Source organism: Carassius carassius, chromosome 26 (genome assembly GCF_963082965.1).
Source record: "Carassius carassius chromosome 26, fCarCar2.1, whole genome shotgun sequence".
In the NCBI taxonomy this organism is placed as follows: Eukaryota; Metazoa; Chordata; class Actinopteri; order Cypriniformes; family Cyprinidae; genus Carassius; species Carassius carassius.
Window position 1 is genome coordinate 27,223,966 of NC_081780.1, and position 72,089 is coordinate 27,296,054.

General features: G+C 39.9%; 2 protein-coding genes across 2 annotated transcripts; one reads left to right on the forward strand and one right to left on the reverse strand.

Moving 5' to 3' along the window:
* Nucleotides 1-6,422: 6,422 nt before the first annotated feature.
* On the reverse strand, nucleotides 6,423-35,420 carry LOC132105998 (GTPase IMAP family member 8-like). The gene is made up of 9 exons (XM_059511580.1): nucleotides 35,415-35,420; nucleotides 34,799-34,979; nucleotides 34,359-34,510; nucleotides 34,215-34,274; nucleotides 33,829-34,000; nucleotides 10,352-11,069; nucleotides 9,084-9,088; nucleotides 8,211-8,885; nucleotides 6,423-7,938 (listed from the first exon to the last, which is right to left on the reverse strand). The coding sequence occupies exons 1-9, from the start codon at nucleotides 35,418-35,420 to the stop codon at nucleotides 6,698-6,700; spliced, it is 3,210 nt and encodes a 1,069-aa protein (XP_059367563.1). The 3' UTR covers nucleotides 6,423-6,697.
* Nucleotides 35,421-46,321: 10,901 nt separating this feature from the next.
* On the forward strand, nucleotides 46,322-58,521 carry LOC132106091 (gastrula zinc finger protein XlCGF8.2DB-like). Its single transcript, XM_059511720.1, has 3 exons — nucleotides 46,322-46,355; nucleotides 46,833-46,965; nucleotides 56,592-58,521. Exons 2-3 carry the CDS (start codon nucleotides 46,881-46,883, stop codon nucleotides 57,626-57,628), a joined length of 1,122 nt encoding a protein of 373 aa, XP_059367703.1. The 5' UTR covers nucleotides 46,322-46,355; nucleotides 46,833-46,880; the 3' UTR covers nucleotides 57,629-58,521.
* The last annotated feature ends 13,568 nt before the right edge of the window (nucleotides 58,522-72,089 follow it).

Sequence of the window (72,089 nt, forward strand, 5' to 3'; positions counted from 1 at the left end):
CTCGGATGTAGGAATACGCCGAAACCGCTGCCTAACAGGGGTGTCATCCAACAAGGGGATCTCATGGGATATCAGATTAGTACATCCCAAATCCCCATCGTTCATAGTGAACACAGACACATACCTCTCCAGTAATGCCCTGACCTTACCCTGTTCTTCTTCTGGCAGCACCGATAGATCTAGCATAGCTACCTGTTCCTGTACAGTGGGGGAAACCTGTACAACCTGTGTACTCACCTTGGCGGTAACCATCTTAACTTCTGTGACCTCTGGGGGCAAACTAATCACATCAACCTTATTCACTGTACCAATGACAGTGCTAGCGTACAGCAACACATCCACAGTACCAACATTAACTATGGGCACATAGACTGTACCACCATCCACCCTTAAAAGAGAAGGAGATGCCAGCAAACCTGCCGGTAGACCAGATGCTGGTGGTTCAAACAGTACTGTAATGCTCGAATATGTCATCGAAAAGGTGGCAGCAACAAATTTCATGGTGCCACCCGAGATGCGACACGCCCGACGTCCCCGCACTTTGACTCGCCCCCCAGAATCCGAAACCCACTGACCGCCAAACTGATGGCAATGTTGTAAAGCCTGAAAAACAGAATGAGGGGCTTGCGACACGATTGGTAGATTGAAAAGAGCTGTGCCATGCTGGCCAAAGAGCTCCTGGTAGCAGCGGCCCAGGATGTTCATGCCCAACACCCCAGGGACATCTGCACACACGCCACCAGGGGGATCTCGGACCACCAGCACACCGCAACCTAAAACTACTCGACCACAGAGCGCCACGTCTAGTTCCAAATAACCAACATAAGGACTTGAAAGGCCATTGGCCGCTCGAAGCTGTAACCAATGACACGCTTTAAGCTGTTCCTGACCCCACAACCCAAAATTAGCCACAAACCAACTTTCAGTAATTGGTGGACACCAAGGAACCGGTGTCCACCAGGCAAGGTACATGAACCCCACCCATCAATACAACGAGCTGAGGGCACCAATTGCTTAAGTTCACGTCGAAGAGCGCAATCATTAACGTATTCAACAAACTGATCTCTTAGCAAAATTTCAGCGTTAGGCATACCATGAGGCGACTGATTTTTAACTTTCTCCAGAAGACTCATCAGAGCCAAGGAGAATTCTACCAATGTCTCCCCCTCCTGCTGTCTTCTGGAAAAGAACGACTCCTGGAGCGCTACATAAGACATAAGACATACAAATCACGCAATACCTGAATAATTTGATTCGGATCCTCCCTCTCGTTCCTAGACCGATAACGGATTTCTTCCCTCGCCTCTCCCTCCAGATGATCAAACAAGAAAAATGCCTGATCAGCGGTAGACAGATGGCGGAGTCGCATACAGGCCTGGGCTTCCTCCACCCACTCATTGATGCCAATGCCCGACCGGCCACTAAACTTTGGACACTTACGATCCCAGAGAACAAAAACAAACCGCTCCGCTGTCGAAGCACCAGCACCAATGCGTGGGGGATCTGCAGTCACAGGAATAGTAACATTAGATGGACCTGGCTGTGCATCCAACACTGGCTCTTGCCGCAGCCTTTCATTATCAGCTTTTAGTGGGGCTACTTAATCTCTCAACTCACGTAATTCATCCTCCATTTTGTGTAACTGCACAAGCACTTACCACAAATATAGACTAAGATTGACTTGTGCTGATCCACCACAACGAGTGACTGCTACTGTCTGGTTCCTACCAGAAAACAAAGAAAGAGAAAAAAACAAAAGACAGACAAACAAAATACCCACGTCTCTGTACTATACAAGAGGGACCCTGCCGACTACGCCAGAATGTGGCGGGGCGGTGTAATTTTTGAAACACAAGAGCAAGTTTTTATTCCCTAATATAAAAGTCCGACTACGCCACCCTAGGGATTAGCCCCAGGGAAAATACTCAAACAATGAGCACAGCACACAGGTTCGGTTCCCTCATAGAATTAGGCAAGAGACGTGAGTAATACAAAAATACAAATGTTTATTAATAGGAAAATACTTTAAAATGTTGGACACTGAAACCCACTTTAAACTAAACAATGAGAAAAACATACAAAAACAAAAACTAAATACCGGCAGGCCTGAGGCTCCCAATGGCAGGAAGCAACGTAGAGTTTGATTTTACAGAGCACACTTCCACACGCACACCCAGTGTCACTTAATCACACAATCACACACTCAGTGTACACTGCACACGATAAAGGACCACCACCAGGAGGAGGAAGAGCAATCCACCCGTGGGACCCCAGCGCCTGCGAAATAAAGAGAAGAAACTATAACAAGGTTCATAAAAGATGACCAGATAGACATCAATAAAGCAAATCTTTACAACAATAAATATAAATGACAAAAATAAAGAAAAGAAAACCATTCAAGCGCAGGAAAGTCAATTAGTTGGTCACCTAAATAATACAAGACAATTTTAGCTCAGTAGAGGTTCACACACACACACAAAATAGAATTGTACTTATAGATGGTTGATCACATGAACCAAGCAGTTAAATGGCTTGATTAAATATTACACGCAGTTTAAATGGCTTTACGAAAAGAAAAAAAGAAAATAAATATGAAAATAAAAATCAAGTTAACCTAACAAACTATACTTCCAAAAAATTAGAAGTTAACAGAAAATAAACAGAGGTTTCACATCAAACAAAAACACAAAGGGCAGCTAACGTTAGCTCCCCTACAAGTGGAAGGAACCAACTAGCCCCCCACACAAACCAGGGTCAAATATACTGCAACGATAAGAACCAAACGAGCAGTCTCCGTCTCTCGAGTGATGATCGCGTCAGCGCGGCCGTATTAACCGCAGAACTTTAATAGTGTGGAGACAGTAGCAACAATCACGGCATAGAACGAGAAGGAGAATCCTAAAACAAACGGAGATCTTAACAATCGTAATCCTATCCCCCTCGCAGTCATAATAACGTATAAACACTTACCATCAGGAGATCACGCTAGATAGCACGCTTAATAGACACGGATTGGTCAGTCATGCCCACCGATTACACCATGGAATACAGGGAATCACGCCTATTTGATATCCGAAAGAATGTTAAACCCACACAGCCGCTTCAGCACCATATCACGAGCCCTTAACAATAACATTACCTGTGAGGTGAACAGTCATCAGACCCACTAAGCAGCACGGAGGGCACCGCACCAAAGCTGCAGTAATTGATAACAAATGATTTAAAAAAAGTTATACATCGGAAACTCCAGAAAGGATCACCCATTAAAACACAGCTCGCTTACCTACAACCACCGTCGACGCTAGCAAAACAAACGGGGAAATCGGACGTGACGCATCCCAGGTAACAGCCAATCAGACTTAAATGCACGGTACTACTTGCTGATAGGATGACACTGCTGTCAATCACCTGATTCGGTTACACATAGAAATGAAAAAATGATCAGAACTGATGTAAATCTGTCTATCATTTGAGAGAATCGCTTGCATTTTGACCGTGTTGAGTAATTCAAGAGGAGTTGATAGGCCCAGGGTTTTTTTCTTTAGAGAGGGGAACACCAACATCCTTGAAAACCTGTTTGAGAGTGTCAAGAACCTGCTTTTTGGAAGAAGGAAAATCAATAAGCAAAAAAATCATCAAGCACGTGCGAAACTAATGGGATCTTACAGACATTCAGCAGAATCCTTCAGAAAGTCAGTTCAAATATTTTTGACCACCCTGGCACCCAAAGGTAAGTCTAACTGTGAAGTAGAATGTTGAATTCCATTTGATTCCGAAGATGATTTTGAATTTCATTTTGAAGGCATTCAGTGATATGGGCTTTAGATAACAACACACCTTGGCCGGTTGATTAACTGAATAGCGTTATCTACAGAAGCGTAGTAAAGTGAAAAGGGTCTGAAAGAATACATTCATTGCTACTAGCAGTGACATTAGAATATGAAGAAGACATATCGAAAATTAACACTAAGCCTAAACCCTTGGGATAAGCCAGTAATTAAGAAATGGAAAAGGAACACTCAGATTCATTAAAATTGTTACAAAGTGTAGTGCCATTGAAATATTAAGATGGGACGGCCTCTGGTGTCAGCCAGCGCGCTTACTTTTGCAACATCATGGACAGCAAGAGAAGTGGTCATAAGTTTTAGGACAAAAACAAGCAGTGTGACTGTGCAAACTACAGATGGCACAAGCCAGAATTTTTAATGCTTAAGAAAAACTTGACAAGACATCTCTGTATATACTGAAGGCAATAACAAATTCGCCTAAAGAAAGATTTCGTTGTAGTCTGTAATCTGAAGTTTTGAGAAAAACTGCCACATCACTGCAGTCTACAATTTGTCTATCAATTGCAGGAGATGGAAGTAGCAGAGCAGCAAGGTTAATGTCCTTACCTTGAATGAAGTTTTGTCTTAATCGGGAGGACACGGTTACTGCAGCAGGTGATACAAACTGCCTATCAAAAGCTTGGGCTGGAACTGCAGTGGAAAGGTTGAAAAGCGAAGTTGTAGGTATGGAATTCATTTCTTGACTTGAAGAGTTAACTGACTGGTAATGAGTTTGCACTCCCAAAGTTGTAGATGGTGCACTTGAGGGGAAGTTGAATCCAGAGAAGACGGGAATTTGAAGGCAGAGTTAAACCTGGATCACAATGGCCATTTTTTGATTCGAAGCCCTTAACAGTATATGAAAGACTTTTGACTGCCTGGATGAGTTGAGTATTGATGTAATCTAATAATTTAACACTACCATCATGTTCAAATTTAAAGCCCAATATAATGTAGTTCACTTTAGTTTTTTATATGATGTTATATGAGAACATGAAATCAGCAGATCTTAAACAGATTTTCAAACTATCAGACAAGCTGTTCGCTTTTTTGCTAGCAAGTTTATTATACTTCTAGATAACTGACATATTACATTTGTGTTATTCTTTTGTGTTATTTATGTTATATTCTATGAATTACACAATGCTTTTGCATAATGAAAGCATTATTATACATGAAAGATTTTTTTTCCTCACGCAGATTACCACATTTAGTTCTTATATTTATTTTTGATATAGTATTGATTACCCAGTAAACATAGCTAAGGACATTAAAAATACAGATTACAGCTCAAAGTGAAGGAATATCCTTATACACAAAGAAAGAAAATGATGAAACTTTAATCCTTGATGTTACAATCTGCATGATAAATTTGATCTAAATGTGAAAATCACCTTTGTATTATACAATACAATAATACAAGTTTATTTGTATAATTTAAAAACAACTGGTGTAGACTAAAGTGCTTTACAGGGCTAAAAAACATTTTAAGACAAAACAGTTAAGCACTAGAGAAACAATAAAAGTAAGATAAAAATAAATAAAATTATAAAAAATATAGTAAATAAGAGTCCTTAGATCTAAGTGGTCTAGTCTAAGAAGGCGGATGCAGTAGATCAGATAGGTACTGTGGTGCCTGGTTCAAATAAAACTTTGAAATCAATTCTGTATTTGACCGGTAACCAATGAAGCGAAATCAGAACTGGTGTAATGTGATCACTTTTACGCTTCCCTTTGAGGAGCTGGGCTGCGGCATTTTTAACAAACTGTAGGCTTGAGACAAAAGTCTGAGAGGCACCAATGTACAAAGAGTTGCAATAGTCTAGCCGAGATGTTACAAATGCATGCATGACAGTGTCAAGATTCTTACCAGACAAAAAGGGCTTAACCTTTGCACCATAGCCCAAAGGCCCACACATGCTTCTAGACGTGATAAGAGAATGTTGTGATGTACCAGGTCAAATGCAGAGCTAGGGTCTAGCAAGACCAAAGCTGCAGACTGCCCGGTATCATTGGTAAGCATTACATCATTCATGACTCTTAAGAGGGCGGATTCGGTGCTGTGACGGGCTTTAAAACCAGACAGAAATTTCTTGTGTATATTGTTGTCATTCAAAAAAGGCATAAGTTGGCTCAGGACCACTTTTTCTAAAATTTTTGAGAAGAAAGGTAAATTTGAGGTGAAAATTACTCAGAAGCATAGGATTCAAATTTGTTTTTGTAAGATGAGGCTGAACAAAGGTATGTTGAAGGCAGTCATGTACGGTCCCAGTAGAAAGACATTTGTTGATGACAGACAACAAATCAGGGCCAATAGCTTGAAAACTTGCGAAAGAGATTATGCTTTAACTTGCTTTTTTGAGATTATGTATACATTTTCTTAATAGAAATTATGTACACGTTTACTTGGGATAATTGTAATTGTTGCAGATATACAATTGGGGTTTCATTGGGGATCAGAGATCAGAAATCTGAAGAAAAAAAAACAACATTAAAAAAATTACTATATCTGTGTTCTGAATTTCTTTTTAAGTATACCATATTTTAAAAGCGCACTTAAAAGCCTTTGATTTTCTCAAAAACGACAGTGCGCCTTATAATCCGGAGCGCCTTATATATGGACCAAGGCGCTCTGTCGAAATGTTGACATTCCCTTTAGCACAGCTCCATCTAGTGGATGCATAACGCAAACCCAGTCAAACGTTTGACTGCAGTATCTTCTATTCTATGCGCTTTATAATCCTGTGCGCCCTATATATGAAAACAGTTCTAAAATAGGCCATTCATTGAAGGTGCGCCTTATAGTGCGGAAAATATGGTAATTGGCATCTTAATGTGGCTCTAGATGATTTCCCCCAATTTACCTGAACTCATGACTCAGTTTGATTTTGAGCTTTACGTTTATAATGTAAATTGATAAACGAACGTGCAATGTCTTCAAAAGAGCCAGCAAAGCTTCCAAGAGCTCCTCCAATAACGGGAACATATTTACTCCAGTCACGAGCTCGTCTTGATCTATATGGTACTTTTGCTTCAAAATCTTGTAGAACTTTAGCAACTTCTGATTGAAGCTTTTCACTAAATTCACACTCTGCTTGTTCCCTTGTTTCATGTTGAATTTTCTCCTGGAGCTTGTGTTTTTCTTTCTCATGTTTTTCTTCCAGATATTTTATGATGTTCTGTTGCTGTTCTTCTAAAGCTTTTTCTTTTCTTTTATTTTCTTGCTCAAATCGTGTCTGCTGTTCTTCCAGTTTTCTCTTCAGCTCTTCTTGTAGACCCTCATCAGTTTCTTTCTTGATTTCTTCTTCTTTCTTTTTAAACTCCTCTTCATTTTTTCTCAGTCCATTCTGCATTTCTTGCCTTTCTCTCTCATTTTCTTTCTTGATTTGCTCTATTTCTTCTTCATATGTGGCTCTCAGCTCTTCTTGTTTTCTCTTGATCTCTTCTTCTTTTTCTTTCAGTATTCTCTCTTGTTCTTCTCTAATGTTCTTCTCCACCTGCTGAAACATCTCATTGGTGTAGAAGCTCCTTTCATTGACTGCCACCATACAGTCAATCTTATCCAGCAGCTCAGAAACCTGCGTCTCTGTATTCTTTGTGTTATTGAACACATGGTATCTCTTTCCACATTGCTGGACAAGGTTCTTTAAGCTACCATCATCTTCAATAAATTCTTCAACACTTGTTCCTCTGAGATCATCTCCTCTGGTGAAAAGCACCATGGTGTACATTCTGGATTTATAACCAAACATCTCCTGGATCATCTTTACTGCATCCTTCTCCTCTCTGGTAAATCGTCCCAATGGAATCACCAGCAGAAACACATGTGGACCAGGAGCTGCCATTGAGACGCACTTTACAATCTCCCTCCCGGTCTCAGCATTATCAACCACAGTATCAAACAGGCCTGGGGTGTCAATCACAGTTATCTGTCTTTTGTTGAACTCAGTAGTTTCTTTCTGGCACTCTCTGGTCACTGACCGTGAAGCTAACTTTGACGTAAAAGCCTCCCTTCTCAGTATGGTGTTTCCTGTCGCACTTTTCCCAACACCTGTTTTTCCCAGCAGCACAATCCTCAGATCACCATCATCATCAGCTTGTGTTACACCTGCTAACATCAAGATATTGACAGTTAAAATTCTTTAAAATAATTGTACTCTAAATCAAACACCTCATCTGATATTAAAGAAATGCTGTTCCTCAATGGGGACAATGAGCATTTCGTCTCATATTTGACTTTAAGTAGTTATGAGAACAGAAAGCAGAAGTTTCAGTGTCATGTAATGCTAATATTCCACCTTTTGATTTTTGAAGGCATTGAAATTATGAAATTATGAATCACACTGTAATAATGTCAAACATAAACACACTTAGAACTCAAACCTGCTGCTGATTGAGTTTTCATCACAGATCTTTTCAGTTCTTCTATTTCAGCAGTGTATTTGTTTCTTTCCAATTCAACTTGAGCCTGAAGGCACATGAAGGTTGTGTAGCAACTTCCATTGTTCATTTTTACCATTGTCTCCACCTCCTGCAACATAGCTGGAACTTGTGAGTTGTTCTCCAAAACAAAATATCGACCTTGACATGTCTTATTAGACAAATTAGCAATGGAAGTATGTAACATATTTGGTTTGTTATTCATTTTTTTCTCTTGGTTTATGAGAACCATGAGGTGATTGTTGATTCTTGAGCTGAAAATCCTCTGGATCTTGTCCATTTCTGCTTTGTCTTCATTAGAAAGTGGAGTATTAGGAATAACGAGGAGGAAAACATGAACTCCAGGATCACAGAGAGACACACAGCGGAGAGTCTGACACATCACTTCCTCTTCTGAGAGCGGAGTTTTGAACAGAGCTGGAAGCGCCACCAGACTGATCAAGCGTCCATGAAGCTCCACGTCTCTCCTCACACATTCTTTATTTCTCTTTCTCTGGTATGAGAGGTGGAGCAGTTTCTTTTTCCCTCTTATAATCTTGGATATGTATTTCTTCAGTGTTTCATCACTTCCACACAACACCAAGTTCAGCTTTTGTTTCCTGTTGACATCTGTGCTTCCTTATAGAACAAAAAAAGAAAATATATATATTACACAGTAATTATTAAATTTGACCACTTTCATTTTAAGTTTCATTGCAGCATGAAAATATCTTTATATGAAAAAATATATATTTATGCTTTTAAATTACAGTTTCTCAGTCACCTAAATATTGCAGGACAAGGTATCAAATTGATTTTGAGAAACTTGGCACTTACCAAAGCTGAAAATATAAATGTAACCCTCAAGCATCATTTGTATAACAGCCCTTAATCCATGCTTCTTGGACAAAATTGAGAATAAAAGGTCTCAGGTGTGGTCCCAAATGTTTTTTTTTTAAATAAAAATTATATTGCCATCTATAAAATCTATAAATTTGCACAATTATTATTACTATTATTTTCTTTTTATTTATTTACATCTGAAAGTACTATATCTTTATGTAAAATATGCTTATTTTTATTTAGTTAATATTTTTTTACTTTAAAAAATATATATATATAAAAAATCCAGTAAATTCAGACTTCCTAAACCTAAAGATTTGGTGACTTTGGTGGGATCTGGTGGCTTATTATGGTATAAAATTATTTTAAAAAAACAATACCCACTAGTTGGCAGCAGTTTTCAATGGCTTTTTTGTGGTGGGTGTGTTTGTGTATGAGAGACAGAGCGAGAGAGAGAGAGTGTGATTGATTGACACTGCGAATTGTTGTATAGACTCAAACCTTAATTTCTGTGTAGTTTGATCTGCATTGCATTGGATTTATTGAGTTTTATTGGACAAATAATAAAAAAATGCTATGAATTTTGGTATTTCCCATTCATTTCCTATGGGTGCCCATTTTTGGGCATGAAGGTCAAATTCAACTTTGTTGAATCGAGTCCTCTTATTTTGTGTGTGTGTTCAGGTGGCAAACATAAGAAATGTAGCCAAATCCACTCAGAAAATATTTTTAAAAAACAAAACAAAATGATTTTGCACAAATTTGGCCTGAAGGATGATTGAGGGTAAACTAAAAAGTTAAAAGGACAAAATATTTTCTATTAAGAAGACCATCTAATGTAGATTATGTTGCACGGAGCGCACACCATCTGAGTACAGCCCAGCTTTGTCTAAATGGCGCTATGCTGATTTGGAGAGACACAGAGGAGAGGATTTGTTAAATAAAATAGTTATTTTTGTTTTTTTCATGTACAATAAGTACTCTCGTTGCTTTATAATGTTACGGTTGAATCATTGATGGCAGATGGACTATTCTGACGATGCTTTTCTGGACCTTGACACTTATTTATTTGGCAATCTATAGGACAGTCTCAAGCCTCCCGGTTTTCATCCAAAATATCTTAAATTGTGTTCCGAAGATGAACAAAGCTTTCACGGGTTTGGAATGACATGGGAGTAAGTGAACAGTGACAATTTTTCATTTTTGGGTGGAGTAACCCTTTAATATTATAAAGAAATCTATCCTTCCCAAGTTAAATCTACATGTTGTATCTGCCACCGATCTCCAGTAACCTATAGTGTCCGAACAAGGTTAAAGTACTAGTGGCCTCACCATCATCCTCTCCATCAGAATCTTCCTCTTCATTCTCGACTTTGACTGAACTTCCAGATCTGCTCTTTTTTTCATCCAATGATGCTCCTTCTGTATCCATATGCATTTGACGTACAAGAAAGCTTTTCTTCAGTATATTTTCTAACCTTTTGAATATCTCAGAGTGCCATTCGGGTTTTCCTCTTAGCTGAACATGTCCTCCTCCGCACTCTACAGCTAACTGATGAATGAATTCATTCACTTTCACAGGTGCACCCCTAACACCACACGTCTCTTCATCAGTCGTTATCATTATGGTTCGTGTAATTGCTTCTTCGCCGAATTCTTCCAGCACTTGTTTCACTCGTCTCATGTCCTCCTCAGTGAAATCTTTATACTGCAGTATGATTATAAATGCATGTGGTCCTGGATCAGACAGATGCACACACTGTTTCACGGTCTGTGTGATCTGATGATTTGAGATGTATGTCTGGAGCAGCTGAGGATTGTTGATGACCATCATATATCTGTCCTTCAGTCTTCCTCCGACTCTCTCTACAACATCTGGAGGAGCTTTACCGTCAAACGCTTCTCGTTTTAATATGACGTTTCCCACGATACTGTTTTCTGACACACTCTTTCCCAGAAGAACAATACTCTGAACACTCACTGAAAAAGAAAAACATAATAATATTGCATCATTACTGGAGAATTTTTAAACAAAACCATGTTTATGTTATTTCTACAAAGCGCTTTCTTCATGTTACCTCCTACATTCACCTATTTCTCATTTACAACATGAAGCAGATTATTTTTCAGCCCATGATTGATTACTTTTTTTTCCAGTGGTGTAATGATGACTTAAACAAGCATACTGTAATTTTACCAGGGCCTCACCTATACGTGAGTATTTGTACAGCAATTTTATCCACATACATAGTGTATAACACATGAAATTACATTACATAAATCAACTGGGTGGTTTACCATCTAGCTCTAAACTGCACAATGTGACTATGACATTTAAGATATCAGAAAAAATAACATTATTATTATTATTATTATTATTATTATGGTAATTTAATCTCTTCCTTAAAACAGTATGATTTTTGATTCCAATGTTTTTTTACATCAAAGAACTGACCAGGTTTTCCGGATGATCCTCTCCAGTTCTCCATCTTCACACAATCGTGCCTTAGCAGTTCTTCAGACAGGGAGAAAAGGTGTTGTAGCTTTCTTTGTTATATAAAAGGTTGCATTCTCATTACAGTAAAAACTAAAAGTCGTTGCGCTTGATATGTGGTGCACAATGTAGACAGCCTATCATAACGTAGAACACACCCACACAAACAACAAAGGACGTTAATACCCCCGGTGAGCAAATGCTAAGTGCACCTGTAACCAGGAAATATGATGAATACAATACAACGTTTTTATCAGGTCAAGAAGCAGACACACTGGCTAAATCTGTTGTGATCTGACTGATGAGATCGCTACTGAGTGAGCCATGCCTCTAGGTGGAAGGTTTGTGAAAGGGGAGTTGTCAATAAAGTTCAGTTATCTACACTGATAATCAGCGTCTCTGCACATGCAGCAGCACAACATTGTGTCAGAAGCAGACGTGCTCAGCCCTTGGCATATATCACAACTACTCAGTATTTTAATCACATAACGCTTATTTTAAGTTTCAGACATTTAAATACTACTGCTGTCAAGATGTGTGCGTTAACGCTGGTGATCAATTCTTTCAGTTTAATGTGCCACCCCACTCACAACGGCTGCTTCTGCATTTATTTAGATGCATCTTTATGTCCACATCAAACAGGAGATGTTTCAGACGCGCTCTCCAACTTCACTTCAGCGCCAGCGTGAGTCAAACGAGCTCGGAAACAGTACGTCACATTCGGCAGAGGCAGCTCTATAGCAAGCAAATGATCTAATTACCCAGATTCTGTTATGTCTGTTAATCAAAGAACAAAAGAAAAAAGAGGAAATGAATAACTGTTATAGCTTTAAGGATTTATCTATATTTAATTTAGAATTTAGTGTTTGATAACTTTATTCAATTTCTGTATACTTCCTACTTGCTGAAGGGCACAGGTAGCTACTTATGACATTTATAATATGGTTTATGTGTGAAGTTTACTCAGCTCTCATTTCTACTGTAATTTTCAATGGCTATAGATGGTTTCAACAGCAACAACATAAACAAACATTAATGCGCATGCACAAATTTTGTGTCCGTAATTTAACTTGTATCTGATAACAAATAAAATATGTTTGCTGCGTAAATCAGACTTACTAATAATGCAAATTCATTCTCTGCCAGCAGGAGGTGCTTTAAAGCAGGAGAAACCGAGGTTTCTCCAGTAATGGCTGTACAGAAAGAGGTGCTGAGTTCACAAACACTGCTTTATCAGGCATATAACATCCAAGATGAAATGAAAATAACAGAGAAAATTTAACAGACTAATTAAATATAGTCTTCCTTCCAGAAATACAGTGATATAAAAGCACCCGCGCCTCGTTGTGATTTTTACACGTGCAGAACGAGCTCATGTTTATTCAATGAAGCCTTTTGGAAAATTGGATGGTTTTGATATTGTGAGTGCCACAAAGAAATAAATGTAATACACAACCACCTGCGCCAAACTTCAGTCTACTCATCACCTTAACTTTAACTCTGTTTGTAGCCAGCGCCAGACTGATGAACAAACACAGACCGGAAGTTAACTTCTGGCCAGGCGCGTGCGCCCAGATGAAACGGTCTATAGTCAATGGTTAAATATTAGGGGTGGGAAAAAACAATTTCAGAGACATTAGTTGTATTACCAGTGATAATGGTCTTCAGTTATAAAAAAAAGATGCCATTAAACAAATATTAAAAATATACCGTCTTCATGTTGTTCGTACATTAATTGTAAGATTGAATTTAAAACAAAAGAAAAGACAAAGAAAAGAATCAGTCCGCATTGAAGAGAGCCTCACTGCTTATAACAGAACTTTGTGAGATTGTGATGATTTGAAGTGAGTGACAGCTTTTGCATATAAGAGTGCGATCTTTGCATTTTAAGAGATATATGTTATCATTTGAGAATTAGAACATTTCAGGACTGGCATTCACATATAATTGTGGATTCACTCTTGTAATTGCAATAGATGAGACAAAAATATGATACGTTAAACTAGATGTGCATTAAGGTTATTGAGTGCCCTCATTAATCAGTCCCTCCAGAAAAACGCAATTATGTGATCGCCTGATTTAAGGAAAGTCGTGGCCTAGTGGTTAGAGAGTTTGACTTCTGACACTAGGGTTGTGGGTTCGAATCTTGGGCTGGCAATACCACGACTGAGGTGCCCTTGAGCAAGGCATTGAACCCCCAACTGCTCCCCGGGCGCCGCAGCATAAATGATGAACACTGCTCCGGGTGTGTGTTCACAGTGTGTGTTCACTGCTGTGTGTGTCTGCACTTTGGATGGGTTAAAAGCAGAGCATGAATTCTGAGTATGGGTCACCATACTTGGCTGAATGTCATGTCACTTTAATGCATAATCAGCCAAAGGATGCATATTTATGTGGGGGTTGCATTTTTTCAAATATGCCACACTTTCGCCACATAAATTGCCAATTTCAGCAAGCAAAATATGCGGGGCTAGCATGATTTCATAATCCCTGTATTTTTGTTGAAAAAAAGTCACATATATCTTAGCAGAAATTTGAAAAATGTTGAGTCTACTTCACACAGGTAAAGCGCCATCATAAAGAACCTTATTAAGTTATTAATTATGCGACTTGAACATCATCTGCAAATCCCGCGGTGAAACTAGGGTGAAACCATGATGAAGCACGCAAATCATTCTCATTTACCAACAAAAATAAGTGCAAAAGACAGCGCAAAGCAGTTTCCCGGTGTGTTACATGACAGTGGGGGCAAATTATTTTGCACTCCATGCAACTGTGTGTTGGACCACAGACGGAAGTCGACGCTGCCACCGGCAAACATTTGATGATGGTTAAAACAGCAGCGGAAGCAGGCAGGAAGAAGCAGCTCACCTACACCGAGGCGTCAACTTCCAAAACAGTTGCTAGGGCTGAAAGAATGCTTGCTTATCACAGGAAGTAATAAGAAATGACTCTTTACATTAAGGTAGTAGCCTAGTGAGAAAAGGGTGTCTGGGGAAATAATTTTTTCTCTTTTTCATCAAACCGCAGTTTTTGCAAGTTCCCGCAATTTAAATTGCATAAAAATGCTAAAATATTCCACATATTTCATCGCATTTTTCAAGAAAACATGCCACAAAATCAAGGATTTTTGCCATATGATGTATTTTGGTTTTTCTGGAGGGACTGATTAATGTCTCAACAGACATATGCAGCTCAGAGAAGAAAGTATAGACATAAATTTTAGGATTATAGGCTATGCGTTTTGTTTAGGACGCCTTAGGAATGAAAAGCTGTTGTCTCACACCCTTTTTTTAGTTTGTCCAGGTACGACCTCTCAAGAATGTCTGTTCCTTATCACTTATTGTAAAAAAAACAAAACAAAAGGCGTCCATTTTCAAAAAATGCATCAGTGCGTCATCCTCCCGAGATAAAATCTTAAGTTATTTACAAGTATGTAGGCACTGAAAAGGTTTCAAAAAGCTTTCTGTTTAAATCCCATTTTTATATGACTCGCAATTATTGCCACTCCAGTTTCATGCAATCCTTTAGATTTGGTTGACTATCAGTAACTGAGGGGCTCAAGCCCTCAGTTCAAGCTCTTAAATGGAAGGTGTTGATGTTTTTGAAGTCTGTTAGGAGCTAATAAATAGTGACACTGCGGGGCTGAACAACTTCTGTTCTGGAGAGCCACATTCATATTTTTATTCATTCATCAATATGTATTATTCCATTTAATCAATACTTCTAATAATAATTTATATAGTCATTTCATTGATTAATTTATTATTTAGTAATTTCTATTATATTATTTCTCCACTGTTGTTTGGTCTTATGACTGTGTGCTTCAAGAGCTGTTTGTTTTCATGAATAAGAGATATAAGGGAATGTTAATGGAAACTTTTATAGGATGTTAGGAATCAGTTTTGGGATAACACTATTTGTTGGATTTGTGTTCTTTAGACGAAGTCTGAGTATTGAAACGCACAAGTAAGACTTCAATAAACTCTGCTCGTTTTTCTCCTCTTTAGTGGCTTTTCTCATTCATCTTGGCTGATAGGAGACTGTTAACCCTCTGGTGTCGTTCAGTCATTGTAGACTGAGAAAAAAATAGGTTTAAAATGTAAAAAAAAATTGCTTCTTCAATGGAACGAAACTCACTGACTTTTATGGCAGTCGCTATATGACAAAAAAAAAGGAAGATATTGTGACCTTGAATCTAAAAAAATAAATGGTCATAAATAGTCATATTTGTTCTGCCATTGGAAATGAATGGGAAATATGCAACATTTTCTAAATCTGCAACTTAAGTCTAAAAACAACTAGAGAAATTGTAATCATTTACTATAAAATGAAAAAAAAAAACAATCAGGTGTCCAGTCACTTTTGACTGTGAACAATAAAAGTCTGACTCCCAAATGAGAAATACCAGAGAGTTAATATGATTTTGGACCAGAATTGTGGTTAACAAGTTTTTGGTTATTAGACAACTCTGCTGACTAGTTGTTCTGGTACAAAACAAAACTGATACTTTCTGTCAGGATGGATCTTAATTATCTGGCATGGAGCATGATCTAACAGCAACTCTCCTCAGGGACTACATGTCCCATCATCACTCTCAGTATCAGATCATGCACACCTGGACTTATCACTCATTATCAACACTTTAGCTCGGTCTCATTTAGAAGGCTGCATACGTCATCGCGGAAGGCTAATTTAAGAAAAGTAACTGTTAAATTGCAAAGTAATATACATAGTATATAGTAATATATATATAAATGTCAGTGACTGGTATCATCAATGCCCAGCCTTTGGATTGACCTGTTTCCCTTATGTGGTCAGAGGACTCATGTTATAAAATGGTTTCTTGTCTTCATCACAACCTGACACCATTCACCATTATCATCTGTCGTTTCGCTGCATTGCATCAGAACTGTTGTTATTGACCTTATCTGCCAGCAAACCTGAATTTGAGTTCATCTACTGTCTCAGCGTGCTCCAACATGACGCAAAGCCACCGTCAAATAGAAACTTGTTGTGTAACCCCTATGCATTCTTCAATGTATGGACTGATTTCAACTCCTGATACTTCATCATGTTACCCATAAAGCAGTTACCCATAAAGCAGTATCTGTAGAGAGATCTTCAGGTGGCAGGCCTTTTTAACTAACGTATGACACTCATAAAAATGATGAATCAAAAAACAACACAAAAAACATTATTTATAATTATTTAGAATGACTCATTAGCAGACCCAAACTGAACCGTCAAATAGAGACCTGGGTTCTCATTTATAAAACTTTCTGTACATTTCATACTAAAAGTGTACGTAGGAACAAAAGCTAAATTTTGCATACCCACAAAAGTTTTCCGACTTATAAAACCATTTGTACACCAGAACCTGAGCAAAAATCCCTTTATAAATCTCGTTCAGGGGGAGGAGTGGGTAGGTTCATCTCCACCTCGTCTCCTCCCCGAAATAACCACATATGGAGTTTACAATGCCTTTACTATGCATAACCTCATCTGCATATAATTTCCATGCACGTGACATCATGTTTAACAGAAGACATTAAGGAAATATGAGATGGGGACTATAATGCCATTTGTGCCACACACATTAATTTTTATTGCTAAAAATGATCCAGTATCCTTATGTTTTATGATAAATATATGAAAATATCCATGAAAACAAAATGGTTTAAAGTTGTTCTCCTATATATTTTAAAATAGAGTTGATCTAATTAATTTACGCTGGCCAGATAGTATTTCAATTGTTTTAAACAATTCAAAATCAAATTAAATGTTTGCAGTTTTGCTGATGAACATTGAAGACGGCAGGATCGGCTTTGACTACAAGCTGCTTTATTTATTATTCAAAAACAAAAAGTGCAAACAGGCACAAAAACAGACAAAAATCAACATAGAATCACTCCCACACAATCTCAGCAAGGTCCAGGAGTGTAACAGTCAGCAGTCCTTCTCTCTCTCCTTCGCTCCCGGTTCTTCTGGTGTTTTGTACTCTCTCCACACCAATTACTGAAACAAGAGACAGGTGTTTGTTATTTGCGCTTAACCCACTCACTCACCGCGGTCCCCTGACGCTCTTCCCCACTGCAGGGTTCGCTAAACCTGCCAACCTTGGACATTTTTGTTGAGTACCATCAGTGTGGCGGGTGGTCAGGTGGTGGTGGTTTACAGTTTTAATTTTTACATTTTAATTGATTACCATAACGGTTAAGTGAATTTTAGCTATTTATTTATATTTTTTTGCTATTTAATAAAAATAAAAACTCCAGTACAGTACTTCTGTATAGGGCTGGGCAAGATGAGCAAAAATTCATATCTCTGTATTTTTTGGCTGATTTGTGGTATACAGTAGTCTATATATCTTGGTATAGGTGAATGTAAGCATGTAGGCATATATTATGTGCAATAAAGGGTTAAAATCACATTACATTATAATGCAATCTAATATATATATATATATATATTTATATATATTAAAAAAAAAAAATATATATATATATATATATATATATATATTAGGGGTGTAACGATACGCGTATTCGTATTGAACCGTTCGGTACGAGGCTTTCGGCTCGGTACGCGGTATGCATTATGGACCGAACGGTTTGTTGGACTAATTAATTATATTTGGAAAATAAAAAATTGTGAAATATAATGATATGCGTTCAACAAGGTAGCCCAATAACCCAAACGACGTAACAGGCAACGCCCCTGACACCCCTGAAGAAGAAAAAAAACACCAACTTATATGTTTATGTTAGGCTACACTCAGTCAGGCGCTCGCTCACTCAGTAATACACGCTGAAGGCTCGTTGCAAAATGGCCAATGCGTTTAACAGACCAGAAATAGAAGATCCTCCAATAACCAACAGGTCTGGTGTTTGGGTGCACTTTGGATTGACTGTAAGCTATAATGGTGATGGCAAGAGAGTGGTGGATAAAAAAACAACAATATGTCGCATCTAGGGTACACCAGCGGGAATACAAAAAAAAAAAAACACCAGCGGGAATACTTGAAACATGTCAACTCATTTACGCCGACATCACCTTAGTGTGTCAGTATCTGGGAAAAGACGGAAAAAAGGAGAAACATACACACAACAAACTATCCCCGCAGCATTTAGACAGACATTTCCAACGGATTCAAACAGGGCAAAAGACATCACCACGGCGATTGGTAGGCTACATTTACGTTATAGCCGCGGATATGAGACCTTACTATTTACCATTCATTCTATCATCACCATTATAGCTTACAGGGAATCCAAAGTGCACCCAAACACCAGACCTGTTGGTTATTGGAGGATCTTCTATTTCTGGTCTGTTAAACGCATTAGCTATTTTGCAACGAGCCTTCAGCGCGTACTGAGTGAGCGAGCGCCTTACTCTGTAGTGCTTAATGTAACATGCTTAATGTAATTGAGCCCCGTTACAGTATTCCTTCACGAGCCCATTTCAGACAGACTGTAATTCCTGCTTTGTTCCAAAAAACATAAGCCCTATAGAGAACCAATTGAGTAAAAACACACTCAATATAAAGAGTTATAGAGTTCCATATGAAAAGTTACATCTTTGTATTTGTTCATAACTAATATAACATTTTCATTTTTTTTTTATAAGGAGCTGTTTTTGTTTTATACAGTATGCTGCTAAGAAAACACCATATAAGATGGGTAAAGAATAGCTCCATCATTGTTCAATGTAAAAAAAAAAAAAAAAACATACTTTGTTAGTTTTAATAAATTAAACATTTTTTTAAAAATCAAGGAAATTTATCTGCCAATTTTTTCTTTTTGCTGTATCTAAAACGTACCGAACCGAACCGAACCGTGACACCAGTGTATTGTATCGAACCGAACTGTGAATTTTGTGAACCGTTACACCCCTAATATATATATATATATATATATATTTAAAGCAGAAGTTAAAGTTACTAAACTAAAAATGAAAATAATAAAAATCACAGTCTAATTGAGTAATTTTGATTAACCCATTACACTTTACAGTTTGTGTGTTAGGCGCGCAGCAGCGCTCGTTCTAAATGAAGTCTGTGGAGATTAGCGGAGAATCGCTAAAGTAGAAACTCATGCACTTCTAACAGAAAAATGGAAATATTTCCACAGTTTTTTTTTTATATTTACAGATGGATAATATACATGTGCAATGTAAGTTATGCATATAGGAAAATGGCACATCTCAATCACATTAAACAGCGTGTCTCTGTCAGCCTCACACGCAGCCTTTCTGTCAGGGCACCTGATGGGGCGACCACGAGCCACTTTGAACTGAAACTATAAGCTACTAGGAGAAAAATAAAACGCCGAAATGATTTACAACCCGAATTCCGGAAAAGTTGGGACGTTTTTTAAATTTTAATAAAATGAAAACTAAAAGACTTTCAAATCACATGAGCCAATATTTTATTCACAATAGAACATAGATAACATAGCAAATGTTTAAACTGAGAAAGTTTACAATTTTATGCACAAAATGAGCTCATTTCAATTTTGATTTCTGCTACAGGTCTCAAAATAGTTGGGACGGGGCATGTTTACCATGGTGTAGCATCTCCTTTTCTTTTCAAAACAGTTTGAAGACGTCTGGGAATTGAGGCTATGAGTTGCTGGAGTTTTGCTGTTGGAATTTGGTCCCATTCTTGCCTTATATAGATTTCCAGCTGCTGAAGAGTTCGTGGTCGTCTTTGACGTATTTTTCGTTTAATGATGCGCCAAATGTTCTCTATAGGTGAAAGATCTGGACTGCAGGCAGGCCAGGTTAGCACCCGGACTCTTCTACGACGAAGCCATGCTGTTGTTATAGCTGCAGTATGTGGTTTTGCATTGTCCTGCTGAAATAAACAAGGCCTTCCCTGAAATAGACGTTGTTTGGAGGGAAGCATATGTTGCTCTAAAAACTTTATATACCTTTCAGCATTCACAGAGCCTTCCAAAACATGCAAGCTGCCCATACCGTATGCACTTATGCACCCCCATACCATCAGAGATGCTGGCTTTTGAACTGAACGCTGATAACATGCTGGAAGGTCTCCCTTCTCTTTAGCCCGGAGGACACGGCGTCCGTGATTTCCAACAAGAATGTCAAATTTGGACTCGTCTGACCATAAAACAGTATTCCACTTTGAAATAGTCCATTTTAAATGAGCCTTGGCCCACAGGACACGACGGCGCTTCTGGACCATGTTCACATATGGCTTCCTTTTTGCATGATAGAGCTTTAGTTGGTATCTGTTGATGGCACGGCGGATTGTGTTTACCGACAGTGGTTTCTGAAAGTATTCCTGGGCCCATTTAGTAATGTCATTGACACAATCATGCCGATGAGTGATGCAGTGTCGTCTGAGAGCCCGAAGACCACGGGCATCCAATAAAGGTCTCCGGCCTTGTCCCTTACGCACAGAGATTTCTCCAGTTTCTCTGAATCTTTTGATGATGTTATCCACTGTAGATGATGAGATTTGCAAAGCCTTTGCAATTTGAAATTGAGGAACATTGTTTTTAAAGTTTTCCACAATTTTTTTACGCAGTCTTTCACAGATTGGAGAGCCTCTGCCCATCTTTACTTCTGAGAGACTCTGCTTCTCTAAGACAAAGCTTTTATAGCTAATCATGTTACAGACCTGATATCAATTAACTTAATTAATCACTAGATGTTCTCCCAGCTGAATCTTTTCAAAACTGCTTGCTTTTTTAGCCATTTGTTGCCCCCGTGCCAACTTTTTTGAGACCTGTAGCAGGCATTAAATTTTAAATGAGCTAATTAAGTGGATAAAAGTGTAAAATTTCTCAGTTTAAACATTTGCTACGTTATTTATGTTCTATTGTGAATAAAATATTGGCTCATGTGATTTGAAATTCCTTTAGTTTTCATTTTATTAAAATTTAAAAAACGTCCCAACTTTTCCGGAATTCGGGTTGTAATTGCAAAACAAACAAAAAAAACCCAATGATTGGTTGAACTTTTCATCTTTTTCTGTTGCTTGTTTTGAATACTACGCGTGGAAATGGGCGTCACTAGATTTTTGCGTAGTTTAGAGTGACAAATCGTACCAGCGTACTTTGAGGTCAAAATGCATAGCTGGTACTCCAAATGCGTACAGGTTGGCAAGGTCTGCTATTGTTAATATAAATTTATGTAATTATGTTTTTTGTAAAATTATGTAATTTTAGTGTTTATCTCTGGAATATTTAATGTAAATGTGTATATCAACATGAAAACAGACTTTAACATGTTAAAATCTTAGAGTTTACTTAATTTTCTCACTCCAGGAAAAAGAGTTTGTACGCATGGTCTACAATGTCCGTATGGTGCGTACATATTTACGGCAAGTTTATTTTTTTATAGATCACGATATGTGCATGGAAATTGCGTACGCATGTTTCTATGCCCATTTTGTGCGTACACAACGTTTATAAATGAGACCCCTAGGGTGTATTCCAAAAAGCAGGTTATGTGACATACCTGGGTGTGTTTGAGGATGAGCGAGCAGATAACCTCAGCATTTGGTTCCAAAATTAGAGGCAACTTTCAGGGTATGTAAGCAACCATAGTAACTTGCTCTCTGAAGATAATGTGCTCCAGAGTGGGTTCTGTTTCAGTGTTAGCTCACTTCAGCGCTTTTAGCGCATGCATGATCAGCGCATGATTCATAATAACAGTAATCAGTACATTAAGGAAAAAAAAATAGTTTTTTAGCAGGAACTTAAAAACAGACAGAGAAGTTGCCATTCTAATTTCTAAAGGCAGGGTATTCCAAGTTTGTGGCCCAGCCAACACAAATGCATGCTCCCTTTTACCCCTTAAGATGTGGAACTACCAACAAAGCCTGGTCACAAGATCATAGATCATCTCTCTCTCTCTCTCTCTCTCTCTATATATATATATATATATATATACAGGTCCTTCTCAAAAAATTAGCATATTGTGATAAAGTTCATTATTTTCCATAATGTAATGATAAAAATTAAACTTTCATATATTTTAGATTCATTGCACACCAACTGAAATATTTCGGGTCTTTTATTGTTTTAATACTGATGATTTTGGCATACAGCTCATGAAAACCCAAAATTCCTATTTCAAAAAATTAGCATATCATGAAAAGGTTCTCTAAACAAGCTATTAACCTAATCATCTGAATCAACTAATTAACTCTAAACACCTGCAAAAGATTCCTGAGGCTTTTAAAAACTCCCAGCCTGGTTCATTACTCAAAACCGCAATCATGGGTAAGACTGCTGACCAGAAGGCCATCATTGACACCCTCAAGCGAGAGGGTAAGACACAGAAAGAAATTTCTGAACGAATAGGCTGTTCCCAGAGTGCTGTATCAAGGCACCTCAGTGGGAAGTCTGTGGGAAAGAAAAAGTGTGGCAAAAAACGGTGCACAACGAGAAGAGGTGACCGGACCCTGAGGAAGATTGTGGAGAAGGACCGATTCCAGACCTTGGGGGACCTGCGGAAGCAGTGGACTGAGTCTGGAGTAGAAACATCCAGAGCCACCGTGCACAGGCATGTGCCGGAAATGGGTTACAGATGCCGCATTCCCCAGGTCAAGCCACTTTTGAACCAGAAACAGCGGCAGAAGCACCTGACCTGGGCTACAGAGAAGCAGCACTGGACTTTTGGACAAATTTTGCATGTGATTCGGAAATCAAGGTGGCAGAGTCTGGAGGAAGACTGGGGAGAAGGAAATGCCAAAATACCTGAAGTCCAGTGTCAAGTACCCACAGTCAGTGATGGTCTGGGGTGCCATGTCAGCTGCTGGTGTTGGTCCACTGTGTTTTATCAAGGGCAGGGTCAATGCAGCTAGCTATCAAGAGATTTTGGAGCACTTCATGCTTCCATCTGCTGAAAAGCTTTATGGAGATGAAGATTTTATTTTTCAGCATGACCTGGCACCTTCTCACAGTGCCAAAACAACCGGTAAATGGTTTACTGACCATGGTATTACTGTGCTCAATTGGCCTGCCAACTCTCCTGACCTGAACCCCATAGAGAATCTGTGGGATATTGTGAAGAGAAAGTCGAGAGACGCAAGACCCAACACTCTGGATGAGCTTAAGGCCACTATCGAAGCATCCTGTGCCTCCATAACACCTCAGCAGCGCCACAGGCTGATTGCCTCCATGCCACGCCGCATTGAAGCAGTCATTTCTGCAAAAGGATTCCCGACCAAGTATTGAGTGCATAACTGAACATAATTATTTGAAGGTTGACTTTTTTTGTATTAAAAACACTTTTCTTTTATTGGTCGGATGAAATATGCTAATTTTTTGAGACAGGCATTTTGGGTTTTCATGAGCTGTATGCCAAAATCATCAGTATTAAAACAATAAAAGACCTGAAATATTTCAGTTGGTGTGCAATGAATCTAAAATATATGAAAGTTTAATTTTTATCATTTCATTATGGAAAATAATGAACTTTATCACAATATGCAAATTTTTTGAGAAGGACCTGTATATATTTTTATCCATTCACACACTTTTTCTGTGATTAATCACGATTAATCTCACACTTCATGAATTTAAGCATAGACTATTTGTCTTGTTTCAAATGTTTATATTGTCATAATTTGCTATGTCCAGCAAAGTAAACCAAAAATTTAAATGGTGATTCTATTTTCTGCAAGCATTTTTCAAGATAAATTTAGATGTCTTTCCAAAAAAGGACACTTAGAAACTCCAAAAGTACACCAAAGGAGCCCATATAAGCACATATGAAAGAAAGAAAAAAATATAGTGCAACAGAAAAGAGCTTTTTTTTTACATTTTAGATGAGTCAAGTTGCGATACCGAATAAGACCACATGGAGATAAAAAAACTAAACAAGTCTAAACCAGCCGCCCGCTGACTGCATATACCTACTACAGTAAACAGAACGTGTGTGAAAACAACGTGAATGTACGAAAAAGTCTGTGCTGTGCATAAATACAATGTGTGATTAGTGCGTCAAAGAGCACTCATACACAAATTGTTATAAAGTCTTCATCCCTTTACTAGCAAGACTGGTTATCCAGTCGAGAAAATGTAGTTTGCGTCTCATCTTGCCATACAGTGGTGGGATGTGTTGACAATCGGTTCAGTCTGTACTTCAAACAGCGTGACGTGTGAGGGTTCTTGCAGTTCAGAGACAATCACTATGACAAGAGCTCTGAAATCTCTGATGTTTCCTTTATATTAGTGCTGTTTTGGATGGATTGTTTGAATTCATTCACTTCCTGGATCATTGGACTGAAAACTTTCCCAGAGTTTACCAGGTTAAAATGATCTGATCGTGAGCAGAGAAGTAAAACTAGGTTAAAGGGTTAGAATAGAAACTGTGTTTCAGTAATTTTGCGCACAGAGTGGCTTCTAATAAGGGTTAGGGTTTAAATCACGTGAGTTTTAAAAGGATGTGTTGTCACGATATATGGTTCATTTGATAAATATGGATTTTCTTGTACTTGGCACAACAAGTTTTGTTCGTAGGACAAAATGTAGAACCTTTTCTCTGCACTGTTGATAAATGAGGCCTCTATTGTGTAACACATTCTTCCAACATATGAACAGATTTCACTACCTGGTATTTTCCATGTCCCCATACAAAGATCTTCACATGACAGGCCAGTCTATGTAATATACAATGGCTAAAAGAAATGTAAATAGAAACAAATTGTTTGCTATTGAGAGAGGCTGTAATCTCATATTCATGCCATATTTATAATTATTAAGCATGACTCATTAACAGGCATGTGGGATAACAAAGAATATAAAATTGAAAGAAAGCCAGAGAGAAATCAATCCTTTCACATCAAATTCCCATTTGTTACTGGAATTTTACTATTAATTTGAAGCTGATAACAAATTTTAATTTTTGGCTAGTTTCCTTCAAGAGTGAAGCCAGACAGACCCAGTCTGTAGAGTCCAATGGTCCGTGTACTTTTTCGTTCATTCATTATTCTATTTCGGAATGAAAGACAATGCAATTTTTTTTTTTTTTTTTATTTAAAAGAAAAAATCAGAAATTGCTGTATTTTGTTTTCCAAGTGTATTGTTGTCATCAAATAATAGTATTAGAAAATTGGACGAAAAAAAACGAAAAAAGGTCAGTGTACGAATCAGGGTATCTTCTGTCCATTCCAAATCCGTTTTCAATTAAAAAAAAACAAAAAAGGAAAAAATTAATCGTTTTTTAATTTATCATTTTATAACCTTTGTTTAATATTTACTTAAAGATATATTTTTATATTCTGCCAGACACATAATCTACTCTAAATAATGGATTTTAAAATAAAAATTGAATATTATATTTAGATTTTTTAACTAAGCTGTTACCCAGAAGTTCACGCGCCAGGGCGAATGGAAACGGAAGAGTGCGGATGCCGAATACAGTCGCGAAACTTCCCTCAAGCAAGCCATGGATACATACACACTTTTTAAGGGTCCTAAGAGGGTAACTTTAAAGGACGAAGATTTGACAACTGATAAGATTGGCTGTATATTTCAGGTAATTATTTAGCTTTTTTTATTTTTTTTTATAAAACGTATCACCTAGGGGTGCACGATTCAGAAAATGTCACGATTCGATTCGATTCCGATTTTTAGGCTCAAGATTCGATTCAAAATCGATTTTCGATTCAAAACGATTCTCGATTCAAAAAAATGATTCACAGTATGTAAATGTAGTTTACTTTTTCCTATGTGATTGATTGTAGACATACAATTTTAAAGAAAAGAAACACAAAAAACTCAATGTAGTTTGATATTACTTTACTTTGTCTTCATGCAAAAATAAAAACTTTTTCAACTAAAAAGTGCAAAGTGCCAAGCTTTGGCCAGCTTCCAAATACATTTCAAGTTTCATTTAGCTTTACAGTGCTGTAGGCTACTAGGTTAACTGTTGAAATGTGAACTCGACTGGGCACATTGAACTTTATAAAACTAGGCCCTTTTTTTTTTTTAACTCTGGCAATACAGTCCATTCAACAGAACTTGTGTGATGTATCAGAATCACATAAAGGATCAACATTTAGGTGTATGTGTGTGTGTGTGTAACCAGTTCATGGTCCACCACTAGCTGAAATGTGTAAATTCTTTTGTAGAAACAGAAGCTGGTCTACGTGTTCTGGAGTGAGAACCAGACACAGAACCAGATTCTTTCTTAGGAAATTCGTTTGGCCACTTCTCTGCGAACCATTGCCCTCGAAAAAACCCACCGAAACCGATAAATGGGGCAGCATCGGTAAATAAATGTAGGTCTGCGGAGGATTCAAAGGTGTCATTGTAAAAGAAGGAAATACCGTTCCAATCATTAAGCAACTGAGTCCAAAATTTTATATCGGAGAGACATCCATCATCTAACTGGATCGGATCGCTTAATCTTTGGACGGAATGAGCCATAGTTAACAGCCGAGAAATAAATGCTCTGCCTTGTGGTATGATGCTCATAGCGAAATTGAGGTGACCGAGCAGAGAGAGCATGTCTCGTTTCGTGACGCAGCGTAGAGAGGAAAAAGATTCCAGAAACGATCTGATCCTTAGGAGTTTCTCTTGTGGCAAGGAAGCTTGCATTTTGACTGTGTCAAGAGAAATACCTAAGAATTCTAACGAAGTAGAAGGGCCTAATGTTTTTTCGGCAGAGAGTGAAACGCCGACGTCGCTAAATATTTGTTTAAGAATGCTAAGGATGGAAGATTGTGAAGATGGGAAGTCGACTAGCAAAAAATCGTTTAGTAAATGCAAAACGAAAGGAAGCTTACAGACGTTCAGTAGAATCCAACACAGTGCTTCTGAGAGACTGTTGAAAATATGCGGGCTACTTCTACAACCGAAAGTGAGCCTCACAGCGAAGTAGAATTTTGAGTTCCATTTCACTCCAAAATACGGCCAATCAGATGGGTGAATTGGCATAGTTTTAAAAGCGTCGGTAACGTCAGCTTTGACTAACCAGGCGCCATGACCAGCTAATTTAATTAACTGGATGGCGTTATCCACCATAGCGAAATGAATAGAAAAAGGTGTTAAAGGAATGCATTCGTTAACGCTAGCTATGTTGGAGGAATGTGGAGAAGACATATCAAAGATTAGACGTTTTTTACCGGAATATTTGCGAGTTGCGATGCCGATGGCATTAATCCGAAAAGGAGAAAAAGGAGGAGAAGTGAAGGGGCCTATGACATATCCTTTATTAACCTCTTTGTCTAAAAGAACTGAAACAACATCAGGTTCGTGTCTAGCAGATTGCAAATTTTTTGCAACAAAAGAGGCAGAAAGAGGAGAAAGGATACCCACCCGAAACCCTTGGGACAAACCGGTGATTAAATAATCAACAAATACCGGATCGGGGTGAGAAGAGAGGTAGCTTGAAAGGTTGGGAATATTAATAGGAGTAGATGGGTGTTTATTCAAAAAATTTTCCGAATTAGGGCTTTCCCTCGGGGTGCAGGTTTGTACCGGCGTGGACAAACAGATTTCGGGTGTGGATCCTTGCAAACACTACAAATATGAGCAAATTTGCAATTAGGGAAAGAACAAACGGTCTCATTAAATTGAAAACAAAGAGGGATGTTATTGAATTCTGCCGCAGTAGAGTTACCTCTGGAGTTTGAAGAGAGGCTTACATTTTCAGGACCGTGGACAGCGGCTGGATTGTTACTAGCAAACGCTTTAGGACAAAATGAAGCCTTGTGACCATGAGCACTGCAGATGGCGCAAGTTAAGCTTTTTTAGCCTCCGAAATGGCGGACGAGCAGTTCTGTGTCGGTAACTGACAAGTCTAATGTTGAATTAAAAAGTGAGATAAAGGAGGCAGATTTCGCTGAGAAGGACTTGTGGTACTCGTAAAATAGAGTTCCCCCGTATCTTTGACCGAAGTCCGCCATCATTGATAGATATAGATCTAGCTCTTCCCTTCTCTCGGGATAGGTTTGAAACAGAATGTCTCTGTAAATACTGAATGCAATGACGAATTCGCCAAACGAGAGATTTCGTTGTAAACGGGGATCGGAAGTTTTAAGAAGTACTGCCACGTCACCACAGTCAACCATTTTCCTTTCGGCAGCAGGCGAAGGAAGCAGTAAGGTAGCAAGATTGATGTCCTTACCTTGGATGATATTGCTTCTTAAATGGTTAGACACTGTTGCGGCGGCTGGTGGGACAAAACGCCTACCGAATGCTTGTGCTGGAGTTGCTGTGGAGAGGTTAAAGTTTGAGGAAGCCGGTGAAGCGGAGACATTTTGAAAAGGCGTCTGGATAGTGAATTGAGAAGGTGGCGAGGAAGCTGAAGTCGATGGCATGCTCTGATCGTTACTAAATCCAGAAGGAAGATGACGAGACTTTGGAATAGCTGAGGAGTGTATGGCCGTATCTGCACTTGAGTGGGAACTGGTAAAAGAATGTTCGAGGTTAGTCATTTTTGATTGTAGTTCTTTGACTGTTTTTAGAGAGACTTTGAACAGCAGAGATGAGATGGAAATTCGTATCGGTGGATTCGATGAATTGAGGTGGAGATGGTGCTCTGGCAGGTTGTGATGTTCTTTTTGCAGGAATGGGTGAAGATGATTTAGCCGTTCTTTTCCTTCCGGTCTGTTTTGTCTGTGTTGTCGATGTTGATGCTTTTGGAGTGGTCTGGGTATGAACAGGGGGATAGCCCAGCGTGTTACTAGCGAGAGAAATTAGATCTTCTCTTGAGAGACCTTGGCTTATTGGTATGCTGGCGTTTTCGAGAGCTTTTGATATATTTTCCGAAGACCACTGAGCCCATGGTGAAGTGCGGCACTGTAAACGCGAGCTTCGGCGAGCGGTAACAGGAGATGGCAGGACGATTTCATTGTCAGAATCGGAATAATCGCAAATATATTGCGAGTTTTGAGACATTTTTTGGTCGGCCACTGAACACGAGCAACTGAGTGAAGCGTTCAGCATTTGCAAACTCAGACAAGTGTAAGCACAGGTTCTTTTATTCTTCTATTATTAGAACGTGATTGGACTATTGAGAAGGTAATAGGTGACGCTAACAATTGAGTCTTCCTGGCAGAACTTATGCTAAAGCTTTCCTTTCTGCAGCTGTTATTATGTTTAAATGAAAATGAAAGGAGGCAGTGGTATTTGATATCCCATTTTGTTTTATTGCAAATATACAGAGAGGAAAATTGCAGTAGCCAAGGCGAGCTGACTGAAGTTATCAAGTACGCTGCTGTTTGCAGATTTACCGGATTTGTGTTGTTGCGGACATCACACTCCCGAGTCGAATGCACAAAGTCTAAATTACCGAGTACGCACATGCAAAATCAACGTACATTGTATTGAGAAAAGCGCACTGACCTACGCCACCAGTCTATTTGCCTAATCTTCGCGGTACTTTACACCGCTGTGGAAATGCAGAAAGCAACAGGTCTGGGGGGAAAAAAGTTCCTGGTACAAATGTTCCGGGTAATTTCGGTTTAAGCGCAGCATATGTTTACTGTGTTAAGCTAACTGAGACTTGTCTTAGCGCTTGTTTATCATTGCTCTTTTGTTGTTTTTGATGTTTCCATTGTCCTCATTTGAAAGTCGCTTTGGATAAAAGCTTCTGCTAAATGACTAAATGTAAATCCCCTTCCATACTGCGTTTCTGGAAAATACACGGGTAATATGTCCCGGCAATTGTACCCGGGTCGCTTGATTTGGTGAGACGAAAGTCTACAAACTGGAGAAAGCCCCTTGAACCATGCAATAGATTGGCTATTGTTCTGTGGTGGTATGCAACCCTTGTGAGTACTGCACAATCAGTTGTCTTTTTGGTGTGGGGCTGTCGACTGTTAGTACGCTGGTTCACGGAGTGACTGCGATATTGTAGAGAAAGCTTTTCAAACGTTTCATCTCCTAGCCCAGAGGAGAATCTCTTTCAAAACACTATAAATGGATTCGTTGAGCATGGGTATCCATTATGTGCCGGTGTAATAGATGGTAGCCACATTCCTATTATCTTACTACAATCGTAAGGGATGACATTCAATTGTACTTTAAGCTGTTTTGACCACATGTTCTGGTAAGAATGTAGTCATTAAGCTGTTGTGATCTTTACAAAATATCTGTTTTCACATGTACAGATATTAACTCCACATGTCTCCCGAACTACCTTCACAGAAGTGTATGTAGACTGGCTTGTGTGTTGTCCAACTCTCCCATTTTCCAAATGGCAGAAGACCTGTTTCATCATGAGGTAAGCACTATTTGATTGACTGTTATTGTTTGGCTATTTTTATACTTATCAAGACACAAGTGTATGCAACAACATTGCATGTTCACAATAGCATTTTATTTTTAAACAGAACTCATTGATTGTGAAGGAAGTCCAGGTTCCTGTCCATTCAATTGGTGATGCTGCCTACCCCCTCAAGAACTGGGTTATGAAGGGTTTTACAATACACCATGCTCTGATCCCTCAACAACGGCTGTACAACTACCGACTGAGCTCAGCACGAATGGTTGCCGTGAACTTACTGAAGCGCAACGATGTCAACACTGCTCTGATATTTGATGTTGTTGCTGCTTGTTGTGTTCTGCACAATATTTGTGAGATGCACAAAGAAATGTTTCTGCCTGACTGGAACATCACAGATGTTTTTTTTGCAAGAGCGAGTGCAAGATGTTTTCCAGGGAGTGGGAGGGTGTAATGCTCAAGTAACTCGGGAAGCTATTCATTTGTTCACACTGTGCACATCCATTTGTACCAAATGCTGTCATATTCCACATGAAAAACAAATTAAACATGTCAATTACTCAATAAAAAATTATTTATTTTGGAAAGATTATAAAGTCTGTTGTGCCTGTTTACATTGCTGAAATAAGAGTTCAAATACACAATATGAGAAATTAATAATGTAAAAAAATTAAGGAAAAGTGTAGATGAAGTACAAAAAGTAGTTACATGCACATAAGAAAGACACGGAAAATGTTTTTACAATAAACCAGAGCAATTAGAACAAAGTTTTACACAATATAAACAAGACTAAACACCATATCAAGTGTTGAATCTGTAAATAATCTATACAAGGCAAGCAATAGTGTCGTTATATAGTGAAGCCCAAATATGAATAATTCCTAATTTGTATGATATAAATGTAGTTTTTATATAAATGCTACAAATCCAATACTATAAATTCTTCAGTGATTGCTGTACAATAACAATTAACTCTTTTAACACAACAACCCTACTGAAGCTGTGATGATGACATCGGGTGAAACAAGCTGTTTTCTGTGTTGTCTAATGTGCATCGTTGTTAAAAATGGACATGACGTGCTTTAATCAGTCTTGATGACTGCAGTGTGGCACAGAACCAAGTCAATCAAGAACCTGATGAGGATTCACTCAATCTCCTGATCTTCACTTCTGGGTTTACTACATCATATAACACTAATATAATGAAACATATACTTTTGTGTATTTCTTAAGTATGTACTTCTAGAGTTAGATATTCTGATAAACTGGTTCTCACATTTTTTTTTATTAATTGAGCTGTTCACCTTTTAATATGGGAAGATGATGAGTAACAACTGATTACATTGTTAGAGAAACTTGAAATGTAATAATGAACCACATTTCTTTATACTGTAAAAATGTGTTTATATAATAATTAAATTTTAGCACAAATTATATGTTAACATGTTATTAAGGTTATTCTTGAAGGATTAAGAAGAATTTTAACCAATTGAATTAAGGAATTCCATTCAGACAGTCAAAATCAGCTGTTTTAAACCCACTGTAAATTTATCGCCAGCCCAGGACCACCAGCAGCCGCCACCGTCAGCCCAGGACATGGAATGTAGACTCTGCACATCTAGACAAGATGTTATCAACATCTTTTGGAAGAAAACAGAGAGCTCAATCGGGAGCTTGATGAGTACCGGATGAACGAGAACTTTCTGAGTGGTGATGATAACACAGTGAAGTATTACACGGGGCTTCCAAACTTTGCATTGTTCCAGACACTTCTACTCAACCTCACTCCATATCTGCCTCAAGGTAGGATGAAGAAGCTCTCACCCTTCCAGCTTCTCCTATTGACTTTAATGTGCCTCAGGCTAGACCTTGCAATATAGCACCTCAGCCATCTGTTTAGAGTACATATGACAACAGTCGGCAATGCTTTTCACCATACCCTTGGAGTGATGTACACATAGCTGTGTCCACTGGTGCACTGGCCAAGGGAATGCTTATTGACCAGTATGCCACACTAGTTTATGGAGTCATTTGGGAAAAATGTGGCTGCTATTGTGGACTGCTTCGAGGTGTTCATCGAGAAACCCTTAAATGTACTGGCAAAGGACAGACTTTCTCTCAATACAAACAAGCATACACCATGAAATACCTAGTTGTGATCATGCCCCAGGGTGTCATTTCCTTTATATCGAACGGGTGGGCTGGGCGCACAAGTGACAAGCACATAACTGAGCAAAGTGGTTTCCTGAACAACTCTTTACCAGGTGACATTGTGCTGGCAGATAAGGGCTTTAATATAAGAGAAAGCGTGGGCATGATGTGTGCTGAAGTGAAAATACCTACATTCACAAGGGGTCATGCACAGCTGGTGGCGAAAGATGTTGAGGAGACTAGGGCCATAGCACAGCTCAGAATTCATGTTCAGAGGGTGATTGGTGTTATGTGCAACAAATTTAAATTCTTACACTCAACTGTACATGTGCACATGCTTGTCAAATGTGAGGGTGAAAACCTAATGCCTTTAGATAAGATTGTCACTGTTTGCTGGCCTTAACGAACATGTGCAAAAGTGTTGTTTGAGTGCCTTATTACTTTTTTAAAATTTCAACTTGATAGGGCTTAACAATATTTATTGAAAACTTAATATATATTTTGTTTTGGGGGGGGGGGGGGGGGGTGTAATCTCTTGGAGAAGTTGCAAAAGTGCAAAAGAACACAAAAACAAGAGAACATGTGCATTCAAACTATAAATATTTCCATGGACAACATAAGTAATAATAATAAAATAATAATACTGTTATTAGTGCAAAGGAACAAATAACATATAAACAAAAAAATATTCAGCACAAGAAGGGCAAAACCATGGCGTTTCAGCAGAGGGTTTGTCCACAAGCCCCACACAACTGAAGTGATGCCACTGGACTGGGCAGTTCTCGTTGTCACAAGCCAACATTTCTCCCTCCTGTGGTCCAGCACAGAGACACCACACTTCATTTGTTCTCTTGGTTGCTTTTTTGGCAGGCCTCTTCTCACCTACTTGTTGTGGCTGTGGCTGCTGTAGTTCCCGTAGCACACTGTGACCAGATGATGGTTGAGAGGTAGGTGGGATAGTGAAATATTGCACAGCAAGTTCAAGGAAGAGCCACCTACACAAAGAAGTCCTGTGCCTTTTGTAGTCGTGCATTCCAAAAAGCACTATCTGGAGCTATGCACAGAATCACAGTATCCTTCAAGGTCCACACTACAAAGTGGCAGTAGGAGCTCTCGGTCACAAACAGTTGGGTCTGGACTTGTGTGTAATACTGGTGATTCTTTTTAAGGTGCTCCTGACCGTCAAATACATGTAAGAAGAAATTGCGGTCATTCGATGAACAAGCTTGAAGGATTGTGCAGTCCTTGTATTTTGGTGGGCATTTCACCTCAACGCAGCCTTTATCACAACAGGTGTAGGTTTCAATGGCATCTGGTGAGGCTGCTACCTGTGGGAAGGCCAGGTTGACAAAAAAAACACAGGTTTGGACTTGTCAATCAATGTGCTGGTGTGCTGTTTGGGCAGTGTATGCCTGCCTCGCTGTCTCCTCGTGTCTGATTCCCCAACTGGTGGCAGCTGTTCCTGGCCCACGAGATGGGTAACACACCCTCTTTACGATGGAGAGTGCTGGAGAACTGAGCTCTGTTCCATAGACGCTATGCATCGAGGAGGCTGTGACTCTCCCTGCCCATGCAACAAACCAAAGGGATGACGTGTGCTGTCCCCTTGTCTGTCTCTCCATCTGCACTGTCATGCTGATTTGCCGGTAGAATATTGCCAGTTTTTCTGGTGTTGCTGTTGGTGGTGTTGTTTTGGCCATACGTGTTCTCTGTGCTGGACTATTGTTGGTCTCACCATCAATTTGTCTGTCTAGAGATCTGCGTGTGGCTGCTTGACCTGGTGACCAACCTCTGGTTGCACCTTGCTGATGCTGCTTGGGATCTTCCAGTACACCTCTGACTCATCTGTGACTGTGGCCTTCTCCTTTTAGCCGGACACAGGCATCGACCATGAAGAGCAGGGCTCCAGTGTGGGTGCACGCCTCTGCTACGCCGGCCATACAGGTGCAGTCGGCCGAACACACTTGCCCCGATGGTGTTAAGATCACCCATGGAGTAAGAGGAGGCTCACTGAGCCGCCATGAATGCAGTACCTGTTAAATAAATAAAGGTAAATAATTTAGGGAAACAGTTAAAAGCATTTAAGACAGAAAGTGCCCATTTTTTTTCGAATTACAGTCTACAATTTAGATTAGATTTAGATTAAATCTGTCTGCAGCCTTATCTAAATCTCATACACCTTGCATTTACACTATTAATGGCTTTAATCTAAACAGGACATTTACTTCTTACAATCACACATTTAACTACCCTAGCCAACCCAGAACTGGCTTGTCCACTTTGCAGCCCCCAACACAAAAACTTGGTACAGTATGTGTCATTGGGCTAAAATAAAATTACAACTATCTACTATTTGTAGATCTTTCTAAAATAATAAATTCACAAAAATTAAAGAGCTCTGAAATGTTTAGTCGCGCCTCTGTGAAGTTCTGAAGGCGTTGCCCCTGGTAACCGATAGTGTCTCCTACCGTCATGGTCGACCAGCTCAGACCCCGCCCAGATCAACCCAAAATGGCAAGTGACTCCTCACTCTCAATATAGTGTATGTAAGTTGAGTGCACTTTATCAGCAAAGAGTGGATGAAAATAAGTGTATCACAGTGTCTGGGTTGTGTTCCCTGGGTTTCCACTAGGTGTCCTCCTTTCCCACGGTGTCTGTCACCTTATCACTTCTTGTTCCCTTATTTGGTCACCTTCCTCCTTGTTGAGTAATTGATTGTTCCCCACCTGTCTCCTGTTCCCTCATTATCCTTCTGTGTATTTATACCCGGTCTGTCTGAGTCTGTGTTACGGAGTCCTTGTTTAATGTCTTATGATTATTCATGTCCGTCAATTCAGTCTTGCCCTTGCCTTGCCTTGTCTTGTTTTCATGTTGTTTGGATATTCTGGTTTTGACCCTGCCTGGACTGTTTACCCCTGTGGATTACCCTTTAATAAATGACTTACCTGCTATTGGTTCTCTCGCCGTGTTTCTTGTAACACTGATCATGACAGAAGGACTCCGTCACAGTAGGAACCAGCGGTATGTCGTTTTTCCGTTCCCCAGCCAAGATGGCGGAGCGGCGAACCAAGTACCTTCGGTTGACCGCCCTCCGCCAAGAGGGCAATGAAGTGGGTGCCCTGGCTCAGGTGTTCTGGTCCCTGGCCGAGGGCATGGGCTACAACGAGGCGGCCCTTAAAGACTATTTCAATGGCGGGCTGGATGATCCAGTGTCTCAGGAGGAGATGGCGCATTTAGAGACACTGGAATTCTGGGAATTTGTGCGCTACCTGCAGCATCAGCTTCGGTGGGATGCCCCAGCCACTCCCGTCTCTTCCGACGGGGTGGTCGTCAGTAAAGCCCTGCATTTCAGCCCGAGCCCAACGGGCCCCGACTTATTTATGCGCCTTGGGCCGGGCTTCGGGCCAATTTTCACGTTATAGCTCACATGCGGGCCGGGCTTTGGGCCTTTTTTGGGTTATCCTTCTATTTATATTTTTAGACATTAATAAAAAATAATGAGAAGTTGACGTCGACGATAGAAAAACAAACATAGACATTTCATAACCTCATAACTTTCATAATCTGATAATTCAACCCGTTATAATTATACTGACATACATGACAGTCTCACGCACGCACGCTTTTCCGTCAGCGCGACCCACGATTATACTTCACTTATATCCACTTACTGTAGTAGTAGCTATTATAGGCCTCTAAATTAATGTATTAATCATAGCCTAGTTGGCCAACTAATAATTATAAAATGATGATTCATGCAGCGAGCATTTCTGTGTCTGCACCTGTTGTTGCGGGCCACGCAGGAAAGAAGAGCGCTGGCCGAGTTTGAAAACATTGTGGAGCAGGACGAGGATGACGACGATGAAGTACAGCAATACATGCGCCTCAATCACAACATGGAAGGTGCTGGACGAGATGTGCTGCTATGGTGGAAACAGCACGAGACCCTGCTACCGCAACTGTCAAGACTGGCTCGCTCTGTGTTTAGTGTCCCGCCAGCAGCAGCTAGCGAACGTGTCTTCAGCGCAGCGGGAAGAGTGATAGAAGAGAGGAGGACTGGGTTAAAACCTTCCACTCTGGATGTTATTCTTTTTCTCCACGATGCTCTGTAAGAGACTGTTCTAACTTTTCATTTGACTGGACTTCATTTTCGTTTAACTGTTGGAAACTAATGGAAAAAAGAATGGACATGCTCTGTGGTGCATTTTTGAGGTAAGATAACCTGCAAGTTTGTTTTTAATTAATTTAATTTGTTTAGATTGTAGGCTATTTCTCATTTCGTTTGCAAGCGCTGTTGCGAGCCTGCCTCAGTATTTCAATTTTTTTTTATTTTACTCACTGTGGTTTAATAAATAAACATGAACATATTAAACTGTCTGTGTGATATGCTTGAAGTGTTTTATATCTATGGATTTTATTGTAGCCAAGTAAAGTATTAGCGTTAATTTGAGAGGCTTAATTGATTAAATAAGTTTTAGGCTACTCGCTGTCGGCTCGGCTCGTTAATCTTCATTTAAATTTTTTTTTTCTAAATTAACTTGATAAATAAATGAAAAGAAACATAACACAAAACTGACCCCTTTTGTAATTGTTGCAAATAGGGCAGGCTTCTGCTGTGTAATAAAATAAATAAATTAATTAATAAAAACACGGGCTCGTGTCGGACTCGGGCTGATAATTCTGATGAGCTGTCGGACACGGGTCGGGCTAGGGCCTGAGCGTCTCGGGCCAGGGCCGGGCTCGGGCCTAGATTTGAAGCCCGTGTAGGGCTCTAGTCGTCAGCCCAGCACCACTGCCCAGGATGGCTACCAGCCAAGCGCCACAGCACAAGATGGCCGCTAACCCAGCGCCAATGCCCAAATTGGCCACCGTTCCAGTGCCACAGCCCAAGATGGCTGTCAGCCTAGCGCCACAGCACAAGATGGCTGTCAGCCTAGCGCCACAGCACAAGATGGCCGTCAGTCCAGCGCCACAGCACAGGATGGCCGCTAACCCAGCGCCAATGCCCAAATTGGCCACCGGTCCAGCGCCACAGTACAAGATGGCCGCCAGTCCAGCGGCACAACCCAAGATGGCCACCAGCCCAGCACCACAGTACAAGATGGCCGCCTGTCCAGAGTCATGGCCCAAGATGGCTGCTTGCCCAGCGCCGCTGCACAGGATGAGAGTCACAGCTGACCCTCTAGAGTTGAGTCAAGTTCCAGTTGACCCTCCAGAGTCGAGTCAGGTTCCAGTTGACCCTCCAGAGTCGAGTCAGGTTCCAGTTGACCCTCCAGAGTCGAGTCAGGTTCCAGTTGACCCTCCAGAGTCGAGTCAGGTTCCAGTTGACCCTCCAGAGTCGAGTCAGGTTCCAGTTGATCCTCCAGAGTCGAGTCAGGTTCCAGTTGACCCTCCAGAGTCGAGTCAGGTGCCAGTGAACTCTCCAGAGTCGAGTCAGGTTCCAGTGAACTCTCAAGAGTCGAGCCAGGTTCCAGTTAACTCTCAAGAGTCGAGTCAGGTTCCAGTGAACTCTCAAGAGTCGAGTCAGGTTCCAGTGGACCCTCCAGAGTCGAGGCAGGTTCCAGTGAACTCTCCAGAATCGAGTCAGGTTCCTGTTGAACCCCCTCCTGATTCGAGTCAGGTTCCAGTGAACTCTCCAGAGTCGAGTCAGGTTCCAGTGAACTCTCCAGAGTCGAGTCAGGTTCCAGTGAACTCTCCAGAGTAGAGTCAGGTTCCAGTGAACTCTCCAGAGTCGAGTCAGGTTCCAGTGAACTCTCCAGAGTCGAGTCAGGTGTTCGTGGACCCTTCAGAGTCAGGGCTAGTCACCGCTGACCTTCCAGAGTCAGGGCTAGTCACCGCTGTCCCTCCAGAGTCAGGACTATTTACTGCTGACCTTCTAGAGTCAGGGCTAGTCACCGCTGACCTTCCAGAGCCAGGGCTAGTCACCGCTGACCTTCCAGAGCCAGGGCTAGTCACCGCTGACCTTCCAGAGTCAGGGCTAGTCACCGCTGATCTTCCAGAGTCAGGGCTAGTCACTGATGACCTTCCACAGCCAGGGCTAGGTACCATGGACTCTCCAGAAACAAGGCTGGTCACCGTTGACCTTTCAGAGTCAAGTCAAGTCACTGGTGATCTTCAAGGACTGTATCAAGTCACTGGTGATCTTCAAGGACTGAGTCAAGTCACGGGTGATCTTCTAGGACTGAGTCAAGTCACTGGTGATCTTCATGAACAAAGGCAAGTCACCATTGATCTACATGAGCAAAAACAAGTCACCAATGATCTTCATGTACAAGTGCAAGTCACCATTGATCTTCATGAGCAAATACAAGTCACCAATGATCTTCATGTACAAACACAAGTCACCAATGATCTTCATGAGCAGTGTCAGGCCAGCACCAATCTTCTGGAGTCCAGTAAGGACACCAGGGGATTACCAGAGTTTCGTCGTCCCGTTGGTCCAGCCGCACGGAGGTCTGCTCCGCCTTGGGGTGCTCTGGTCCTGACCAAATGGCTGTGGTGGTCTTCTGCTCCGCCCTAGGGGCCTTCCGCCCTGACCACACGGTTGTGGTGGTCTTCCGCTCCGCCCTGGAGGACTCTGGCTTCGTCCACAAGGATGTGGTGGTCTTCTGCTCCACCCTGGGGGGCTTCCGTCCTGACCACACGGTTGTGGTGGTCTACTGCTCCGCCCTGGAGGGTTTCCGCCTTGACCACAGGGGTGTGGTGGTCCTTCGCTCTGCCCTGGAGGACTCTGGTTTCGATCACAAGGATGTGGTGGTCTTCCGCTCTGCCCTGGAGGACTCTGGCGTCGACCACAAGGATGTGGTGGTCTTCTGCTCCGCCCTGGAGGGCTTCATGTTGTTGTTTTTGCTTTTTGTGTTCACTCCTGTCCCTGTTCCTTTCTGTTAGTCTGGCCCTCCGTACCTCCCCCTGAACCTCCTCCGGTCCTCCTCCCTCCTGGTCTCCCTGTTTTGTGTTTTCAATTCTGGTGCCTGTTCCCCATGTTTTTCTTTTCTGGCCCTCCGTCCCTCCCCTTAAGCCTCCACCTGTCCGCCTCCCTCCTGGTCTGTTTTGTGTCTGTCGTGGAGCGTCTGGGAGCCGCTCCGTAGAGGGGGGGTACTATCACAGTGTCTGGGTTGTGTTCCCTGGGTTTCCACTAGGTGTCCTCCTTTCCCACGGTGTCTGTCACCTTATCACTTCCTGTTCCCTTATTTGGTCACCTTCCTCCTTGTTGAGTAATTGATTGTTCCCCACCTGTCTCCTGTTCCCTCATTATCCTTCTGTGTATTTATACCCGGTCTGTCTGAGTCCTTGTTTAATGTCTTATGATTATTCATGTCCGTCAATTCAGTCTTGCCCTTGCCTTGTCTTCTTGTCTTGTTTTCATGTTGTTTGGATATTCTGGTTTTGACCCTGCCTGGACTGTTTACCCCTGTGGATTACCCTTTAATAAATGACTTAACTGCTATTGGTTCTCTCACCGTGTTTCCTGTAACACCGATCGTGACAAAGTGAGCATATTCGGACGCTGACATAAATAGCATGCCCCAGAGCCCGCTTAAAATTTTGTCATTAACATATGCCTAGCCATCTGTTATAATGGCTTGTTTTTCATTATGAATGGTGCCACTGTTCACTTGTCATGCTTATTGCATTATTTGATATTAAAAAGGAAAAAAAACACTGTAATGCTTTTTTTTACATGTGTAGAAATAAAATAGAATAAAAACAACCGTCGCATTTATCTGTCCATAAAATATAAAGATAACATAGCATATAAATATAATCATTAAGTATATTAAATTAAAATTATGTTAATTACGTATCGAGTTAACTCCTGAGGTAAACCAAAATGTACTCTGTCTTGTTAATTTTCGTTCTGGTGAAATTTCTTTTCCTGAGGAGAAGAAAACATCATTTTTCGAGAAGAGCAACAGATTCAAGGCATGCCTTGTTAGCTCAAAGACGCCACCTATCAGTAAGGTGTTAGACAACATACATTCAGGTATCAACAAAATAACTTATGATGATGAGCTTCCAGTTCCTGTAAGAAAAACATTTACCATTGTTTCTTATAAAAATTTGGAAAACAAATTTTACATTTTACATTATCTAATGACATACAGTAAAACCAAAAATTATTCAGACACCAGATATGATTTTTGATAATTTTTTAATAGTGGGTGCAGGACACTATAGTTCATTTATGTGAGTATAGCAAAATAAAGTAAACTGTGACATTATACCCAAGACTTCTTCATACAGTGGACTACCAGTACAACTGATTTAAAACAAAAAAACGGGGCCAAAAAATATTCAGACACTTTGACCTGACCATGTTTTGCTTTAGTATTTTTTATTTAATTGCTAATGTGATCTTTTTACACCATATAACTTAAGCATTGCTTGGTAATTGGTCACCAAAGTATAGCTTTAGATGCCCACATAGCTTTAGATGAGTCTCTAAAGATCTCTCTCTCAACTTTGACTCCACAGTCTACACTCCTGTATGACGCTTGACTGCATGATAGACTTTACAAAGCTCTGCAGCAGAGATTTTGTCATCCCGAGGTGAAGTTGCTTCTCGAAATAATGACCTCAGGGAAGACGTACCTGCAGCTCGTTGGTTACTTTTATGTGCTGGCATGTCTGTCAATGGTGGTTTTCCCTTGACTACTAACGTCCACTTCACAGCGACAGTGTGCAAAATCCATGAAAAGCATCTCTACTGCTTTTTGCTATAAATTCGTTCTCTTTTGTCCATTCCGGATTAAACGAGGTCTGCCGTTTCGGTATGTTAACGTGATGATATGACGTAGCCAGCACGTGGAGGCTTGTTGTCGTTTTAACCAATGATATATCAGTTATTTATCTGATACCTCTTTCAGCCAGTTTGACCAGAGATCTTGCGGCATTAGATGCTATGCTGCTGCATCCTAATAAAGATTCTAGAGCGGGTTTTTTTAAACTGACTCTGCACAACTCCAAAAAGCAGGAAAAAACAAGTGTCCGGCTTGAGGCTGTCCGGACAGGGGGCTTTTTTTTACTTTTATTGAATCAGTCTTGACATTTTCCCTTGTGACGTGGTTTGGTAATTTGTCTTTGAAGAACCAAACTTATTTGAACAAAACTTATGATAAAATTTTTAGGTGGGCAAGTAAGTAGAAATAAATAAATCGACAAAGAGTCGCCTGCGATTTTAAAATTGATTTTGTGTAGATTGTCAGTGAATTACGGCTCTGTGTAGTAAATGCCAACCAGTGTTGCCAAGTCTCTGGTTGTTTTTCATGTTCGTGGGTTGAAGCGACCCCAATACAAATAATGTGATATTTAGCCCCTAACATGTGAATATTACTAAGGGAACCCTGCCAAAAACGTGTATTTTTATCGCCCGGAACTAAATGCGATTGAACTAGTTTTGAGAAGCAATTGGGCAGGTTTTGTTTTGAGAACCTGGCAATCCTTTACTGAGGAGATGCGCATGAAAATCGCATTCAATTGTTTGAACAGCCATTGTGAAAACGCACCATTTTTGTCTCTTTAAATGCAAAAGAGCCTCTGTTTTCAGAAGATGGTGGAGCTTCAAGAGCTCATGCGCCGGAAAAACAGGACAATATCACGCAATCTGATTTAACTGTTTAGTAAATACATGATTATGAATTACACAGACGGAAAACATGGCGCAATAAAAATAACGACATAGTTGGTCTCATTGTGCCTTCGCATGCTATCACATTATGAGGTCGACTTCACATTGCTTTCATATGCAAGTTTTAACTAACGTTACCACATTACTGTTTACGATCATTCTGGTAACCATGTGAAAACATTAGCAGTGAAAACAGGCAGAGACAGTGGTACCTTTAGCAACATTGGGCCCTGATAACACGAAACGCGTTTTTTAGGGTCTGACAACAGGCTGTAGGTATAGACATAATTATAAGCTTCAATATTAGTGACCACAACACTACATTCCGGCTGGGAGGAATTCAAAGAAGAAAAAAAAGTTTCAATAAGAACTTTCCTTTCGTCTAATATCATCTTCTTAGTAGGCCTGTCATGATAACAAATTTTGCTGGACGATAAATTGTCCAAGAAATTATCGCGATAAACGATAATACTGTTGTTCTAAGACCAGTTTCAACTAATATAACGATAATGGCATAACGCAGGTACACCTTTTCAAAGATTAATTAATTTTTATATTATTTTATCGCAGATTCAGAGCAAAAATACCAAGATGTTGACTTTGTGTGACTTAAAATAAAAAAAATTTGTATGTTAAATTATGTTCATATGCCAGTTAGGGATGCTCATATTGACCGTTTAACCGTTAACCAAAAGTAAACATTTTGACAGATGAAGTTCACATATCGCGTCTTTTGGGCACTCAAGTTCGTTATTTCAAATGTGGTATGCGCGCTCATAATGGAAGAGTCACGGTCGCAATGCGCTCGTTTTTTCCAGGCCCATCCCCACCACATCTAGTTAAAAACATCTCAGCTTTTTAGAATGACGCAAGCTTACCAGGTCATGTGACAAGAACCAAATCAATCAGCTTCCTTCGGGGTGAATTTACCCATTGTTTTTAAAAAATGGGGCGCCTCTGTACTTGAGTACAGTACTTAAGTACAATTTTGAGGGATCTGTACTTTACTCGAGTATCATTTTTGGGGAGTACATATGACTTTACGCAAGTACATTTGAGAGGCAAATATTGTACTCTTTACTCCGTTAAATTTCTGTCCATAACTGTAAGTACCTGTTACTTCAGCCCCATCCACACAGAGACGGAGCTTACCCCAATCCGATCTTTATTTCCCTCGTCTCAAGAAATATCCGTGTCCACATGAAACCACAAAATGATGTAGTATACATGCCAGACCAGCATGTGGCACTGTAATTCTGCCACAGAGATACACTTAAAACGGAGAAGAAGACAAGAAGACGAAACGACTATCCGATAAAAAATTTGTGAGACGGAAAAAAAGGAAAAAAGAAAAATCTCGGAAACCCTCTCAAACGTGATTGGATTTTGCAGGCTCCACTGATTGGGACGGCCTATCAGCAATCACCTTCAGCTTTCTGCCAAAGACTTCTTGACATTTGATTGATTTGAAGTACAGTACACACACACACAGAGTTGTCACACATAGATTGTGTGTGAGAATGGTGTTATTCAGCTGAAAGTATTTTCTCCTGCCTTTGCCTGTATGTCAATGCTCAAATGAGCTGAATTTTATTTTTCTTTCTTTGTACGCTGACCTAAACAGAGATGATTAGCTGATTTTCTTTAATCATTATTATTTTCTCTTCTATGCTGCGTGTATAACACGTTCAGAGGTGTGTCAGAACATTGCTATATTGCCTTCTTTTCTGGTTTAGGTTTATTGATTTGATTGATGAAAAAACAGAGAAACTCACATGCACACACAATTGTTAGCTGAATTTTCTTTTCTGATATTACACATTATGTAAGCTGAGCATTTGCTTTGATGTTCTTGAGTATGCGTTGTGTTTAACACCAAAAAATCCATTAAAACTCCAGCAGAGGTTTGTCAGTGTTGCCATTGTGCTATTGCCTTGTGGGCAAGTGAGAAATGTTAAAGCAACATGGTAAAAAGATGAAAATACTTGATTTTACTTTCAATTCCTTTTACATTCTCCAAGGTATTAACATTAAGATTTGTCATAACTCCATGTAGGACGTTTCTGTACGTAAATGTAAGCACTGTGGCAGTTGTAATGCAATATTTAGAAAATGAGCTCTTGATACTCAAGTACTTTTAAAAATAAGTACTTCAGTACTTTTACTTAAGTACACATCTGACTGTAGTACTTTTACTCGTACTTGAATAAAATTTAGCAAGGGGTATCTGTACTTTTACTCAAGTAATGAAGCTGTGTACTCTGTCCGCCTCTGCACAGTAACCAGAAGATGTTCATTTGGGGTAGTTCACATTACTCTTAAAATATAGTTTGCTTGTTGGCTGAGGTTAATAATCATCTAATATTTTATACCAGGGATGTCTAATTCAGTTCCTGGTGGGCCACAACACTGCAGAGTTTAGCTTCAATTGTAATTGAGCACACCTCAGTCAAGTTCTTCAATACTTAGGTAGGTTTGCAGCAGGTTGGAGCTGAACTATGCAAGACTGTGACCCTCAAGGAGCTGAAACCATTGGTTTCTCCCAATTTGGCCATTGTTGATTTCTCTTCTACTGTTGCTTTTAAGTGGGTGTTAACTTGTATTTATCTCTTTTCACCCAAGATCTGAAAGAAGAGAGTGAAGAACAGAATGAAATACAAGATAAAAATCCTTTTAAGGAACATGATTTCATAACTGGACAAAAATCTTATAGTTGCTCACATATTGCAAAGACTTTTAAACGAGAAAGAGCTCAAAATACTGGAACTATATGTCATTTCACCTGCCAACGATGTGAAAAGAGTCTTGATCAACAAGGAAAACTTCAAGTCCACATGGGAATTCACACTGAAGAGAAGCCTTACACCTGCAAACTGTGTGGAAACCGTTTCCCTAATAATGGAAACCTTAAAAGGCACATGATGGTTCACACTGGTGAGAAGCCTTTACCTGCCCTCAATTTGGAAAGAGATATTGAGATAAAAACAATCTTAATGATCACATAAGAATTCACACTGGAGAGAAACCTTTCACCTGTCAACAGTGTGGAAAGAGTTTCATTCAAAAAAGATACCTTAAAAGCCACATGACAGTTCACACAAGAGAGAAGCCTTTAAACATTTAAATATTGTGGTTAAATGTGATTTTGTTGCTTAAATACACAGCTTTCATGCATTACTAACATTTTCCCTGAAGATAGAGCAGTATAACTTTTAAAGTTTAATCGTTATTTTCAAATGAAGTGAATGTCTCAAGATAACATAGGCGTAGATTGTGAAATCAATCATCAGCATTTATCAGAATCAGAATGAGCTTTATTGCCAGGTATGTTTACACATACGAGGAATTTGTTTTCGTGACAGAAGCTCCGCAGTACAACAGAATGACAACGACAGAACATAAAACACATAATAAAGAATATAAAAATATATAAAAAAAGTAGATAAGGAATGACAATATACAAATTGACAATTGTAGGCAGGTATATTACAAAAAGCAGTTATGTATGTACATGTATATTATGTGCATATTATTGAGAACATTAAGAAAGTACAAACATCAATTTTACCATACATTGAATAGTTGGCTATACAAACATACCCTTGCTACTTATGACATAAGTGGTTTTATGGACTCAAGTGGACTCATGGTTTTGATATATTTGTTTACTAATGTAAAATTATATTAGTTTAGCGTCTAGGCAAAACTTTTATTTTGGAGTGGCGTTATGACGTCATTAGGCTGCAGCGCGCTACCGCGTCTGTGACTCGGCTGATAAAAGGTGTGTGCTTTAATCTTTTTAAAGCGTTTAAATCAGTCAAACTTATTTGGAGAATTGTACGTAGAACTGTGCTTATCCTTACCTTAGTAAAGTGGTTATTTTGTGTGAGTAAAGCGCATTTCGCTCAATGTATCTGAATCGGTTTATCTTCTCACGAGTTCAGTCTCTTCAGAAAGTAGTGATGGAGAGCAGTTCGAAACGGCCAACTGAATCAATTTAGTCGTAAAATGATTCATTGATTCGAATCTGCGCTCGCTGACGACACACTGCTGCTCAAAATACAAACACAAACGTGTCATGAATCAGTAAATGAATTTGATTTGTGTTTTTTTATAAATAACATTTTAAGGACACTTATTTATTTTAGTATTTTTTTTGTCCTTAATTGAGTTACTGAACTAGGGAGCTGATTGAGAAGCACCCAAAGACTTATCTTGAATTTTTTTTTTTCTTTCTGTTAATTATTCTCTTAAACAGGAAAGAAAGTGTCTAAACAGACAGAAAAACTCTTTGATTGATCCAAAGATGGCGTTTATTAAAGAGGAGAGTAAAGACATGACGATTGAAGAAACATTCAGAGTCAAACATCAAGAAACTGAGGAACAAACAGGTTGGTTTATTAAAATATACAGATCTACAGATATGAATTTTTTTTTAAAGAATATCATGCAAGTATAGTAATTAATGTAATTTGTATAATATTAAACCAGCAAAATAAATGATTATATTCTGTTATGCAACTGTATCAAAAAAATACAATTTTATATACAAGTCATAAAATGTGAAAAATCAACAACTTTAGTATTTTTATTTTCTCAAAAGCGCTCACTGTTCTAGAACATGATTGTTTCCAGGTAGAAGAAAACTTCAAAAAACATAAAATAAAGCTTGCTATAGTTAGTAGTTACTGCTGCACGCTGCCTTGATTTGTTCTTGATTTTAAAGAGCTTTAGAGAACAGATAACATCACCATTGAGTTTATAATAACAGAGTGGGTTCACCGCAGGTTCCTTCGAGATTTATCTGTGGGGTTTTATAATAAGGCTTTTCAACTTACTTAAAAAAATAACTAGTTAAGCTTAACTTTTTGTTGTACGATGTAAACTGCACACGCGTCATTAAAATGAATCGACTCCAGAGGGTTAAAGAGGCAAACAGACACAGGAATTGCTTGTAATACCAAGTTTTAGACACTGTTCAAATAAGTACAAGCTAGAAAAGTAATAAAGATAATATTTTTTTTTGTTATTTTGTTTTTACAGTGAAGCCAAGTTCAAAAGAGATGAGTTTTCAGGTGTCGCTTAAAAATTGTCAGGGATTCAGCATTCCAGAAAGGGGTGGGAAGATCATTCCACCAGCCAGGAATAGTGAATGAGAATGTTCTGGAAAATGATTTTGAGCCTCTCTGTGATGGTACCATGAGGTTCGCTCACTAACAGATCTCAGACCTCTGGAGGGGATGTAGATTCGTAATAGTGAGTGGAAGTAGGCGGGTGCTGAACCTGTGGCTGTTGTATATGCAAGCATCAATGTCTTGAACTTGATGCGAGCCGCAACCGGTAGCCAGTGCAAGGAGATAAAGAGAGGTGTAATATGGGCTCTTTTGGATTTGTTGAATACTAGTCGTGCCACTGCATTTTGAATCATTTGTAGAGGTTTTAATGCATTGTGAAGAGCGTTGCGGTAATCCAGCCTAGCAATGACAAGGGCCTGGACAAGAAGTTGTGCAGCATGCTCCATTAGAAAGGGCTGTATCTTTCTGATGCAGTGCAATGCAAACCTGCAAGATTGAGCAGTCTTTGCATCTGGCCTTTGAAGGTCAGCTGATCATCAAATGTTACACCAAGATTTCTGATCAAAGTTGATGGGGAAATTGCAGAAGAGCCTAGCTGAATGGAAAAATCCACTGCCAGAACTGTAGATGGCAGGTTTGATGAAGCTGGCACATCATTGAGCGAAACAAGTGATTAAGAAGACTGCGCGTGCTGACTGAACTGCTGTGAAGAGAGAGATGAACACTGAGCCGAGCCAGATAATGACTCGTTCACGAGTCAAGAACCGGTTGCATCGGTTGTCGGATCACCAGTAGTTCTTTCTGACAGTTTGATTCAGTAAACCAGTTGAAGAAAACAGTTCACCGGTTCTTTTGCGCTCGACGTAATGGCGTCATTGGCGTTGACTGCAAGCCTTCGGTTTACTGGGCTCATAACATTAGCACAGAATCAGTTCAGAATCATGCGCAGTATCATCAGCTCCTCGGTTCTCGAAACGGACACGTCTGACAGAAACGGTTCTTGACCACTGATCTATAATATAAGTTATATATATAGATCAGTGTTCTTGACTCGTGAACGAGTCAGTCTGTTGTTCGTTGTCTGGCTCGGCTCGGTGTTCATCTTCAGTTCTCTCTTCACAGTAGTTCAGTCAGTGTACTGTTTGAGTAAATGAATTACTCCGGGATATTGGTTTGTTTGAACTCAGAGGGAGTGTCAGCCACATTTAAAAAGTTAACAGCTTAACTAATTTGTGGATTAATGCGTATTGGAGACGCGAACCGTTTAAAACGATTCAGTTCAATTTGGTGAACTGTTTAAAAAAGATCCGTTTACATCGAATGATTCGTTCGCGAACCGGATATCACAAACTGCTTTGTTTGGAAGAGAAAACAATGCTGAATAAAGTCGTAGTTTTTGCTATTTTTGGACCAAAATGTATTTTCGATGCTTTAAAAAATTCTAACTGACCCTCTGATGTCACATGGTCTACTTTGATGATGTTTTGGACAGTATGGACAGTATACCGTACACATAGCTTCAATGGAGGGACTGAGACTTCTCCGACTAAATCTAAAATATCTTAAACTGTGTTCCAAAAATAAACGGAGATCTTACGGGTTTGAAACAACATGAAGGTAAGTTATTAATGACATAATTTTGCAAATTGGTCGAAGTAACCCTTTAATCTGTTTTTTTATGTTTACAAAAAGTTACAGTCAAAGGAATTGTGATTGTCCTTTAGGTTAATCATTTGAAATAGTAAAAACAGTATGTTCAAACTTTTGACTACTTTCTTTAATAACTACAAAACACAATACTTTTACTTTCAGTACTTGAGTAGTAAATTTTCAAATAGACTACTTGCAATACTTAAGTACAAAAAATTTTGAATACTTTAGTACTTCTACTTAAGTGTGGTGCTTAAAGAGCACTTCAACTTCTACTCAAGTCACTTTTTTGATAGAGCATTTGTACTTTTACTCAAGTCTGGGTCTCTAGTACTTTATACATCTCTGACGCTTACATATAATTAGCTGAGGTATGGTATGCGTATTTGGCGTGCTGTCCGGGGAAGGGCTCCGAGCTCAGGAATGGCCCGAACCTAGAGTACCCCCCCTTCCCCGTCTATTTATAAAGTGAACTTAAAGTGAGGAGATGGGGTGGAGGAGGGATGCTGATAAACCGTCAATGGATAGAGGGAAGTCAGCGATATTTATACTATGGGATTGATTACTTGATTATGGTCCACCTGTGTTGATTAGGCTAAGTATCTGACGCGCTCCTCCCGAATCTTATTAATAAAATTTCATTTCACTAGTTCACGCTTACATATAATTAGCTGAGGTATGGTATGCGTATTTGGCGTGCTGTCCGGGGAAGGGCTCCGAGCTCGGGAATGCCCGAACCTAGAGTACCCCCCCAAAAAGCAAATGTACAAGAGGACAGCCGCCAGTTTAAAGAATGCCCCCCCAAAAAAGCATAGAGTACTGGCGGGGGCTGATTTGGTTTCCTGAGAAGTCGTCTCGTTGGCAGGCTGGAAGGGCCTACGTACTCCAGAGGGAGCGACTTGGGCGTTGGGAGAGTAGGCCCTACCGGCTGCAGCTAGTGAACTACGTAGTTGTTGGCGCCCGGTCGGTAAGTCTCGAGCCGATGCTCAACTGGAGCTTGTGGCGTTGGAACGGTGAGCCCTACCGGCCGATGAGGAGGAGCAGCGTGGTTGTGGTGCCCGACCGGGAGGACCCGAGTTGCCTCGACCGGAATAGGTCACGGTGTCGGCGTACGGGCCCTGCTGGCTGATAGCCCCTGCTATTCAGTGGGTGAAGGGCCTAATGCTGACCGAGAGGGCCCATGAAGCCTCCGACTGGAGATTGAGACTCAGAATGACGGACGTCTGGGTCCTCTCGGTTTGGCAGATAAAAAGCTTTGGGCTGGCCGACAAGGAGGACTCTGGCAACATCCGAAGGGAGATCCCGACTCACGGAATCGGATGGATGAGACTCGCTTGCGGCCGGCAAGCATAGGCCCGACCGGGAGAACTCTCGCCAGACGTCTGAAGGGAGCACACGCATCAGACGGGTAAGCCTTGCCGGACGGGGAGAGTGGAAAGGAAAACCCGACTGGGAGGACTCTCGCGGCATCCGATGGGGCATTTAACTCAGAACATCGAACGGGTAAGCCTCGCCAGGTGGGGTTAAAAGATGTGAGGGTAGCTGAGGGCAGCTGAGAGTTGTTGGGGTTTTTTTTTTTTTTGCAGGATTTGGCGAGAGGACGAGACTCGTAGCGTCGGACGGTTAAGCCTCGCCTACCGTCAAATGGAAAGGTAAGTTGCGTGGCCGAGAGACTGTTACCGACGTCCGAAGGGAGCACACGCATCGGACGGGTAAGCCTCGCCGACCGTAGAGTGGAAACGTAAAGCAAGTCTGTCCAGGAGGCTCTCGCCAGCATCCGAAGGGAGCACGCGCATCGAATGGGTAAGCCTCGCTGACCATAGAAAAGGAAAAGGTAAGGTTGTCTAACCGGGAGGCTCTCGCCGGCGTCCGAAGGGAGCACTCGCATCGAACGGGTAAGCCTCTCCGGATGTGGGACAGAAAAGGTAACGATAGGTGGCCAGGAGGCTCTTGCCAGCATCCAACGGGGACTTCCTGTTCCCCAAAACAACTGGGTGAGCCTCACAGGCCGTAGGATGGAAAAGGTAAGTTTTTGTGGTCGTTAGGCTGTCTTCGGCGTCTTATGGGAGTTTGCTACTCACGGCAAGAGACGGGTAAGCCTTGACGACCGTAGGAAGGAGGGAGGGTTTATTTGTGTGTTTGATACCTGCGGCATCGAACGGCTTGCTTGTAGGTTTTGTAACCTAAACCACGTGGAATGGTCGTGGTTGGCTGGCCAGGAGGCTCTCGCCAGCGTCCGATGGGAGCACTCGCATCGAACGGGTGAGCCTCGCTGGCCAAGGATGGAAAAGGTAAGGTTGTCTAGCCGGGAGGCTCTGACCGACGTCCGATAGGAGCTTAGCTCCAGGAATCGAACGGGTAAACCTCTCTGGCTGAAGGACGGAAAAGGTTGTCCAGCTGGGAGGCTCTTACCTTCGGCCAACAGGAGCTTAGCTCCCGGAATCGAACGGTTAAGCCTCGCTGGCCAAAGGACGGAAAAGGTAAGATTGTCTAGCCGGGAAGCTCTCACCTACATCCAATGGGAGCCTTGACTCCATGCATTGGATGGGTAAACCTCTCCGTACGTAAGACAGAATGGCAAAAGGGTAGCCGGGGGCTTTCACCTATGTCCGAAGGGAGTGTGAGCTCCTGGCAACGAACAGGTAAGCCTTGCTGGCCGCAGAATGGAAAAGGTGAGGTTGTCTGGCCGGGAGGCTCTCGTCAGCATCCGATGGGAGCTCGAGCTCCTGGCATCGAAGAAAGAAGCCTTGCCGGCCATAAGATAGAAAAAGGTAAGGTTATCTGGTTATCGTCGCTGGTGGTCGGATGGAAAGTCCCAGATTGCTTAAGCGGGAAAGCATCTGACAGGAGTTTAATACTCATGATGTCATACGAGTAAGCTTTGCTGATAGTTGAACGGAGAAGGCTAAGGTTGGCTCAACCGGGAGCACTCTTGCAGCGCCTGACAGGGAGTTCGATACTAAGGAGGATTTGGTTGTCTACGAGGGTAGACGCTGTGAGGCTTACTTGAATAATTGTTTAGCGAATCCAATAAGCTGCTTCCGATAATGAGTCCGAAAAATTTTGGTGCAGTCGTTGTATTCGAAATTAAGCGTGCAAAAATAAATTGAATGTTAATGGATGTGAAAAATAAAATTGGATGTGAAAAATAAATTGTTCCTGTGCCAGTGTACCCCAAATAGGTGCCATGTATCGGCGATGTGGTCGTTGTCGAATTGTCATATTGTCAGCACATGAGATCGATGGTACATATCGACGATGTAATCGTGCATGGTTGGAGTAAGAGAAAGATTCTTTATACTTGTCTGAGCTTACTATTTGCCATTTTAACCATGCAGGTGCACGAAAGAGCCTATGGAATCACCAATAATCGAAAAAATATATTTTTTCGGACGTGCTGATAAACTGGCATAAAAATATAAAATACTATATTTAAAACTGCTAGTTCATGTAGTCGGCACTACTGTCATCTCGCTTGTCCTGTGAATTTATTTATTTATTTATTTTAATTTTTTTACGATAGTAGATTCCTATCTATTTTAAAAGTCCTGGATTTTAAAGTCCAACGATTTAACCCTAATATGGACGTAAACAAATGCCTTAAATATAAGGTATTCAAAAACCGGTAAGAGAACCGGGGAGCTCCTTTAAAATATGGCACGTATCGGATTTACCTGTTAAAGTACGATGGAATACCTTATATCTGCTAACGATGCATGTCTATTTGTGGATGGAGACTTCTTTGCCACCTACAGGCTCACATCATCCTTTGAGAGCACGGGCGAGCGTGAAGTGCAGTGCTGTGATGGGATAACGGAGCGGTTTGATAGCCGAATTATGGTAGGCTGCCTAAAAATTATAAAAAATAAAAAAAAACGTGGATTGGAGATTGAATGTTATTAGGTGGATATGGGCCTAATATCATCTTGGCTATTGTCGATACATGATGCTATCACCGCAACCTAGGATGCATGGTATACCTATAAGCGGAGGTAATGTGTTTTTTTTTTTTTTTTTCTAGTGAACAGACGCTGCTGCGGCAGCGGGGAGATACGGGAAAGGCTCCTGCGGGAGCAGACAGAAAAAAAAAAAAAAAGGGTTAATGACATTTGATGGAGCAAGCTAAAAATGAATGGGTAGCCTACTGTGTCACCAGCTCAGCAATTGGTTGCCTGATTTGACAATTCTTCAAGCCTTGTCCACATTATTATGTTCCTGATGTTCCTGTTGGAAAAGCATCTTTCCTCTCATTTGGCCTCCGGGCTCTTTAGACGGTCTCCCGAGTGGATACGTTTGGAAAACGCTGTTTTCACGTTGTAGTATGGACTGTGGAAACAGAGGCTTTTGGAAACGATGAAGCATGTTTAGTCTTGTATGACGTTGTACCGAAAGACATGATTACAGCAGTAACGTTAACCCCTTACCAGTCACCCCCCATTTTTGGCATGGAGACAGAAATTACGTACCCAAGATAAAGATGTTTCTGCTCATGATTCTTTCTGACTAGATCCATGATCAACATTTGTCCATGAGCTAACACTTCGGCGTTTACCATTCGGGAATAGGAATCGTTTTCCTGACATAACTACTAATCAACTGTCACTGAAATGATATTTTATCGAAATATTGGTCAAATATCAAAGCCAAAGTCTTTAGACTTTCAATTGATGCAGGGTTTATCCAGATCAAGTAAGAGAGTGATGTTTAATGTGCTGTGAAAGTGAAACGATAATAAACTGGGGCCGTTGGCGATGCTTGCAAGCAAATGGGTTAATAGCAGTTATGTGCTATTCGCTTCCAAGTGGTTTCTAAAGATATTTACTTGCCAGTTTTTTCGTATTATGGTCCTTAAAGTCCCCTTGAAACGGAAGTTGCAAACGACTTTTCTCCAGTGTTGTGACGTATTCCCGAGAGAAACGGAATAATACATGAGGAAAATAGTGGGCGTGGCTTATTTTCCAACTAGCACCTGATTGGATCTAGATAAGTAGGTGTTTAATTGAAAAAATGGAGGCAGATCTAAACGCAAGTTTACGATCGGTTGTTGAGGATTACTCGCCACCTGAATCACCGCAATTTAGTTTTCAGCAGGAGGAGGAGGAAGAAGAACAGGAACACGAGGAGGATCATTTACAAAAATGCACCTCCTCGCCATCTCTCCTTTCACGCGCTGTCAATGCTCGCAAACACACAGGCAGCCTGTCTACTGTCAGTGTCAGTTGGAGGGGCATGGTTACGGATTAAGCAGACACCAAATTCCTCAAGCCTACGTCATCAGTGAAGGTCCTCCAATGCAGAGGGGAGGGGCATTTTCAGATTTTGATTAAAGATTTTTTTTTTTTTGTGGTGTGGATTGGCTCGCATGGATGAATTGTTCAGCACAAAACGATCAATTTAGGCGAACAAAGTAAATATAGTCAATTTTGATTTCATGTGGACTTTAAAAGGCGACAGTTATTTTACTCACACTTGCTATCCTGCGTCGAAACACTAGGGCAGATGCGTTTTAGATTAATTTTGAGTGATCACGCCGGTGAATGGTGAAATAGGTCCCTAAATGATTTGGTCCTACCAGAAAACTTGCATGGAAATTAAAATTTAAAATTAAATTAAGCATTTAGCAGAGACGCTTTTATCCAGAGACTTACAAGCTTTTTTGTTTTTTTGGACTTTATGTCTGTATCATTACCGTGAGGTTTAAACGTGCGCGGTAAGGCGAATGTAATGCCTTTGCTTCGTGGTTAAAAGTGGCATCATCATCCGATGGAACGTTTGTATCTGTAGTCCAAATCCATGCGCAATCCACACTCCAGATCAGCAGGTGGCGGTAATGCACCTTTATGCTGGTTTGCCAAAACACTAGCAGAAGAAGACGGAACTGCGTCATGACGTCGTTTAACAAACTTTAGCTGCGAACCTGCTTTTAGATGCAACACTTTGGATGCCAACTCGCGAAAAAATCCAATGAAGAAAAAGAAGAACCTGTTTTTAGCGTCTTCGCCTGAAAATGTATTGGTTAACGTCGCGCGGTCTGCGCCGCTAGAGGAAGCGGCCTCAAACTGCCACCCGGCCGGAACGCCGGGGTGAAAGGCTGAGCCGCGGTGAGAACTGGGGCTCGGCCCAGGCTGGTTGGCTTCTTTCTGCTGCAATCCAGCGCTCGGGGAGAGGTCGGTCTCGGGCGGCACGATTGTTGTGTCGAGCAAGGCGAGCTCGGAGCTTGCACGGTCTATTGGCCGCGACGTGGGGCTTGGCGAGGAGAGCAGCTGTCACGATGACGCTTAATGCTGCTCAACGGCCGTGTTTGGCTGGGTAGAAATGATCTCGGGTCCGGCAAAAGCAGCAGGTCTTATAAATCCCCTGTGTAGCTCTCTTCGTTGGTACGAAAATTGGGTCTGTGGTAAGGTGACAGACGAAGCGAACCAGCATGCTGATAAACCGTCAATGGATAGAGGGAAGTCAGCGATATTTATACTATGGGATTGATTACTTGATTATGGTCCACCTGTGTTGATTAGGCTAAGTATCTGACGCGCTCCTCCCGAATCTTATTAATAAAATTTAATTTAATCTAAATGTAACTGGTATGGGGCTGGGGGCACAAAGGTAGCAGAATGTAGTTTAAATGTAATGCAGAAATGGTCAGAGATATGTAGGGGTTTTACCAGAAGGTTGTCTGCAATACAATTGCGTGTGTAAATTAAGTCAAGTTGGTTGCCTGATTTGTGCGTGCTTGTAGTGGTAAGTAATTAGAGAGCAAATTAAGCATTCGCCCACTGCTTTGTTTTGCCCACTGATTAACTTTTGTAGCTTGAATAAACATTAAACTATAACCAATTTATAGATTATTAAAAGTATTCTTTATGTGAAGATTAAGTTCACTATATTTAAAAGCCTAATAAAGAAAAAATCATGGCTTTCAATGATACGTTAATGCTGAATGGCTATAATTAATGGTTACATTTGAGGGGAAAATGTGTTTAATATAGACACCAATAAGTGTATTTGTATCAATGACACTGGCCTTCATTAGTAATTGGCTACTTGGTAAAAAGATGCCATTAAATCATATATTTTAAATACACAATCTTTGTTATTTTTGCATTAGTTTGAGATTTTAATGTGAAATTATAACAATATAAGTATATTACAAAAATGTGTGATTACTGTAAATGTACAATTCATTTTTAGTAATCAATGAATTATTATGCATTTTTATAATTGACAACACTTCTGTCTATTGGGTGTCTGTTGCTTTGTGACATTAAACTTGTTTTTGTCTCTTCTCATCTCAGACCTGATGGCGCTGAAAGAGGAGAGTCAAGAACTGAATGAAACCGAAGAGAAATGGCATGATTTCAAACCTGGAGAAAAATTGATTGGTTGCTCACAGAATGAAAATAATTCAACACCAAAAAGAGCTAAAAAAACAAAAACTGCAAACCATAATTCCCAGATGAGAATTCACACTGGAGAGAAACCTTTCACCTGCAAACGGTGTGGAGAGATTTTCAGTCAAAAAGAAAGCCGTAAAGTCCACATGAAAATTCACATTGAAGAGAAACGGTTCATATGCTGTCAGTGTGGAAAGAGTTTTACACGGGAAAGTCACCTTAACACCCACATGAGATATCATACTGGAGAAAGACCATTCACCTGCAAACTGTGTGGGAACAGTTTCACACAAAAAGGACATCTCAAGACTCACATGACAGTACACACTGGAGAGAGACCACACATATGTATTCAGTGTGGAAAGTGTTTTACACAGAAAAAAAACCTTAAGCTTCACATGAGAATTCACACTGGAGAGAAGCCTTACACCTGCAAACTGTGTGGGATGAGTTTCATACGAATCGGAGGTCTTAAGAATCACATGAGAGTTCATACTGGAGTGAAACCTTACACCTGCAAAGAGTGTGGAAAGAGTTTTACACAGAAAAAAAACCTCACTGTCCACATGAGAATTCACACTGGAGAGAGACCGTTCATATGTGTTCTGTGTGGAAAGAGTTTGAAACATAAAGAGAGTCTAAAGTATCACATGAGAATTCATACAAGAGAGAACGGTTTTAAATGTCATCAGTGCGAAAGGAGATTTACAGACACAAATCACCTTCAGGATCATGTTCAAATTCACATCGGAGAAAAACCTTTCATGTGCCATCTCTGTGGAAAGAATTGCTCAAAAGATAACCTGAAGGTTCACTTGAGAGTTCACACAGGAGAGAAACCTTTTACTTGCCCTCAGTGTGGAAAGTGTTTCACAGCAAAAAGGAATCTTAAGATGCATGAGAATTTACACAGGAGAGAGATACATACACATTTCTAAGCAAACGGAAACCTAATTTGCAAACTCATTCTACATTTACATTTATTCATTTAGCTGACGCTTTTATCCAAAGCGACTTACAATTGCTATATATGTCAGAGGTCGCACGCCTCTGGAGCAACTAAGGGTTAAGTGTCTTGCTCAGGGACACATTTGTGTCTCACAGTGAATTTGAACCCGGGTCTCTCACACCAAAGGCATGTGTCTTATCCACTGCGCCAACACCACCCGGTTCTGGTAAGAAGTTGCAGTTTTCCTCAGAGTGACGAGGTTTAAAAAAAAAAAAAGGAACTGATTTTTTGGATTACCCCATTCTCATTTCCTTAGAAAGGCACAGGAACGGTATTACATTAAAAGTAATATTCCAATTTTGAAACTTACAAATCCCCTGAGAATCTTTGTCTTTGTATGAAATCTGAACTCAATTTTAAGGGTATTGCTCCTAGATTTGTTGATTTTAATAGTTCCTCCTATCCAACATTTGAAGACGTCCTGAGAGAAAGACCTCAGAATAGACATTTCAAAAGACACTAAGACAGAGACCCTTCAGGGCATTATGTTGTGTTCCATCAGCTCTAACTTTCAGCTCAATAGTGCCCAAACACCAATGGTGCGAGGACCCTCTTGGAATTGCTTTCTTCATCGTCTTCTTGTTTAAAGGGAATCACATTTTTGAGAGCCTAAACATGCTCCAAAACTTTGCAAACTGGTGGAATTTTACATCTGTTATGTTTCAGAATTGAGAGAGGTAAAATGGCTCGATAGCACCACTTATAAAATTTAAACAAAGCGCTCCCCAGCAACGCTTTACATACGTGTACGAAATTCAGTTCATGCATGTAATGTCCCATCACCTACAATAAAATTATCTTGGAGCGAAGTTGTAAACACAACAGGAAGCCATTTTGAATTTACTCTGATTTTCGTTAAGTTTTGTCCATTTTCAGCCTCCATACTTCAACAATCTCCTCCTACAGCTTTAATTGGATAATCTTCACATTTAGTGAGTGTAATCATAAGTCCTTTGAGATGTTAAATTACAAAGATCTTGAGTTTTTGTCAAAGGGCGTGTCCCTGGCAGCCTGACAAATTTTGATGTTTCGCCATGTCCAATCTGCCCCAAACTTAACACTTTTTATAAGAGTTTTGTTCTGAACACATGTCCATGCCCATATTCCTTTATTGTCATAGCACCACCTACTGGTAACAAAAAGTGACATGTTTAACACTGTTATGGACTCCTTGCAATTAACAAATGCAATTGTAAATAGGCTAGCAACATGCTAGAAACATGTAAAAAAAAAATTGCTTGAAACACTTTAACACGTTAATTTATTAAAGCATGCTATTAAAACAATGAAACAGGAAGTTGCTCAGGCAACTCAGGCATGCAATCTCCAATCTGCCCAAACTTCACATGTTTGGCCTGAACACATCTACATGCTCATATTTGGCTATAGTCATAGCACCACCTACTGGCAACAGGAAGTGACACATTTAACGCTGAGATGCACTGTTATAAGCACAGTGATATATGCCATTATGTGCCAAACATGCTAGAAACATTCAAGCAACACTTACTGAGTGCTAATGCTATTAATGCCATGAAGCAGGAAGTTGTTGTAACTCAGCCGTACAATATCCAATGTGGTCCAAATTTCACACGTTTGATAAGATTCCTGGCCTGAACACAGCTAAAGACCAATATTATTATAATCATAATGCCACCTGCTGACAACAGGAAATGTCTTGTTTTACATTAACTTTAAACATGCAATGTCCAATCTGCCGCCAAGCTTCTTGTGTTTAGTAAGAGTCCTGGCCTGAAAACATCTACAAGCCAATATTCAGGAATAATTTATAGCACCAAGGAAATGCCATGTGTTGGGTGCAAGGGCCCTTTCTATGCTGCATGCAGCTTTAATTCAATATAAACTTGTGCATAAATTGCAATATTCTCATACCAGGTTACATGGTTATATTTTCATTCTATAGCAGGGGAAATCTATTGAAGTTTACTTCACTTTAGAACATTCATTCACGGATTTGCACAGCGTCTTCAGATGGAGACGAAACTTGCTAAGGATTTGCACAGAGACTTTGAATGGTGATTGCAGGGAGGGTGGGAAGCTCACTTTCAGTGCTATCAGGCTAAAGTTAGCATTTTCCAAGTTCTCCTATTACACCTTTAAGGTCAGGAATTGGATACTTGTCAAATGAAAAGTTCGATTCTCGAACCTGTCTCACCCGTAAAGCCCTCTGCATCGCAGGTGATCCCACACACCCGTCACACAGCTTCTTCAGTCTGCTGCCATCAGGAAGGAGACTGCGGAGTCTCCAGGCCAGAACCAGCAGACTGAGGGTCCGCTTCATTCATCAGGCTGTCAGGAAGCTAGCCCCCCAGACCTGTATACACCAATGGTCTAAGAGTAACACAATTTCAATTCTCTGTATGTATGTTCTGTACATGTTGAAAAATTGGTAATAAAGCAGACTTCACTTCACTTGATTTCTATGTGTTTTGGTATTTTATTCCAAGCAACAGAGCTAGTATTTAACAGATTTTTTTCCCTCATTCACTCTTTAAAGAAAACGCCACTATTTTTAATTATTCTACTATGTTGTTTCCTCAACTTAGATGAGTTGATACTTCCCTCCCCTGTTTCAGTGCATGCACTCAATCGCTGTAGTGCACAGCACCACTATGCTAGCATTTAGCCTAACACCATTCATTCCTTAGGATCCAAACAAGGATGAATTAGAGGTCACCAAACACTTCCATGTTTTCCCTATTTATAAATGTTTACATGAATAGTTACTTGAGTAAATGTGGTGAAACAAAACGTGGAGATTTTTCTAATCGGATAAAAAATTGTAACTATAATGTATGACAAGAAGAGCACTTCGACTTCAGCACAGTAATATCACTCCTGAAAACTCTCCCTCTCTCTCTAACTTCCATCAATATAACCAACATGAGGAGTTTTCAGGAGTGATGATTTTACCACATTCATTTATACTGCAAAATCTTTTAAAAAAATGTAAAATGAATATAAAAAGTTAACACTGAAATAAATTGAATAGGCCATATTATCACATGCAAGCCTTGACAAATTTCATAACTGTTACTGTGTGTATCTGTTATTTATTAAAATTATGTTTGTAAATCAGTTTCCAATAACAGAAATATGCTAACTAGATAACATACATTTACACTTAGCAGACACTTTTATCCAAAGTGACTTACAAATGAGGAAAATAGAAGCATCTCTACACTACACTGACCTGGGTCGCCAGTAGCAAACAATGGACAAACTAAGTCGTGGGGAAGTCGTGGCCTGGTGGTTAGAGAATCGGACTCCCAATCGAAGGGTTGTGGGTTCGAGTCCCGGGCCGGCAGGAATTGTGGGTGGGGGGAGTGCATGTACAGTTCTCTCACCACCCTCAATACCGCGACTGAGGTGCCCTTGAGCAAGGCACCGAACCCCCAACTGCTCCCCGGGCGCCGCAGCATAAAAAATGGCTGCCCACTGCTCCGGGTGTGTGTTCACAGTGTGTGTGTGTGTTCACTGCTCTGTGTGTGTGCACTTCGGATGGGTTAAATGCAGAGCACAAATTCTGAGTATGGGTCACCATACTTGGCCGAATGTCACTTCACTTCACTTCACTTCACTCACTAAGTAATTACGCCATTCAGAAGCATTTACTCTGCGTAAAAAAAAAATCATAGCAGCATACAATATATCGGCGACAGTCTCATATCGCCCAATAATATCAACAAAACGATATATCCGTTGGGCTCTGAGTAGGCATTTCATTCAAGATCTGGCAACTGGAAAAGCTTGGAATATGTTGATGTGATTCATATAATGAAATTTTGTCCACACAAATTACGGGAGTTTTACCGGAGGTGAATGTAGCAAAAATATCAAATATGCCTAGTGGAATAAAAAAAGAATAGAGCCAAGCTAGTGTTAGAAGCTAGTTGTGAGTGCATTTATTACATTATTTTTAACGTCTTAAACTGTAAAAAATAAATAAAATTCCTACGATCTAATTCAGACACCACTAATATACATATATACTGTGTGTATATATATATATATATATATATATATATATATATATATATATATATATATATATATAGATATGTAATGGCACAATGAAGCAAAGTTCACTAGCAGAATGCAAATTTATATTATAATCATATAAAGATATATTTGTATTTTTTCAAATAAGTAAAACACCTAGGCTCGTGGCAAGTCTCTTCACAAATTGTGACCTGCTGTGTTTCTGGTGAGGTGTGATTAAATGAGAAATGCACACCTTCACCAAGTGGATCAGGGTAGTAATTTGGACAATATTTGTGATTAACAATTTAAATTCTGCTCTGCACCACATACAAAATTAGCATTGAATTAGATAGGCCTGCAGATTTAGACTGTGACTGCAATGTATCTTCATTTGGACTACTTTTGGTGCTTTGTCAAATTACTCTCCAAAACACAACCCAAATATTTTACTTCTTGTTAAGGTGTAATAATTTGATCACCAACCTTTACCTCTAATCTAAACTTTTTTTTTTTTCAATTTAGCAGATGAACCAAATAATATAACTTCAGTTTTCTCTGAATGTGAAGACATTTTATTATGGCTAAATCCATTTGGAGACCCCTTCAATCTCTACTTAATTTTTCAATATATTCCTTCCACTCATAATAGTGGAGCGGCTAAGTGATATAATCGTTCAATTTATGATACAAGCGTGAAAATTGGCATGAGCAGTCTCCATGGGTCACTTGACAAGAAAATTGTCTGAGCCACTTGAAATTTCAAGATGGCCGACACCTGAGTGGAGCAGTTAAGTGATATAGTGGTTTATTTGGTTATACAAGCATGAAAATTGGCATGAGCAGTCTCTGTGGGTCACTTGACAATAGGCCACCTACAGCTACTTGAAATTTCAAGATGGTGGCCATTTTTAAAGATGGCCACCACCTTAGTGGAGCAATTAGGCTTAAGAAATAATTTAGTTGGTGATACAAACATGAAAATTGCCATGAGCTGTCTCAAAGGATCATTTGACAAGAAACCGCCCACAGCAACAAAAAATTTCAAGATGGCGGCATTTTTTCTGGATTACTGCCGCCCGCCATGTGGATCTTTAAATTATACATTTTCTCATAGAAATGTATTGGGTTCCTCAAAAGACTCTGTCAAGAGAGGTAGTTTGACTGTGTTTTGTCTGACTCCTCACCCATGACCTGTCCAGTTTGGTAAAGCCTGTCAGGAGTTGCACTCTCATCTTCACATATAAAGCACAAAGCTTTTGAGGGCTGGGATCCTCTTGGCATGGCTATCTTTGGTATCTTCAGTGTCTTTAGCAGCAGTAGATGCTCTCTTTTGGGCCCTTTACAGCTTTGTTATTGAACATAAGTTTACAGCTTGAATGATATTTTGCTCTGTTTCCTGCTAATGTGTTTTCTATGTCATCACCTTCATCTAGTCGGGTTGGACTAAGTAAGATAGGCAGAGCATTGATCTTATGAAATAATGGAACATTTCTTGCAATGGTATCATAACCAGTACGATCATGCTCTCTGTTGAATAAACTCAGATGAATGAGTTTTTCCTTGGTGTCCTGCTGACTAGTGCTGGGCGGTAAACCGGTTCATACCGAAAACCGGTGTATATTTTTGTTACGCTGTTAATTTTGAATATACCGCCATACCGGTGTATTTAATTACTCAGCGTTCGGAATGAACGGTATGCCGCGCGACACTGTTTCAGATGGACCCTTTACAATGTTGCACCTCTAAGCAGCGACTGCGAGGCCTGGTGAGGGTACACACAGTGCTCTGGTGTTACGTTCAGTGTTGGGGTAGTTACTCAAAAAATTTTATTAGTTACTAGTTACTTCTGTAAATTGTAATGAGATTACTTTACTAGTTACTGCATTTGAAAAATAACCACTACTTTTTACTTGACTTTTTTTTTTTTTAGGTGATTTTTTCCAAATTCTGTTTTCTGTTTAAATTTTTCTGGATTCCATTTTTTTTTGTTTAATTTTTTTCTCAACTCATTTTAATGGTTACATTTAATTGTATTAATCAAATCATGTCTAATTAATTTAAATCATAACACTTATACATTTTCACAGCAATTTATTAAAAGTGAAAGTAAAAATTACATTTTTAAGGCCATATGAAATGTTTTTTTTATCTTCACCATATGTTTGATTTTTTTTAGCATGTGTAATTATTTAAATTCATTAAAACAACTTCATTTATTAATATTTTCTTAAATTAGCCTTATGAAATGTTTTTCCCCTCAGAAATTCTGTTGTGTATTTACATTTTTCTGGTTATCAAATGAAGTTATAAAACATTGATTTAGATTTTCTTTTAAATATTGAAAATTAAGCAAGCTTTATTTTTTGGTAAACAAATGGGATTAACTATTAAAAATAAAACATGGAAGAAATGTTAAGCAAGAGATGCTTTAAAGCGTGAGAAATAGAGGGTATCCCCAATAACAGCTGGAAACAAAGCAGCGCTGAGCTCACAAACGCTGCTTTATCAGGCATATAACATGCAAGTCTTCCTTCAGAAATACAGTGATATAAAAACACCTGTTCCTTGTTTTGATATTTAAACATATAAATGTAAGGAATTATTATTAAACGTGCAGTACGTGCTCATGTTTATTCAACAAAGCCTTTCGGAAAATTGTTTAGTTTTAAAATCGTGGCAAGTCTCCAAAAATAAATAAATGTATGGGAAACACATCCCGCATCACAACCACCTGACCCCAACTTCAGTCTACTCATCACCTTGACTTTAACTGCGTTTGTAGAAGGCACCGCAGCCAGACCGATATACACAACACAGACCGGAAGTTAACTTAGGTCCAGGCGCGTGCGCCTGGTGAAACCGTCTACAAGATGACATTTCAGCACTTGACAAATGGAGAGCGACTCCTACGTAGCACTTGAAGCACAGCTGCACGATTGCTTTACGTGCAATGTTGGGATACGAACGTCAAACAATAACGAACGATCGTAAAATTACTCATAGAAAACACTCTTCAGCACTAAGATCAATCGTTATCGGGAAACCTGGCCCAGAATTTTACACACAGGCAAACACGGCATGTGTAATGCAGGAAAGCACGTTCATATAGTCTAGTAAAGTAGCGTAGTTACCAATATTATTAAAGTAATGCGTTACTTTACTTCGTTACCCAAAAAGTAATATCGTTACTGTAATCCGTTAGTTTGTAACTCGTTACCCCCAAAACTGGTTACGTTACAACGCCTGTTTCACACATGTCCGTCTGCACTGCATATTAACGGATTCCAGCTGCACAAGGTTGCGGTCCGTCTGTGCGTTCAAGGAGCGGTGTGTCATCTGCAGCAGTGCAGCGATTGTTAACGTACTGAGTCTATTTTTGCTGTTCTGCAGGCGCTGAATTAAAGTGAAAGTGCATTGTTCGCGGGAAAAATGAGCATGGATTGACATGGAAACGCAGTCACGTGGGTTTTTGGCTAGGTTTAAAACAAGAAAAAAAGAGCACTTTTAGATAAACAAGGAAAACAATATGTACTGTATGTTCACTAGGATTTAAAACACCATTACTCTCATAAGGGTAAAAAAAAAATGTTTTTATGGAACATAGTCATTCCTAACATATAAGCAAGCTTTAAAGAAAACAATAACTCTTATATTTGATTACAGGTAAAACTCTTAGTGTGATAATCAAACAGAAGACATTTTCTTATCTTTTCTTTCAGGTTGCATCATCCTGTATCATGGACAATGACCTGCTTTAGACCCTCTTAATTCTACAGCATGTAATGGTCTCAGAAGCATTATAATTTTCATTAGAAACACTCATATTATTCTTCCTTTCACACAAGACATTGTACATTACCATCTGATGAACTACTTAAGATTTCATGGTTGAATTTACAGCTCTTCTAATCATTCACACGTAGCTTTCTCTGTCACTTTCATCACAATGTGTGTTATCAGCAAGACCTGATATCATGCAAGACTCCTTCAGCTGGCTTGGGCAGAGTGTCCTTGACCTGCTGAGATATCTGAGAGAGAACAGGAGACATCTTTCGACAATAGTTTAGTATGTCATCTTCACACAAGCCTGTAGAGATCAGTGGTTGTGGTTCTGGTCCTACTCCATGGGAAGTTGGCCTGTCAAACAGAATCTCAAGTTATACTTTGTTATTTTCCTCATTCTCATGTATATTAACACAATGGGGAGTGCTTTTACTCAAGACAGTCCTGTCTGCGCACACTTCATTAATTTGTTCTTTAATGTCACACCTGACTGATAGCTTCATTTGCAAAAGGTGTGCTATTGTCATTCGAACATTATATTATCAAATCGCTGATTTGGAATTGGGTGTGTCACTTGAGACATCATTTGCTCTCTGTCCATTTTGTTTGTGGCACAGATCATACATGATTGACAATACCTGTCTGCAAAGTAAGTGAATCCCTTTGTGAACCAATATTGATTTAGCAAATCAAACATTCCCCCTTTTCTCATGAGATCTAGGCCATGTACAAGTTTGGCATAGTGTGGGGAAAAAGTGTTTTGGCAGACATGGTCTGTCTTCAGTACTCAGCCAAAGATAGTTTTTCATTTTGCACTCGGCCTTCACCCATTGTTTCTTCTCCTCTGCTGTGGCAAATGCTTGCATAGCTGTAAGAGAATCAGACGGGAGTGTGAATAAGTCATTGTTAACTGTTACACAGGTAAAAGGTTCTGTTCTCTTATCTGTGGTATCAACTTACTTGTTACCTAAAAACACAAAATCATCACTTTAGGAATGTGCAACGCAATTTGCAGATAGCAACTGACTTTGGTAGCAAAATTGCTTCTAACAATGCTGCTATTTTGTCATGGTTTAGAACAGGCTTACCATCAGACTTTATAAATTTCCTGTGTTTCCACAATGCCCAAAAATCATGACAAACCCCAAAAAGAGTAACAATAATCTGTAAACTCTAACCGTTTGAAATTCAACAATTTTGCAAGCCTCCATCAATTTTTGGGTCTCTAGATGCTGAACCATCAACAAACAGAATTAAGTCAGCATTTTCTAAGGGGGTTTCTTTTAAATCTGGTCTTGGTGTACAGACCTGTTCAAATGTGGCAACACAATCATGTTCTTCCCCATTCTGCTTTGTAGGTAGCAGTGTAGCTGGATTATGCACTGTGCATCTTCTTATCATGATGTTTGGCATTTCTAATAGAATTGCATTGTACCTGAGCCACCTGGCAGTTGACAAATGGGATGTCTTCTGTTCCAACAGGATCATAGAAACAGCATGTGGCATGAGTAGTCACATCTGAGTACCCCACAATTAGTTTTTCGAAATGTACTCGAAAAATAAGCCACAGGCCTTAATTTTCCTCTGTGATCTTGTAACAAAACAGAAGTCATTTTTCTCCTCAACAGTTTGTACAAAATTTCTCTTTAGGCCTGGGAGCACCAGCGTTGGTGATGTTTGTAGAAATAATATATTCTTAAATGCTTTCTCTGCTTTTGGGACACTTGAAATGAATACAATCAATGAAAATTTAACATAATAAAACATTTACATAACAGACCTAAAACAATGCTGGCATACAGAGACACACTGTTTAATATGTTGGAGATGTGCTGTTTTCCTTAATGCATAACTTGCATTTCACAGGTATATTCTCCATCTGTTAATGTTTTAAAAAGCCATGGAAATATTTTCATTTTGCTGTCAGAAGTCTACTCTCAGAAGTGCATAAACTTTCGATTTGCGGTTCTCCGCTAAACTTCAATGAAATAGGAGAGCAATAACTCCACAATCAGTTTTATACTGCCACTATACTGTTGGTTCAGTTGTGTAACTTTTTATTGAGATCACGAGAAAAATTACATTACATTTAGTCATTTTGCAGACATTTTTATCCCAAGGAACTTACAATTGGTGGATACATAGTGCGATTCTTCTTAAAGAGGCAAACAGACACTGGAAGTGTTTGTAATACCAAGTTTTAGACATTGTTCAAACAAGTACAAGCTAGAAAAAGAAGGAATAATTAAAGAGAAAGTGTTTTTTTGTTTGTTTGTTTTTTTACGATGAAGCCAAGTAGTTTTGAAAGAGATGAGCTTTCAGCTGTCAGGGATTCAGCATTCCAGAAAGGGGTGGGAAGATCATTCCACCAGCCAGGAATGGTGAATAAGAATGTTCTGGAAAATGATTTTGAGCCTCTCTGTAATGGTACCATGAGGCGTCACTCACTCATAGATCTCTGACTTCTGGAGGGGATGTAGATTCTTAATAGTGAGTGGAAGTAGGCGGGTGCTGAACCTGTGGCTGTTGTATATGCAAGCAGCAATGTCTTGAACTAGATGTGAGCTGCAACCGGTGGCCAGTGCAAGGAGATAAAGAGAGGTGTAATATAGGCTCTTTTTGGTTTGTCAGACTGCGTTGGTTAAGTTTATGGGGCGGTCACGTGATGAACTAATGACTCAAACCCAACGTCTTGTCAGATAAGAGGTGAGGTGAGCTAGCATAGACTAAAGAACAAGGTAAACAATTCATTTATATTTTTTATCTTATAGCATTATAGTTTTGTCTTGTTTTTAGTGTGATCAATGTTTGGGTAAGTAGTAGATGTGTTAGGGAAGAAACAAGTAACATTTTAATTACATTTTGTTAAAATGAACGTAATGAACGAATTTACATGAAATTGTTTTTCGTTCATTTCGTTGAACGAGCCGCAAAGATCTGAGTTGGTAAAATTGTCCAAACTTCCCATCATTACATTGTTGGTGCCGCGCAGTCGCACTGTGCTCAAAATCAGGCTAAACCATTATTAAATGGGTTAAAGACTCACAAATGTAAAAGGAAAACTTGTTGCAAGTTGTCGAGGAATGCAAGCATAAGATTCGAACTTCAAAGAAGACTTTACTGAGAATAAAGGTGTTGAACAACAAATAACACAAGATAATGGATGTGTTCGACCTGAAGCACGGCTACAGACGGCCGTTTGCAGTCGGGGGACAGAGCTGAAAACAGACAAGCCACCACCTTCTGGGGTGTATTCCAGAAAGCAGGTTATGTGAGATACCCGGGTATGTTTAAGAGTAAGTAAGTGGATAACCTCAACTTTCGGTTCCAAAAACAGAGGTAACTTTCAGGGTATGTTAGCAGTCATAGCAACTCCCTCTCTGAATTTAACCTGATCCGGAGATTAATTAATGTTCACATTCTGTTTCCCACCTTAAGCTGGTGCTCCAGCCTTTTTTAGGTTAAGCCTTTTCTCCTCCATTTGAAGCTGTATAAGCTCTCCATGTCTCCATGTCACTTTTTCTGATTTGCTTTTGAAGGTGGACCTTATACAGCTCTTTGGCAGGCAACTAGAAAGACAGAATAATAAAACATGACTGATAAAGTATGTAATGCAAACACAGACCAAATATTTAAATGAGGAAGGAGAACTGCAGAACATTTCTTACACTGCTAAGATTATGTGTGGAGGTAGATGGACCCTCATCTGTATTAAAATCTCCTGCCATATTCTGTAAAATGACGATGACAATTTATTTATTCTATTATGTAAAAAGGGGGAATGCATTCTATGCATCGTACCTCTATGGGCCTCCCCACATTTTCTGTTTCTGTCACAAAAGAATTGGTCTCTTCATCTTCATTCTACTGTGAAAATAAGGAAGGATGCTTGGTCTAGCAAACACAAACCTAAAGTCAATAATCACTTACAACTGTGACAGAGTGTGGTGTTGCAGAAGGATCCAATAATACAATGTGGCCAATACAGTAAGATAAGCATGCATATTCAATACTCAATGTATATATTTAAACAAATACAACTAACAAAGAAGGACATTAGGAACATCGATGAGTACTAGTAATAAGGTTTCAGTATATAGCATATGCAATCAAAGCAGCATGTATACTGCACAAGTGAATCAATGAATGTAAAATGCATTCAAAATGCCTTTTTTAAAATGGTGACAGTGTTGATGGTTTTCTTTATTAAAACACTGACAAAAACAGTGAAAACATCAGTAAAACATAAGTGTTAATATGGTACACCTACGTTCTACTAAGCCACTTGTTTTGGTAGCTGGGTCTGACGAACTGCCCCCTGGAATCCCATCGACCACAGGTCGCCCTTTATTAAGGGACAGTGCCAGCTTCTCAGTTGGGGTGAAGGAAGGTGGAGGTGGACCCCACCTGTTTTACGGGCCTCAGTCTTCTTTCTATTGGCTATAGAGAAAACTAAATACAACCCGAATTCCGGAAAAGTTGGGACGTTTTTTAAATTTTAATAAAATGAAAACTAAAAGACTTTCAAATCACATGAGCCAATATTTTATTCACAATAGAACATAGATAACATAGCAAATGTCTAAACTGAGAAAGTTTACAATTTTATGCACAAAATGAGCTCATTTCAATTTTGATTTCTGCTACAGGTTTCAAAATAGTTGGGACGGGGCATGTTTACCATGGTGTAGCATCTCCTTTTCTTTTCAAAACAGTTTGAAGACGTCTGGGCATTGAGGCTATGAGTTGCTGGAGTATTGCTGTTGGAATTTGGTCCCATTCTTGCCTTATATAGATTTCCAGCTGCTGAAGAGTCCGTGGTCGTCTTTGACGTATTTTTCGTTTAATGATGCGCCAAATGTTCTCTATAGATGAAAGATCTGGACTGCAGGCAGGCCAGGTTAGCACCCGGACTCTTCTACGACGAAGCCATGCTGTTGTTATAGCTGCAGTATGTGGTTTTGCATTGTCCTGCTGAAATAAACAAGGCCTTCCCTGAAATAGACGTTGTTTGGAGGGAAGCATATGTTGCTCTAAAACCTTTATATACCTTTCAGCATTCACAGAGCCTTCCAAAACATGCAAGCTGCCCATACCGTATGCACTTATGCACCCCCATACCATCAGAGATGCTGGCTTTTGAACTGAACGCTGATAACATGCTGGAAGGTCTCCCTCCTCTTTAGCCCGGAGGACACGGCGTCCGTGATTTCCAACAAGAATGTCAAATTTGGACTCGTCTGACCATAAAACACTATTCCACTTTGAAATAGTCCATTTTAAATGAGCCTTGGCCCACAGGACACGACGGCGCTTCTGGACCATGTTCACATATGGCTTCCTTTTTGCATGATAGAGCTTTAGTTGGCATCTGCTGATGGCACGGCGGATTGTGTTTACCGACAGTGGTTTCTGAAAGTATTCCTGGGCCCATTTAGTAATGTCATTGACACAATCATGCCGATGAGTGATGCAGTGTCGTCTGAGAGCCCGAAGACCACGGGCATCCAATAAAGGTCTCCGGTCTTGTCCCTTACGCACAGAGATTTCTCCATTTTCTCTGAATCTTTTGATGATGTTATGCACTGTAGATGATGAGATTTGCAAAGCCTTTGCAATTTGACATTGAGGAACATTGTTTTTAAAGTTTTCCACAATTTTTTTTTACGCAGTCTTTCACAGATTGGAGAGCCTCTGCCCATCTTTACTTCTGAGAGACTCTGCTTCTCTAAGACAAAGCTTTTATAGCTAATCATGTTACAGACCTGATATCAATTAACTTAATTAATCACTAGATGTTCTCCCAGCTGAATCTTTTCAAAACTGCTTGCTTTTTTAGCCATTTGTTGCCCCCGTGCCAACTTTTTTGAGACCTGTAGCAGGCATTAAATTTTAAATGAGCTAATTAAGTGGATAAAAGTGTAAAATATCTCAGTTTAAACATTTGCTACGTTATCTATGTTCTATTGTGAATAAAATATTGGCTCATGTGATTTGAAATTCCTTTAGTTTTCATTTTATTAAAATTTAAAAAGCGTCCCAACTTTTCCGGAATTCGGGTTGTAAAATTAAATACTAAATTACATGGCGTCAGTAACAAGTTTAGTAAGTTTAGAAAATATTACCTTGCTGGAGAATGTTTTTGTTTCATTTTGACTTGGCTCACACTTCTTCTGGCTCCAGGACCGACTTAAGACAGACCAATTTTTTTTTTACTCTTCAAAAAAACTAATACAAATGCAATAATATACTATTAATTATATTTTAGTAAGCATTGTAGATGTATATACTGCCTAGGCCTACATACAAATGAAGGCTATCTTGTTTAATTAAAAAAAAACCCTGTGACGTCATCTATGTTTACACTATTGGTTAACGGATGTCACACTATGGCCTGTGTGTTCACTTCATCTCCATAGTTCGTCTCATACTCTCAGTCAGAGTCAATGGTTTTGCGCTTGGTAATGATGGCTGCGGCTGCAGTAAACAAAATGTTCCCGGTCTCTGTTCAAAGTCATACGTGTTCGGGCACCATAATACATCGAAAAAAATTCATTAAAACAGCTCGACACCCCTTTAACTTGGCACGAAGTTCTGGAAAA

Excerpts from the sequence above, each read along its gene's own strand:
- LOC132106091 (XM_059511720.1), top strand. The coding sequence starts at position 46,881 with ATGGCGTTTATTAAAGAGGAGAGTAAAGACATGACGATTGAAGAAACA. Across the intron at positions 46,966-56,591 it reads AGAAACTGAGGAACAAACAG|ACCTGATGGCGCTGAAAGAG; the intron begins GTTGGTTTATTA and ends TTCTCATCTCAG.
- LOC132105998 (XM_059511580.1), bottom strand. Across the intron at positions 34,511-34,798 it reads GCTAAAAGGAGAAGGCCACA|GGAGAGTCACAGCCTCCTCG; the intron begins GTCACAGATGAG and ends TTGCATGGGCAG. Across the intron at positions 34,275-34,358 it reads ACGAGGAGACAGCGAGGCAG|GTAGCAGCCTCACCAGATGC; the intron begins GCATACACTGCC and ends GCCTTCCCACAG.